The sequence below is a fragment of the Saccostrea cucullata genome, unplaced genomic scaffold, assembly GCF_032062105.1.
Source record: "Saccostrea cucullata isolate Sc308-1 unplaced genomic scaffold, CSIRO_AGI_Scuc_v1 ctg918, whole genome shotgun sequence".
NCBI lineage: Eukaryota > Metazoa > Mollusca > Bivalvia > Ostreida > Ostreidae > Saccostrea > Saccostrea cuccullata.
Genome location: NW_026941191.1, coordinates 41,404 through 113,492, shown reverse-complemented (window position 1 = coordinate 113,492; position 72,089 = coordinate 41,404). Strand labels below are relative to the sequence as shown.

Here is a 72,089-nt window from a genome sequence, read left to right as displayed (position 1 = left end):
ACAAATCGATGTTTTTTGGTGTGGCTGTGGGCCCCCACCCTGACCTCAAACTGGTCGCCCCCCCCCCCCCTTTCAAAATTTCTGGATCCGCCACTGTCAGGAATGTATATATTTTTGCATTGTCGACTGTACATAAAGGGTTGCTGACATAATAATACAGTTATAAATAGTGTCTAAAGATTAACAAAATCCCCACCCCTACCGGCAACACCTGCCAGTTTTTCCCGACACTGAAAATGTTACTTTAAAAATTTGAAAGGCAATGTAGCCTTGATAAATGAAAACCGCGCTCGTTTTCCTAATAGAGGGAATACATTAAAATAAAGTTTTCAATTACTTATCTTCATCTAAGGCTTTGATTTCTTGAACTAATTAACAATTATATATACAATACAGATTGCAAATATGAATTAGAATAAATGCAGCATTCATTTTATCTTATATCAAACAGTAGATTAGTCTAAATTAGCTGCAGAACTATAGCGTTATGGTTTTATATTTTAGTCTCTGACCATAGCGTTATGGTCAAAGACTAAAATATACTCGGTTTTTATTTATCAAGGCTACAAGGATTTTGTTAATCTTTAGTCACTATTTATAACTTTATTATTATGTCAACAATCCTTTATATATAGTAGACAATGCAAAAATATATATATTCCTGATTATGTATTCTATTTAATATTTAAGAAGTCATAATATAAATTGAAGTATATCTTGCTGACCAAAAATCAAATGATTATTTAACTTTCTTTCTAATATATATAACACTCTTTCTTGCATTGTAATTTATTCAAATGACTCATTTGTTATAAATATATTAAACGATTTATTGATAGATTAAACATAATAAAGGGGAGTAATCAATGTTGAACCCGCATTTGATTGGTTAATCTGGATTTTGAATCTCGAAACTCGAATTTCGAATCTCGAATTTCGAACCTTGAATCTCGAATGAGCCTTTTGATTGGTTGATCTGGATCTTGAATCTCGAAACTCGAATTTCGAATCTCGAATTTTGAATCTCGTATTTCGAAACTTGAATCTCGAATGAGCCTTCTGGGCTTTCGTACGAATGAGCCTTCTGGGCTTTCGTACGAATGTTGAACCCTCTTTTGATTGGTTAGCTTGGATTTTAAATTTCGAAACTCGAATTTCGAATCTCGTATTTTGAAACTCGAATCTCGAATGAGCCTTCTGGGCTTTCGTAGATGTGATTTTTTTTCTTTCAAAAACTATGTTTTATCATTCGAGTAAAGAGCAATGATATATGATAGAAGGGCAACAACTGTATTAAATGTTAGGCTGGATATTGATTTTTAATTGCACAGCGTTCAACACCTGTGGCGTCAAAAATAAAACGCATACTTTCACCTAATAGCCCATACTCTATGTTATGATATTTTGATTGCTACAGATTTCCACAAAATTTATAGGAAATATACATATGGAATGTATATCTATAATTACTAAGTAAACAGAATATTACTCTGATTTAAGCTGAAAAATTTTAAATGCTTTTGATGACGTTGCGACTGTGTGGCTTTGAAAGTGCGTGGACGTGAAAAGGCTACCGGTAGGTTATTTGAGATATTTGCTCTTTGATAAACCCGCAAGGCTGACCTTACGCGATGAATGAGGTTAATATTTCTTATTTTAAAATATATTGATTAATACGAAAGCCCAGAAGGCTCATTCGAGATTCAAATTTCGAAATACGAGATTCAAAATTCGAGATTCGAAATTCGAGTTTCGAAATTCAAGATCCAAACTAACCAATCAAAAGCGGGTTCAACTTTTGATTACTTCCCTTTGTTAGTTTTTTACTATCACGAAATCGTTGAATATATTTATAACAAATGGATCATTTGCTAAAATGATAATGCAAGAAAAAATGTTTTATGTATTAAAACGAAATAAAAATAAAATTTGGATTACATTTTGAAAAATACATATATAATCTTATTTTTCTAATTTAACAAAATAGTAAATACGTAATATGGAATATTATATGGTAACGATCAGACCATATCTATTACTTGCTGAATAAGTAGGTCAACTAATATTATTTCATCAGATCATTGCTGATGGATTGATTGATTTATATTGTTTAACGCCGAGTCGGCAATATTTCAGCCATATTTCGGCGGATATTGCTGATGGAGAATGTTGCATTTAATTATAATTAGACATGAAATATTATGAATCGTATCTATCTGCACAATAATATAAGGGAATATCATTACATTTATAAAGGGTACATTTGTGCAGTGAGATTTGACTGCTGAATCGAACTGTAGCGTTATATAAGGATTTATAAGAGTATATTTTAGTCTTTGGCCATAAAGCTATGGCCAGAGACTAAAATATAACACCGTAACGCTATATAGTTCTGAATCTAATTCATCTACTATTTGATAAAAGATGAAATAAATGCCGCACGCCGCATTTAATTTAAATCATATCGTTGAGCTGTGTTACAACGCACTTTGAAAAATTACGCACTTCGAAAAATTTTTTCAAAGTGCCTTAAAATTTGGGACCAAGCTTACGCACTTTGAAAAAAATAATTTTTTTTCAAAGTGCGTTAATATCGACCATATTAATGCACTTTGAAAAAAATGTAAAGATTGATCATTATTCCTTCAAATAATCGGTATCATAATGATAAATAACAGATCCTGTTTTGATAACTTTTTTATGATAAAGTCACTGTAGGACCTGAGATGTTGAAGTTTTAAATATATAAGGTTTTGATAATATAAAAGGGAAAACTAAAGGGTCTTGAAAAAAAGAGTGACGATTGTTTAAGTTCATTAATTCGTTTCTTCTTTTTTTTTTTTAATTCTAGTCTTTGATTAGTAGATGTAAAGGTGTATAGGGGGCACTAACAGAGGACAGCTTCAAGCAACTTAGCATTTATCATAATAAAAAGGGGCCAATTTGATTGTTCAAAACTATATGATAATTCTTTCTCTCTCATACGTTTTACTGTACTTAAAAATTTCTAGTTTTCATCTGTTTTAATTAACTCATTTATTATTGAAAGTTTTTAACGTCATACCAGTTAGGTAAATACATAATTATATGAATGCTTTGAGTATAGCATAGACATCGAGACTGGGCAAAGGGCCAGGGGAGGGGAGGGGGGCTAAGCCCCCCACTTATTTTGTAAAGATATATACATCGTATAAGCATTGAAAATGCAGCGTACCCTTTTTAGGTTTATTGCTCCACTCCCCCGTTTGTTACCGACACCTATGTATTGGAAAGATTAAAAAGATTTGGATTTAGGGATCTTATACCCGTCTTTTCCTCTTTTCCTCTTTTCGACGGAAGTAAAATCAATTCATTTTTGAGGTTAGGGTTGGGCTTAGTTTTTTGAAAGATAAATATCAAATAAAATCTTTCCGTGATAAAAATTTGATTTTTTTTTTTCAAAGTGCATTAAGATTCTCCATGGTAAAATATATTGATGTAGACTCTTAACGCACTTTTTTTTTTCAAAGTGCGTTGAGTTGGTCCCAAATTTAACGCACTTTGAAAAAAATTTTCAAAGTGCGTTGATTTTGTCCCAATTTTAACGCACTTTGAAATTTTTTTTCAAAGTGCGTAATTTTTTCAAAGTGCGTTGCCACAAAGCTGTATTGTAGATATGATTTTTAATCAATTCAAGAAAACAAAGCCTTAGATGAAGATGAGTAATTAAATACTTAATTTTTATGTATTTCCTCTATCAGGAAAACGAACACGGTTTTTCTTTATCAATAGTACGTCGTCTTTCAAGTTTCAAGCCTTTCAGTGTGTTGGGAAAAATGGGCAGGCGGGGTGGGTAGGGGAGGGTGGGTTTATTGTTAACCTTTAGACACTTGCCATGTATTCATAACTTAATTTATACGTCATCAAACCAGTAATCAAAGTAGACAATACAAATATATATATAATCCTGATATATGTATTCTATTTAATATTTAAGAAGCTATAATATTAATTGAAGTATATCTTGCTGATCAAAAATTCAACGATTATTTAACTTTCCTTCTTATATAAATAACACTCTTTCTTGCATTGTAATTTTATTGAATGACTTATTTGTCATTTACAGATTAAACGATTTCTTGATAGTTAAATCATATTAAAGGGGAGTAATCAAATCTTGAACCCGCTTCTGATTGGTTAATCTGGATCTTGAATCTCGAAATTTGAATTTCGAATGAGCCTTCTGGGCTTTCGTAGATTAATACCCGAGGCTTTTTTTCGGGAGTGTGAAATAAAATTTGATACACTTTTATTTTTCTGTAAGTAACTTTAAAAGATGATTGCAACATTGATGTATTATAAAAAAAAAACACTAATGAGAACATGAGAGGTTTTCAGAGTTTTGAATTTTTATACGATTTTGTGACATACCGTAGCAGAATATCCCTTTGAATTTGTTTTGGGAACCATATACAAGTGGCCTTTAAAGGGTACCCATACTTCTTGAAAATCTAGGAAAAATATAAAAGGAAAATAGAAAATTATCACACTTGTAGGGCGTAATGTTTGGGGAAAAAAGCATGCGCTGAAAATAGTCTTGTCGATAAACAGTTTTTCGGGGGGGGGGGGGGGAATTTTAAAAGTTCACAGATCTTAGTATTTAAATGCTCTCCCAAATTAATTTTCAGTGCATGTTATTTTGAGACAATTTAAAAAAACGTTTTTGCATGTATTAATCATGTACGAGAAATGATCCAAATGTATTGTCACAGTGTCCATATCTTTTATATTTGGCGCCATATTATCAAATATTATATACCAAAAGATGCACAAATATAAATCTAATTAAAATTGAAATTTTTGTTCAATAATGTTTAACTGAATTTATTTTATAGGTGTTTAAAAAAGAGAACATATGGGGTGTCGCCGCGTCACAACCGAACGTCACAAATTTAAGTGTACTTTTTTTAGAATAAAAAAGACAAACACATTAAAAAACATCTTTTAAAAGCGTCTAATCAAAAAATATTTTTAAAGACAAAACTGTACATCATTTTCTGGTGTTAAGTTGAAAATTATGACTTAATTGCTATTTGTTTTTCAAAAACATCATTGTTTTACTCCGGTGCATTGAAAAAGGGAAATGTCAAAATGGATAAAAAAGCCAAAACAAATTGTAATGCATTTTGCTTCAAAATGGAGAAATCACCAGTAGAGACAGTTACGTTGATATACCAGACTCACAGAGGAAAGAATGTAAATAAGAGACTTGTTTAGATAGTTTCAGCGGTCTCGGGTGGTTGATGAGTCATTGAATGCTCACTGCTCAACAGATGACAAGAAGACCGAAAGATGGGAGGACAGACGGAAACAATCTATGTTGTGTGACGTTGTTAAAAAAGACAGACGGTTAGGGCGATATGTGAAATTTTAAGTTGGTCTTATACTACTTTTCAAATAATTTTGACAGAAGAATTAATTATGAAAAGAGTGAGTGTACGACTGGTATCAAGTTTACCATAAGAAAGTGAAATTTTGTGAACGTGTTCTTGGATCTCAAATATGTTGTTAATGAAACAAAGGGAAGGGTCAAAATGTATGACGGCACTTATCCGTCATATGACGTTATTTAGGTGTGGCGACTACCATAACCGCACGTTGTATAAAATCCGATATTTTTGAAAAGTATAAATCATGTTGAATTGAAATTTTTAGGTCTGATTTAAAATATATGTAAATTTCATAATTAATAATTTTGTTGTTTTTCGTCGACAGGCAGCTATTTTATCGAACTTGTGACATTACTTTTGGATCAACCCTCGTATTTGTCAAATATACTGCCATTTAGAATTTATTTATAATGCGGAAAACTCGACATCAAATTCTGTTACATGTAGTAATATTTATTTCACTTCAAAGTTTTAAAGGTGCATGGATACAGATTTGAAGTTAATATTATCTGTTTAATATTACGACTTCTGTATTTTGATAGCATTTTACACAAAAATAAATTTGAAAACTTATTTCATCTAAAAGTTATTGAAAAAGAACAAAGTATGGTTTCTATACAATTCTTGCCCTGTGATTTTCTAAAAAATAAAACTGGTGTAAAAGATGAAATTAATGCTTTCTGAGTCATTGATATTCCATGCAGAAAAATTATACAAATCATTTTTCTCATACATGTTTTCAAATGCTTATTGTGACGTCATAAACATGTTTATTTTCCCGTATTTTCTTCAAAGGTTGCAGAAGACATCAATTTTCAATGGAATTTTCTTTCAGAAAATATTGTCCACAGTCATCGCCCACAAAGATTTTAAAATATGTAATTTGTTACTGTTTTTTGCACAACATATCAAAAAATTCAATTCGGCGACGGCAGTGGACACTATTTTCTAAAGGAAAATTACCCTTGAAATTGGCTAATTTGAGGCTTTTTCTGTCCAAAGAAGAAGGTATTCTTTTAGCTTTATTGCGCCTTAAAAATGTAATGACGTCAAAAAGTTTTGAAACTTTCTTATATATTAGTAAATAAATGACTCTGATAAATCAGGAAAGAATATGGCATGAAGGTTTACCATTCTGCAAATGTGACGTCATTAATGTGAAGCATTTCTCTATTTTCAACAGAAAAAGCCTCAAAATGGCACATTTCAAGGGTGATTTTCCTTTAGAGAACAGTGTCCACAGGCGTCGCCCACGTTAATTTTTTGATATTTTGTGCAAAATTCAATAACAAATCACATATCTCAAGATCTTTGTGGGCGATGCCTGTGGACAATGTTATCTGAAAGAAAATTCCATTGAAAATTGTTGTCTTCTGCAACTTTTTAAGAAAATACGGGAAAATGCACATGTTTATGACATCATAATTAGCATTTAAAAACACATGTGAGAAAAATGACTTGTATGATTTTTCTGCATTGAATTTCAATTATTTAAAAAGCATGAGTTTTCAACTTTTACACCAGTTTCATTTTTTAGAAAATCACAGGGCAAAATTTGTATGGAAACCATACCTTCTTCTTACAGAAATACATCACATTTATGACGTCATATTTGCAGAAAGGTAATTCTTTGTGTCATATTCTTTTCTGGTTTATCAAAGTCATATACTTAACTAATATTTAAGCAAGTTTCAAAACTTTTGATGACATAACATTTTTAGGGAACAATAAAGCTTAAACCATACCTTCTTCTTTTTGGATGTGTTTGATTGACACATCCTTGCACTCTCACAAAATTTACTTTTATTCAAAATACTTAGGAAAAGTGGCAATCTTATTGTGTATTATTGAAAAATATTTAAACTTTAATCCAGAAAAATAATTATATTCAGAGTAGAAATGTTGGAAAGCAAAACTCCTTCACAAGTATCGTCATTCCGAGCTAAGTGTTGTGTACAGAGTTTAGCAAATTGATCACACCCCGTGAAACGTACACAGGTTTGGGTAAACAGGGCACGAGCTCTATTATTGTTGATATTTAAGATTCACCGGGTGCGTTCGATCGTTAAAGTCTACTCACATACATGTTAACCTATTGTGATGAAAAATAGGGAGATTCAGACCTCAAAAGCGGTAGCATTGTGCGCACGTTGTTTTATGCTTGGATTATCGATACATTTCATGTAATATACATGTATATAGCCTAAATGAAACCTACAATAATTAATCTTAAATATCAACTGCAAAGAAGAAGACAGAAACACCTTAAGTTTGATATAAATTGTACAAATTCAAATATTTTCATGCTCATCATTTTGCTTGGATTGGCTGTTTAACTTAGCCTTTTGAAGAGTGATCTTTGCTGATATAGCCTAGAATCAATAATTCTGAATGTTCATTCAGTTGTAAATAAAGCAAATGATGACATGGTTTAAACTAGATCTAAAACAAGTTCCTAACTTTCGTCATATAAATCAGATTTCCCGCGATGATCGAAAACGAAAGTAGAGATATGCCACATGGCTTGCCAAGGTCAATCGAGTGATTTCTATTGACTTTATCGATAAAATTGGGAGCTCCTGTGCTTTTATAGACGATGTCAAACATTTTCATCTAATTCTTTAAAGCTATATCTCCTTTTTCATGACAGTGACGTTGACTTAATTTATCGTAACCAATGTAATCACTGGTAATCTTGTGCTATGGTCGTTGTTAAATTCGTGCTTGAAATCTATGTACACATCGGTACAATAAAAGCGTTTGTATACCTCCGAGTCAAATCACGTGATATCTAACGAGATTTTATGAGAGTGGCTTCAAAAATGGATACCCAAGCAACCAAAAATACTTTAGACGAAACTTTTGTAGAAAAGCGGTAGATTTCTGAATTAAATCGGTAGGCGGGAGTTGGAGTGAAAAAGCGGTAGACTCCCGCCTAAATCGGTAGAGTTAACATGTATGCTACTCACCACAACTGCACGGACTTAAAATATATCGTGTGTATGGTTTGCTTTCGAACATATTTATTCTGAATTTTCTGGATTACAGTTTTAATATTTTTAATTTATACAAAAGAATTCGAAGATGGCCACTTTTCCTAAGTATTAAGAATAATATTAAAATTTGTGAGAATGCAAGGATGTGTCAATCAAACTCGTCTAAAACTTTAAAGTTTGAATAACTTTTAGATGAAATAAGATTTTTTATTTATTTTTGTGTGAAATGCTATTAATCTATAGAAGTCGTAATATTATACAGTAAATATTAATTTCAAATCTGTTTCCATGCACCTTTAAGTATCTTCCACAAAGGATGAGAAACTACGGAAGCCCGTTGTGGCCAGTTCAGAGAAAGAAATATTTTTTTATTGCGTTTAATCGCATAAATTCTTGTGTTTAACGGCAAAACATTGCTTTTTGTCGTAATAATTCTTGCGTTTAAAGACCCAATTTTTTTACCGTACGGTTACCTGAGGTGGGGTAGTGGTCTATGTAAGAGTGATGCTATTTACCTGGAGACCCCTAATACCCAAGATGTCAAAAATCTCTGTACACGTAGTAAATACACAGGAAGTCTATGTTTGTTAATCAGGGACAACATAACGTCTTTCGTGTCAGATTTTGAGTGAAACTACAAACTTAATTTAATTTGATTTTTTCAATATAAAATGTATTTGTAAACTAAGCACATTCATTGTTACCTTTGTAAGGTAAGAAATATCAAAAAATATCTCATTTATAATTTTGTTTGTCAAAATAAAGAAATGGTCACGAGTAAAAAAGGAATCATATCTTTATATTTTTTTAAATCTCCAATAAAAGATATCACCATGATCTAATAAGTGTGGATATTTAAATTCAAAAAATCCATTTATCCGTCGTGTGAACATTTACCACGATCGGAATATTTTTTTATCTTCTGGCACAATATTGCCCAAGATATTCAATATTTCTCAGTGTTTGTGTGCTAACAAAAATGTATTGTTTGAAATATTTCCTTTTAAGAACCGCAAAGAACGATCTCTGTTCGTTAACTTCAACTTTTCATTACGAATTTACACAGATGTCAGAGAAAATTCGAGCAAGAATTCCATCATTTCTTTACAACATCACCTATTAACATTGCATAGATTGTATCCCTTATACGGAGATAAAACATCGTTTGTAAACCATGCTGTTAGTGCTGAATATTTTATATATCCTATCAATTATATCCCGCTTTTTATTAAAATTTTAACAGATTTTAATAGTAAATTGCACTTTCAATATTAGGGCAAGTAAATTTTGAAATAGTTTCTTTGGACGGCTTTAATTCTATAGCTATCTCGGACGACATATTCTTACAAATGAGGATTAAAAGCAAATATTTTATTCAGTCAATCTTTAATCAAATTATCTCCCCTCAATTATTTTTTTTTTACCTAAAATTACCAACATAACTGGTTATTTAACCCCCTGTGTATACCGGGCGGGAACATGAAAGTGTTCGACGCCTGACCGGGCAGTTGTCTTCAAAACATGCAAACTCAGATTATCAGGTAGCACAGGTAGACGGCCTGTCAATCAAAATAAACATTAAATTGGGTGTTTAAAGAGAAAATATTGCAATTTCGCAAAAATTATTGCCTTTAAATTAATGCAAAGTTCTTTGCGCGTAAATGCAATAATTTTTTAGTTTAAACGCAATTATATTTTGCGTTTTATCGCAATAATTTTTGCCCTTAACGCAATAATATTGCGATTAAACGCAATAATGTTGTGTTTAATCGCAAAACTGTATACAGGGTTATTTTCGCCCCATGTTATTTTCGCCCTTTCACACTGGCAAACAATTTTGCCCCGTTTTAAATTCGCCCAGTCATAGTACTGGTTAAGAAATTATACTGTATTATTTGAGTTCGCCCCGTTTCAAATTCGTCCAAATCAGGGTAGGGCGAAAGGGGTGAAAGAAATCGTGAGCAACATTTCCCTCTACACAGTATTATCGCGATTACTTGCAATTATAATATTTTGTTAAATCGCAATAATATTGCTTTTAATCGCAATTTTTTTTGGCATTTAGACACAATAATTTTTTGCACTTAAACGCAATAATGTATATTTTTTTTAATGAAGCCTTTAATCAATTTCTTACGCATCACAGATAATTAAGAATGTTCAGCGGTATTAATAGACATCAATTTTGTAGTACATATGCAATCTGTTTTTATCTGATTTTAATTTTGATTTCATATGATTCTCATAAGTTCTCGTGTTCTTGTGTTTGCTGTATGTGATCACAGGAAAGGTTGTGAATATCATATACCTGATATGTACATCTGCATAAGTCTAAACATTTCATTAGTCGTGATGGGTTTTTTCTCCACTATTTTACTTCTTCAGTCTTTTATTTCAAAAATCCTTTAAACTTTTTTGCATAGTTTCAAAGTGTAAAGGTAGAAGGAAACAACAAGATAGGAATTTAATTTTGATTTTGTAAGAGAATATATATATCTATAGAAACTAAAGCTATGTTTCGTTCTTAGGTTGTCTTTCTTTTTAAAGACTGACAATTCTTCCTCCTCTTTAAATAAACACCTATGATTTAATCATTCAGAAAATGCTTGTTCAGAAGAATCTTATGCTATAAAGCTAAACAATACACAATTCTCTTAATAAGTTACTGTACAGGAAAGAAAGAAAAAAAATATCAGTATGCGTAGGTTCATTGCACTATTCAAATATCAATATAAATGATTGCTTTTAAAAACAAAGATTATTGCGTTAAAACTCAATTAAAAGAGAATTGCGTTGAAACGCAAAAACATATTGCGGTTAAATGCTACAAAATATTGCTTTTAATTGTAATATTATAAATATTGCGTTTATAATTGCAAAAGTATTGCGTTCAAAAGCAATAGTATTGCGTTTAAACACAGAGATTATTGCGATTAAACCCAAAAATTATATTGCTTTTAAACGAATTATAGCGATTAATCGCATAGCACTTTGCGTTTAAACGCAATTATTTTTTGCGATTAATCGCAATCTTTTGCGTTTACAAGCAATAATTATTGCGAATAAATGCAGTCTTTTGCCAAAAATTATTGCAATTAAGCACAAAATAAAAAAAAAATATCCGTTTCATTTAACTGTCCACAATCGGCTTTCGAAAGAAACAAAATAAAAGAGAAACAAAATAAAACAGATAAAACATACGTTTTTATATTCTATGAATAATTTTTTCAAACTCAGTTAAAGATATTGAAAAAGTATTTTTATGCATAAAATGTCATATATTTCTAAGTGCATTTTGAGACTTAATGATTGAATGCGCAGATTTATTCTTTAGTTGAGTTTGCATGTTAATTCTGTTTTACTTTCTAATTAAAATTTCGGTTAATAAGAAAACCCTCGTCTTCCTTTTTGTTAAACTATTGCTGATAGAATTAAATCCCTCCTTGAGCTTAGAACTCGTCCATGTAGGTTATTTTGATATAAAGTTTATCATAATGTAAAATAATATATCATACCACAACTCAGATTTTTTGTCCAGTTACCATTTGTAGAACATCCGAGCATTCCAGAACCCTTTTTCTTGAAAATATATTTGTGACACTGTAGATGTATCTGTCTGTATATTCCTATTGCGTCCCATCTTTCCAAACTATTCGAGTCAGAGCCATATACAAACGGAGGCATTCCACAGTCTGTTTACATTCAAAAATAATTTAGATTTTAGCGGTGCATAAGTTTTTTTTTGTTATGATACATTTTTCAATATTGTATATGTGTACTTAAAGAAAAGATTACTTCATATTTTAGGCTACTTTTGCACGGATAAAGTTGCGTTATTTGATTAATACCACAGCAAAATCATTTGATATACATGTACAATGTACATGTATGGCACGGGCATGTTTAGCATTTATTCATGATAACGAACAATATCATTTTCGTTGATTGCGCGACATTTTGAATGCGCCAAATTATGAAATGTACATTATTCTATTGATTATCCCCTCGCAGTGTGATTTGAATGAATATATAATGATTCCCTTGTGTGTGGAAGGTTAAGAGGGTTTAACTGTGAATGGGGTGTTGGATAACTTTGTTCTGTGAGAAATGGAAGTGACAGTATCTGCATAAGAAGCAATATCCGTCTTGCATCAGAATCAATGTCAAAGGTTATCTTCATCTTTTGATAACTCTTTTAATTGGAATGCTCCCTTTTGTGTTGTTCTTGTCCATTTTTTTTTCTTTAGATTGATTTTAGGTGTCCATAATTCAAATGTATAATTAATTATAAAACGAATATTCTCTTAATTCTTATGATATTCTGACAAGTCAGACAACTATTAAATATTTGCAAAGATCTCGATAAAGCCAATTACTATCCAGGTTTATGGATAAATATAGAAATAATATACTGCGACCCGTATACAGGCACAAAAAGTTCATTTATTCTAATAACCTATTGCTGGCCAATAAGGCCTATGATTTTGTGGGTAAAAATACCTGAAAAGAATTCGCAACAAACAAACTGACCTGATAGTATACACTTATGATTTCCAAGGGAAAGTGGAATGCATTTTTCATTTTCTTCGCACTTTGCTTCTGAACAAAATCCTGTTGTTTTCTGTAAGACATAAAATATTAAGTGAGTCATGAATTCCCAATATCTATTTTTTGCATTCATTGAAATAAACTACGGTAGCTCGTAGGCAAGCGGGAGTTAAAATATTATTTTTATTGATTGCAAATATCAAACTTTTTTGTTGTTGTTGTTTTATAATTTTGTGATTCTAAAATACTTTTTCTGATAATTAAAATCCTGCGTGAACATGTCCTTCTTTATAAAAGTTTGTTTTTGATTTTTTTTTTTTTTTTGTTATACCAGTATTCACAATATGTTAAAAATAAAAATGCGTTAATATATAAAGCAAAAATATGCTTTTCTTATTCATTTAATAACTGTTAAGAAGCAAAAATATTTTCTATGAATTTGTTATTTCGTTGCATCGGAATTGAGGAATATATATGTATATTGTTTAACAGTCCTTTGTGCGAAAGGGTGTTGATAAGTTGCACGGGTATCGATAATGAATTCTGCTTTGTATTTAAATATGCTCTTTGCAAGGGGATATCGATGTTCTAACTCATTGCATCCTTAGTACACATGTTTGTACGCTTGTGTAATCGTATCTAATTCGATTTTGTAAACTTTAAATAAATTTTCAATCAGTGTGCCAGCCTTTTGAATCCAGTTAGAGAATTGGATGATAGTCAAAATAAAGTCAGCTCAGCTGATATTTAAAACCAATCATTAAAGTTTTGGGAATCAACATTTAACGAGCCAAAAAAAAGTTTCCGATCTTTTTAAAAGCATATATTATCTGCTTATATCCATAGCAACGCTCTATTTAAAGAATCTGTATTTCATGGAAAAATTAGGACCCCACCAATACCTTTAAAAATTTACCGTCAGTTATAAGGAATGTGCTTTTGTAAAAGATAGGATCATATTAAAACAAACAGGTTGTAAATTTGACGATTCTCTATGGTAATAAATGTTGGCAACCCATTACCAACCAAAATGGAATGTAACAATTTGTTCTTGATATATGGTTCTTGATTCTTTTCTTATTTGGTTTATTTGGATTATTTGGTCACATTTTATCCTTTAATTGTATTTTATTCTAACGTGTATGACTTCAATTCAATGAATAATTCTTTTGACTTTGAATAATTTGTCACCATAGTAACTTATGTAATAGTTAATTTACTAAGCATATTTAAATTGCATTTAAGACATCCGGCATCTTACGTCAGGAAACAATTGTGGTCAATTCCTTGCTTTGTCGCATATGTTAACTATTGGGCTATAAACATGTTTAAAAATGCCATTTAAAACTTTATATACATGTAGCATATGGCAACCAATTTCTGCCCTAATTTAGTTAAGGGTATCAAAGACTTTTATCATAGAGAATTTAGAGAAATTCTTATACAATGCATTGCACAGCTCTGCGTAGAATTGTAAGTCATTACAGAGAATGTATCTTAATTTCCAAACACTAGATTTCTTGTAATAATACGTTTCAAAAATTTCTATCCAAGATCATGATAAAGAGGATACTGTAGAATAAGATGAAATTTGTTTTTCACAGTATTCAAAGAGAACATTTAACATATTTTTTTTTACTATTTTCATTCGCGTGTATACCATTTTCTACAATTAAATTAATTTGATAGTAATTTACGGAAAAAAAAACCTCTATTCGAGATTTTATAACACGCTGTAAAGTTAAATATTATATAATTCCCTAACATTTATTCAATAAAGTGAAACTGACTAGTTTTATTTGAGAATTTTTTGATAAATAATAAAATATATTTACAGGATCCCAATGTTCTCGCTCGCCGTAGATCCACCCCTTGTCTTCTTTGTATTTTTCGTGGGCAGTAGTTTCATTTTCATAACTGATTTCACAATAATTGGCTCCTTTGTAATAACTCACAGATTTACATCGCGTGGTTCTTAAACATTCTTCTACACAGTCTAGTATGCTATACTCGGTATAGGAATCAATCATCTTTCTGTCCAATCTGTAACCGAATCTCAATTTTGAATAACTGTCTTGTAAATTTCCTGATATAAGTAAGAATGTATCTAAAAGGAAAACGAAATTCTGTATGATTTTCATATTTTTGGGCCTATTCGGTTTTGAACTATGAATAAACTCATCCCTATGTAGTTTCTGCCGAAGAAGGCAACTAAAAGGTAAATAAATATTTAATTCATGATTGACATGCTTATTGCAGTATACCTATCAATAGTCACGGTATTTAAAATACCTTGTGAGAATTGCAGACAGTTCTATTAATTGAAGCAACGCCATTGTATTTTTTTAGGAATATTTTGTTCATCGTTCGTGATAGGTACGCATTTAATAGAAACCAATCAAACTAAAGACCATCGTTTACCTGTCTATTTTTTTTTTTTTTTTTTTTTTTTTTTTTTTTTGTAAATGGGAAAAGATTTTTGTTTGTTTATCTACACTGAGACCATACAATGGTATATGAGGTACAGGAACATATTTACATATATACAAAATAAAAAGTTGGAGGGTTAGGTTGGGGTTGGGAAATGAATGATAATAAAAACAAAATTGTTGACTACTTTGCAGAATCTACCATGACTTTTTTTGTATAATGACTTGTAAATTGTTATTAAATAAATGTTTTAAAATAATCTTATTTTATATATAAAGTAATATGTTTTTAATCTGTAAAATGTTGACGTTTTATCTTTTAAAAATATACGTCTATCGCATATATTCATTTATTTATGCATCATACGAGGATTGATCGAAAGTGCATCGACTATCATAACTGCTTTAAGGACGGATGATACAAACAAATATTTGTCAAAAAATTTGAAAATAACAATTTTGGTCATGTTTACATGAGTAAAATGAATACGTTTCACCGTGTAGTTTTTAATTTTTTATTCAACATTTCACAAAAATGGGAATTGAAGTGAAAATTATATTATTTTTTTAGATCAGTATGGATGGTTACAGAAGGGAGGACTTTTGAACATCGCAGAAGGTTTACAAATTCTTTAATTCTTTAAATCTATTGTTTGCATCATTTGTAATAAAATTAGACCATAAAATATATACCAATCCAGACATCTATTTTTTGTATCATCTGTCCTTAAAAATAAAATGAATTGTAGTTGATTGTTTGTTTGTTTCTTGAAATGTAACTTTACATTTAATTAGTGGAAGGAATGCAAAACCCAAATTCAAAATTCAAGCATACTTTGAATATTGAGGGAAAAGGATAAAAACGTTCAAGTTATTCGTATGAAAATTGATCAAAAAAAATTCTCAACTGCTTCCCGTAAAAGCTTTTAAGGTCTTTGAAAATTGAAAGAGAATGGGCAGAAAAACAAACGACAATAAATTGATCTAGTTTCAATTTCCTATTACTAAATCATGATTTACCTGTCTATTATTAGAAAAATGTACACTTCACTTTCAATAGAACAATAAACTGCGTAGGAAAACTTAGAACTCCTGCATAAATAAAAGTGTGACACGAGCTGTATTTCAATTTAATGGCTTTTGTTGAAGAAGTCTAGGGAAATCATTAAATTTCTGGTGAAAGTGAGATGAGGAAAGGTTTATTAACTATGTGTCAAATCGATGATCATAGAGTTACATCATAATGAATTTCCTTTTATCGCCTGTGAAGATATTTTATGGTATTTTCATAGAAAAAAATGTACTTTTTTCATATCTCAACAATTGTATAAAAAATATGGAGAAAGAACTTTCCAGTTGTCATCGAAGTCAAACTTGCCCTTTATTGATAAACATTTATTGTTCCTGCAAAGATTGCTTTCACTTAAAGTTCGGACTTAATTGGGTATATCTAAAAATGCATGCATTTTAAAAATATTTTTCTCAATTAATATTTTTTTTTAACTTGATATCAAGATACTTTTTATCTGTTGATGAGTGATATGTTTATTAACTGTAAGTAAAATTTTTGACTTTGTAAACAACATACCTTTGGTGGCATCGTAAAAATAAACATTTGAACATGTTGACCTTTGGTTAACCCTTAAATTATGCTAGATGACCTCTTACATGTAGAGTAGGGTTACTATGGTACATGTACTTATATAATTATAACATTATTTGATATGAAGGCGGCACCTAAAATACATGTGTAGTGTACAATATACACTCCACTGTACCAAACCAGTTAATGAATAAATAGATTTTGATTATTTTTCGTTTAATTTATCAAAAATATGTTAATACGATCGATATGTATGTTCTGAAAGAGACCAGAACAATATATGATCGATCTTTTGTTTCCCAAGTGTTTAAAAAAATTCCTCTTTCTAAACAATACATTCAATTTTTTTTAATTTGTCGCTGGTAAATCATTTAAAATTGGTTATCGTTTATTGCTCGAATTTTTATACCAAAAAGGCAACAAAACAAAAATAGAAAATAATTACAGGTGTATTCATCTTTCGTGAGCCATTTGCTCGATTGATTAGCACCGTGTTCGCAATATCTCAATATCCGGACAAATAAAAGACATTCTATATCTAGATTTTAAAAAAAGTTGAATTTCCATAAATTCCAAACTTTATCAAAAAGGACTTAAAATTTATACAAGACTTTCTCTTTGAAATCAAGCAATTTTTGTTCGTAGGTTAAATTAGAGAAAGAAGGATCATTCAGATTTCAGAGAGAATATATTAGCATTTGTAGTCAATTTATATGGCGCGATTTTTAAAGGGAGACCTTCTTCAATAGTGTGTCAGTTAGAAGGGGAGACTTCATGTGAACATAATTTCCTACAAATTATCATTCGGGAATCAAATGTTTAGTAGGAAACCAACAAAGATGTCCACGGGAGTTCAAACTTTGAACAAGGTTTGAACATTCACTCGATCATTGTCTTTTTCTATTTGTTTTGATGCGCATGGTTGAAGGAAAAGTACAATTGTTGGAAACCAGTATTTTAAGTGCAATATGAGCTGCATTTTTGAGAAATTAACATTTTTGAAAGGCTCTCCGTGGAACTTTTTAAGGAGCTGATCTTGTCGTTGTTTAAGAAAGTGGCAGAAGAAATTCCAATCGTACACGCACTTTTAGACGCACTGAATTTCTTTAATAATGAAATTGCTTCTTCGGTGTGCAGAACCTCTGGGTTTATGGTCGACCGAATTGCCGACAAGCGTGATTTTGAATCGTTATATTTCAAGAATTATTTCAGTAGGTTAACATGGATGGAGAAATTATTGCATTTTGGTGAATATTTGGTAACATTAGTAGAGAAGGATTGGGGAAGATTTTATAGTGAATTAAAAGGGGACATAGAGGGATTTCTTAATTAGTTAAAAATGTTTATTTCTTTTTATCAGAGAATGAAATTCTTTTCGGAGATTGCTTTCAAGGCTGAATAGTTTTCTATCCCCCCACCCCCGGCTTCGAATTTCAACAAATATACACGATTAGCCAATATTGAACCCTTGTTCATATGTAAATATGGCGTCAAAAAGGAATTAAAATTTGGACTTATTATCTAAGTTATTAAAGATAAATTGAACATCTTAATGTACAGATTAAATACATTTTATTTGGATTTATATGTAATTTATATTCAAGTTTTTTTTTATGTAAGCGTATATTTATATTTGTTTATAGTAGGTGTTTGTTATTTAATGCATACACATTCTCTCTTAAGTCGAGCATGAGTTTTGCTTCCATTGCTAAATAATTATTCCATAAGATATCACGATTTTTTCTGAGCGCTAATAAAATGCATCCGAATTCTTGATGCAATAGGTTTACACCATATGTATTTCAATGTTTAAATAAGTCTTTTTTCATTCTTTTTGTTTGTTTTCAAAATATGTTGTAGTCTTGCAAACCATTTTTTGCTTTTCCTGTATCAACTTACCCGTTGATGGTCATTGTAAACTTTAATGGGGGTTTGATCCAGTCAGATATAGCAAGGGACATGGCTATAAATAATAACATTTTTCTTTAAATATCTGGGTTTTTTTGTTTTAACAATCATTAAAATACGTGAATGCTCTTTGACATAGTTCGTTGATCTTTTCTTTCTCGCGTGCGGGCAACATTAATTTTTTCTCTTAATGTGTAACTTTATGTGTATTGTTACTTTTCTCTACAACAGAGTGTTTTGTTTTAATATCATTTTACTATGGTCTTTTTCATCATTTCATGTTTCATGTCTACATGCTCTCAAATTATTCTGAACATATTTATGCCCATCGTCATTGTAATTTATAAAACATTTAAAGATTAAAGCTGTCTATATTATATCTGAAATGTTTAGATAGTGTGTTGTTATAATTAGGCAATAAATGGTATGAAAAATGCTCCTAATTTTTATTGTCTCTTTTTAATTAGCTCTCTGAGCTAAAAGTTCCAATAAACTCTTCTGACCATATTTTGTTTAACGTCTGTCTGTCCGCTTGTTTTCCCGTTTCAATTTAAATATTCATATTTTCGACTTTGACTATAAGTTCATAGACAAGTATTGGTTAAGCTTCTATATAACTTCACTGTATGGTCTAGAATCAAGGCAATGATTAATTACTTGTTCTACATCAAAAGCACAATACGTTGCAGTGGTTAGAGAAAGGAGTGATCGAGTTCAAATCCACTGCGAGATGTGAAGACAGCTAGGTTCTTCCCTTGGGTAGATACAGGATTTGTGATTTGCAGGGGGGAGGGGGGTTAAAGTTGAGGCAAGCCTTGGAGCCGCCTAATTAAGGCCTCAAGTTGGTCCAGGGCGAAGCCCTGTATGCTGGGGATCTAGGAGGCGAAATCCCCGGAAGCTCCTAGGATTTTGTGTATTTTAAGAGTACATCCAGGTACATAATGGTGTGTATTTTTCATTTGGGCGGGTTTTTGAATATTTATTATATTGAATGTTTTCATTGCATTGTTTTAGCTCATGCCAATATAATGAATGATTTACTTACTTACTTATAGTGTTATTGGTTACAGGTGTGAAATGTAAATCCGTATTGGGATTCGGCTTCGCCTCGCCCAATACGGATATCCATTTCACATCCTGTATGACTCCGTATTAGGTCCATAGCTGACTGTTTAACTGATTTTATACAGCTTCAGACAAATTTGTAGATTACTGATTGGATAAAAGCTTATCACATGACGCCCAAGAATTTTCCGAATAACGCTGTCGTCAAGGAGTAATATAAAAATTGCGCAAGCGATTACGTTGCTAATGTAAATAAAAATGACGGTTCAGAAACGGTTTGCGTAGGTAGTTTGGTTAAATTTCTTGTTACGATATTTTATGCTGATTGTTTTTGGATTAAACTTGCACGAATATTTTTTTTTCATATTTAAAAAGGTCTTCAGCGTGATAAATTACAGTCAGTTAGGAACGTAATACGGAGTCATACAGGGTGTGAAATTCGCCTCGCCCATTACGGATATCCATTTCACACACTCTATGACACCGTATTAGGTCCCTAACAGTGTGACTAATAATATACTTTAAACAAAGTAATAGTTAAAGAACATATTTTCATAATACCAAAAGCGTAAAAAGTTTGCTAGATAAAAAACAAGCACAGCAAGCCCTAACGACGACGCATGAGCGAAGGGGAAATACCACTGCACATTCGTTCTTTTGAATTTTTTCCGGAGAAACTTTGAACCCACAATGCGTTGTTTCGTAAAACCACGTTCTCGTGAGAATAACAACAAAAAAGTAAAGCAGACAAATGGTCGATAAAACGGTTCTTCATTCAAATCAGCAGTTGTCAGGCTTCGATTTGGTAATTAATGCAGCATAATAATACGATGTTATTTGACATCAGAGTTTAGACGCACTAAATACCACTTGTTGTTTGACGAGTTCGATCTAAATTAAAACTGAATAAGTATTTTCGCTCGTCCTAACGGTTACATCCTCCACATATAATAATTTAACGATTAAATTGGTATTGCAAGCACAAAATGACATTTAGGGCGATTATATGCTATATGAATTTAATATATATTCCAATTCCATTGTAATGATTTATTGTACAAAGTTTATTTCAAAGAGATGAAGCTTTGCTAACTTCGTTGCATACATTATACTTCTGCACGTTTGGTTAAATCGAATTTCTTCTGATGTGGCATCGAACCTCATTCATTACATCTAAGAAAGAGGAATCACACTCACAAATAGGGGCATAGCGAAGATCTTCAACACTATATTTAGCTCCTCGTTCGACTAACAATTCAATCTTTTTAATTCGCTGTGTTGCTACGAGCCACTTATCTACAAAAAGGGATAACAATGACACCTTATGCGCATTATCTCGGGATCCTTCATATATAGCTAGCTCATCATTTGGATCTAATCCAAGGTCTAATAGGTGACGGAGATGTCGTGCGTCTTTATCAATGATATGTTCCATCACTTCTCCTTCTTTCCTTACAAGAAAACCAAATCTTTTTCTAGGTACAATGTCGTCAAACTCGTTCAGATAAAAATCTGCTCCATTAAAACTTTTCAAAATTTCAAAAAGATGATAGTTTCCACTTAAGTTTTCTTTCGAATTCTCAGCACCAACCAAACATCTTGCAATTTCAGGTTTGTTTTCCAAAACTGCTTTCATGAGAGATGTAAAACCTTCTTCCGTTTTCATTTTTAAGTTTGCTCCCGCTGTAATTAACAATTTGACGACTTCAAGGTGTCCATTTTTTGATGCTATATAGACAGGAAAATACTTGTATTTATTTATTCGCACATTATGTTTTGCTCCTGCGCAGATCAGAGAGAACACAACTGCAAGTATACCCTGTACCGATGCGACATACAGTGGAGTTCTTCTGTCGCGATCTTCTTCGTTGACGTTTGCTCCATGCTTAATAAGCAAGAGGGCAACTTCAACAGAACTCTTTGATACTATCTCAAGCAGAGAGATGTTTTTTGCTAAATATGTACATTTTTCCTTTGGACAGGTAATTAGCAACTCTTTTAAAATTGTGAAATTGCCTGATTCAGCAGCGTGGACAAGTGGCGTTAAATCTGATTCCATATTTTTGCATATTTTGAATTGCCTGATAAGATCTTTTGCGATGTCAAGGTTTTCTTCACTCATAGCAACATTAAGCGCTGAAATACCATCGGAACCTGCACCGGCTTCCACTAAAGCCTTTACTACCTCTTGATGACCACGTTTGATAGCAATCATTAAAGATGAAGTTTTATAGTGATTTTGTTGATCACTACATTTCAAGCTATTTAGGAGATATTTGACAGATGATAAATTTCCAGATTTCGACGCCATCAGCATTAGATTCCCAACGTCTGATTTACCATTTTCCATACACAAATCGAGCAACTCTATATTTGGTGGTTCTTCCGAATGCATCAATTCAGATTTACTTTTGGATGATTTTCTCGCTAGGAGAAATTTGATCAGTACAATATTCTTCGATTTTAAAGCTGCGCATAAAGGAGACTCATTGAAAGCATTGACTTGGTTGACACCCGCTCCTGCTTCCACTAAAAGTTTAACCACTGGGAAGTGTCCGCGTCGACAAGCAGCAGTTAAAGGAGTATCTGCATGGTAAACATCAGAGGTACAGTATCGCTTTGAATGTTGATCTATATGTTCAGCTTTCAAATTTGAAAGCAGCAGCTTCACCATTTCTTCACTGCCTCCATAACACGCAAGAACCATTAATCTGCTTGCTTCCTTTTCTGCCTCAGGAGTTGGATTTCCCATGACCAGAGCTTCCCTGACATCCATGCCATTTTCTTTGGCAACCTTCAAAATATATTCTAAAATCTCAGTGTGACCGTGATAGATAACCCAAGAAATAATGCGAATATTTTGTGTCCATTCCTCATATTCTCTCGTGCGATCAGCAAGTAACATGTCTTCTGTAATGTCACGTGATGCTGTCAGGAATATCTTTTGATAAGACTTATTTGAATGACACCATGACAGGTGTCCTTGAAATGCACCAGGAACAACCTTTTGAAAAGAGGTCTGAGGTGACAAGAAAGTATTCTTGATTTCTTCGAAAGATTTTTTTTCAAGTAAACTCATGAACTTTTCAAGAATTGCCTTATTACACAACAGCTTACTCTGAAATGCTGAATGCAGATCTCCCATGTCTCTGCTTGAAGTCAGACGACTCCAAACTGCAGTGCAACTGTTATTTTCTATAACAGAGATAGGATTGTCTAACTTTTGGTGGTGTTTGGTCCAATCCATGTGCATTTCTAGCCATCTTTGAATAAAGCAATAGCTCATGTTCGATAAGAGCATGGCAGGGAAGTCGCGTCCATAGTGAAGCGCTATTTCTTCAGCAAGTATGGTATGGATTATAACATAGGAAGAATTGTCATTAATCATTACGAACTTTCCTAATTGTTCAGATAGTATCTTTTCAACTTCTTTAGAATATACTTTTTGGTTGACATTGATATCATGAAAAATTTGATATTTTTCATTCACCAATTCTTCTAATTTTTCTGGCATTAATCCATTTTTACTTAGTACACATAAGACAAGAACTGCATACTGTAAACTGCATTCTCTTTTCATGGAATCTAAGATATACGATATATACATTCACGCCAATGTATAAAGAACGTGGAATGAAAATCTTGAATCTTATATATTCTGCTGAAAAGATTACAGAGAACTGAATAATGTTCAATATTTTGAATCAGAGACAATTTCTCTGAGAGAACTCTTGATTTTGTTTGGTCTTTAAGATGCCTAACAAGAATTAGTTCTCTTTCCTCCAGGTTTATTTGATACTCTTCACTGTCTAAATCAACAACAGACTCAGCATGAAAAACAAAACCATTCGATTTCATAAGTTGATAAGTTTCTTTGTCACATGTCATGATAAGTTTTGATTTCTCGCCAAGAGCATAGTTGATGCTCGGCTCTAAGTTATCCAACTTCTCCATATCTTTTCTTTCCATGGTCAACTTGTTAAAAAAATTATCAAGGGTGAAAAGTTGAATATCATCGTGATTTCCAAAATTTATTATATCAATTGGATCTGATACAGATATTACTTCATAATCGTCTTGAAGTAGGAGTGCAATATGTCGCATGGTTGCGGTTTTACCCGAGTTGCACGATCCCATTATGATGCATATCTGATTTTCTCTCACTTTCTTGATGATAGATGGAAAGGAGGATATTTCAACAAACACTTGATCATCTGGTAACCATCCCTGTAAAACTTGTTTATTTCTTTCTGTAAGAGATAAAATGTCCTTTATTTGCTGTTAAAGTTTTCATTGCTAAACATTATTCAAACGAAAGTATTTAACAAGGAAATTAAGTGATATATTTTATAATTATCATAAGAAGTATGAAAAGTTTTGTAATATTATAAACGCATTGTCAAAAAGTTACAAAATATTATAATTATTTCAAAAGCCCCTTTTTTAAAAAAAAGAAGTTGTTATTTTGTGCTCTGAATATAAGGTACGTATGTTTACCATTTCTAAAAATGCATAAATAACGAAAAAGACATATGAGTAGCGTAAAATATTTCGTGCATGTATTTGTTTTATGAGACAAGATGGCCAGTGCAGCTTTAGAGAGAGAGGAGAGAGAGAGATAAAGTTCTAAGTAATGTTTGAATTTTATATAAATACACACCTCTGTCCTTGTATTTTTGTTGAAGAGATCGATGTCGTTTTAGAACGAGTTCTCCTTTATTAAATTCTAAATAAACAATAAGTTTATACAGCTAGTAAGCTTATTTTGATGCTCTACCGAGAACATAATATAATGGTACTTTTTTAATTTAGATTGGGGAAAATGCTAAAAATTTATTAAAAATTGTCCAATAAGATATTTTAACAATAAACGGGAAAAGATGAATACTTACTTTGACCGTACCAGGGTGGTGTACATTCCCTATTGAAAGGTTCCATATTGTTGATGTTCACTCGATTCAATGCTGCAACAAAAGAAAGAAACTCATCAAGAGTATCGTTTTTCATGCATGATCACGCATGTGAATCGATGTTCCTATTAAATTCAATAGATTTATTTGCTTCTAAAAGGTAATAGGAGATACCTAATACTGAGGTTAGTATATTTACATGTACCTACTTTTGGGCATTACATTAGTTCTTTTAACTATTGCCCGTGCGGCGCAGTTGTTAGAGCGTCTGCTCTAGAGTCGCGAAGTAAGGAGTCAATCCTTACGTCACGGGTTCAAATCCTACTCTAGGACGTGGAGAGGGATTCTTCGGATAAGAGCGTATAAACCGAGGTCTGTATCGCAGAATGTGCTGGCACAAAAAAGATCACACCCTGCTCAATGGCCCTGAGTGCCGAGTATAGGACACAATTTACAGCTCTCCACCTGCAAGTGGTGGCGTCCCCATATGAGTGAAAAATTCTCTAGAGGGACGTTAAACAATATACAATCAATCAATAATTCTAATAACTTGTCTGCAGGATTTTGTTGTGTCTTCTTTATTCTGGTTTTAAGTAAACGAAAATGCTTTTTAATTCAGGCACTCTAACTACCCTTAAAATGAAGTAGCAATAACAATATGCCAGGGTGTGGGGGCCTACATAGGTTTATTTTTGTATTAATGAGTTTTGATATCAATATTGCATTTTGTTTGGCCAGATTTTTATTCTTTTCCTAAATTCTTGACATAAGTAACATGAAATCCTTATTTAAAAAGTTCAATACTTAACAAAGATTTTAAAACACCTTATATTGTTTTCAAATTAAATTACACATGTAGAATATTCTACTAAAGTGGTCAACAACAAAGAGGACTTCAACTTACAGAAAGGAGCATTCAACTTTGTACTACTCCCCAAAAAATATTGGGATTTTCAATAGTCATCAACTTCACATTTATTTTAGGAAAATCGAACAATGATCACTTAATGAATGAACAATGATAGGAAGATCATGAGTTCAGACTCCGATGGCAACTGATATAAATCGATAAAAAAGGCTAGCATCTGTTTCTTCTCCATGCGCTCGGCAATTTGAAGTGGAGGTTGTGGGTTATTTAGATGAGACATTAGACAACAAGGCATCGTGTTGGAACTATAAAGATTTTTCGCTGCTCAAAGACTATATGGTTCCAAAGGAAAGGTCTAAATTTGACCCCTTCATGGGTAAACGGCGGCCTCTATATAAATGAGAAATTTACGAATGGTACGTTAAACAGCAAACAGGAAAAGGAAGATGAAACAGCATACAAGGAAAGGAAGACTGCGCTTAAGGATCTGCGATAAATGGTGAAAATAAACTTTCAAAAGACACATTTTTCTCTTCATTGCTGAAATTATCAACATGTAATCTGCATCTTTACTTAATCAAATAAATAAATGTACGAATTTACTATGCACGAATCCATTTTCTTCAATCTCCGTACGACAAAGAGAACGTTTACATTTACAATGTATACTGACTTAAAGGATAGTCAGCGCAAGTCTGTCTATTTTACTCCTTGTACATTGCAAAAGAAACATTATGTTTAAAGACGATAAATAGAAGAAAAAACATACTCTCATGGTTTAAAAGAGAAAAATTCGGGTAATTTTATGAACACTAAATTCCGTCACGTGGCTTCGTTTTGTGCTAACATGGACACTGTGCTCGAACACGTAAAATAGCCAATTGCGACCATCGATCTAATACAGTACCCGCATCGTTATTCTTTACAATTCTATCGTGTTCTATCGTGCGTGTATCCTATCGTATCGTGCGTGTATCCTATCGTATAGTGTTTTCCGTTTATCGTGTTTTGCGTTTTCTTTCGTGTTTTCCGTTTATCGTATTTTGCGTTTATCGTGTAGATCGTTTATCAGGTTCTATCGTGTATCGTGTTTTGCGTTTATCGTGTATATTCGGAAACCCTCGCTCTTTATCTTTACTATGAAAAGAAACTACTGAGCTATTCCGAGTTTCTTTTTCGTTTTGTTAATAAAAATAAGATCAATTCAACCGAAAAAGAGAAAATAAAGATTTATCCCTTTCTTTTTCATCAATATAAGAAATATTAAAGCGTAGAAGGAATAAAATAATTAATCGCGTATTTCATGAATGAATAAATTGATTTATTAATAAATAATTAATTAAATAAATAAAACAATTATATCATGGTAAAGCAGAGAGTAATTGTCAAAATCTAAACAGTAGCTCTATTTTTCGGAAATGAAATTATAAGTAGATCGATCAACTGGTCTATTTCTTTAACAAATAATTTATCAAATTGTGTGATTTTTTTGTCAAAATAAAATACTATTAATATGATTTTCTCAAATGAATCGGAGTTACCGGAGAAAGATTTTTGGTAAGCTACGATGTTCGCGTAGACAAAAAGCAAATAAATAAATAATAAGCAGGATATTGTTATGCATCTTTTTTCATGCAATATTCTGTTTTTCCTTGTTTATCGTCTGATAACTTTAGAAATATGTTTACGCGTCTGACATGTATGTATGTATGTGTGCACAATTATTTAAAGTCTTGAATTTACAAATATAATATAACATAAGACAATGATCCAGATGATTTTAACAACGATTTTGGCTGTTTACGTTCAAATTTTAAATCTATTTTTTAAAGCTAATTATAAATTCCTTGACATATGTCTAAATTAATAAAAGAAATCAAAATTATAAAATATAATCAATGGAAATATTCTACCCAATTTATCACACCATGACTGTTACTATGAAATAGAAGATTTTCATTAATTTTATCTGGCATTAGATAACATAAAAATAATAAATACATGTACAGGGAAAAACATGAAGTTTTTAAACAGCTTACCTTTTCGGCGTGGAAATAAACTCAAAATATAATCCATCGGGATGCCAAAAATCAAAATAAATTGAAGACCTTTCCTTACAAGAAAACTGACACGTATGTGTAGCTCTCTAATTAGCACACTGTCTTCCTGTGCGGTCAACCACCCCCTCCCCCTTCTCCCCTAACTGACACCTCGGCCCGTGTGTGTGTGATCACCGTCAACATACCTGTACTGATTTCTCACCTAGGGTCAATGAGTAACCTAAGTTTAAAATGATTTTTAAGGTTAAATAATTCATTTGCCGAATTAAGCCTATTTTTCGTTATTATTAGAAAAAGTACACACAGAGTTTAATAGCAATGATTCATAATTATTTAGTCGCAAAAGTTCCATTTCACTTTTTTCACTCTTTTAATATTTGTAAATTAATTTTTCTGTTTTGTATTGTTTACATGTACATAAGTCAGAGCATACCGTAAACGTACATGTGCAGTTATAGCAGATTCATATTCTCATGACACAGTTTACATGTATTAATGCAGATTGCCATTATTTTAATAATTATTTAGATTTCTATTCAGAAAATTGAATTTTCTTCAACTGTTTCGTTCTTGATAGATCTTATTAATTTTGTTAAAGCCATTTTCTTTAAATCTTTCTTTCGGCCAGTCTTCTACTTGTATTATTTTCTAAGATATTGATATTTAATTGCGATTTTTGGATACATTGCAGATTGTAAGCTTTAGACATTAGATACAAATATTTGATTTATTGCGTAAATTTCTTCCATGAAATAACTTCGTACTTGTAGATAAATTTATTAGATAGAAAATTAAAATTTATATTTTTCATAAATAATAAATCTGTTTATAGAGTTTCGAAATTCTCACACTTGAGAAGAAATAAAAAAAAATACAGTCTCCATTTTATAAAAATTCATTTAATCACTGTCAATTTTTTATATATATAAATAAACAACTTTTGTAAAATTAATACAGAGATCTCAGGTTCTTTTTATAATAAGTAAATGTACTTTATAGTTTAGATTTGAAGCTCTGCGAATATTTAAATTAAAATATAATTTAATTTAAATAATCTTTAATCTTTAAATTTAATTCAAAATAATCTTTTTGTCTTGTCAAAAAACGTTCCGCATTTTGAAACAATCCTATCAGGTTTTGCGTTTATCCTATCGTGTAGATCGTTTATCAGGTCTATCGTGTTTTGCGTTTATCGTGTTTTGCGTGTATCGTGTTTTGCGTTTATCGTGTTTTGCGTTTATCCTATCGTGCGTGTATCCTGTCCTATCGTGCGTGTATCCTATCGTATCGTGCGTGTATCCTATCGTATCGTGCGTGTATCCTATCGTATCGTGTATCCTGTAAAGAATAACGATGCGGGTACTGTATATTCTTAACTGACATGGATGGGCTCTACTTTTTCAATTTTCGTATATAATATACTTTTGCCAAATAGATTTAATGGGAAGAAAGAAAAAAAGAGATCTCGTATTTTTTACTACATGTCATTTTTAGCTTTTATTTTTGAGCTTTTCTGATCAAAATTTGTCCGTCGTCTGTCGTTGTCGTCGTTGTTGTCGTTGTCGTCGTTGTTGTAAACTTTTCACATTTTCATCTTCTCCTCAAGAACCACTGGGCCAATTTCAACCAAACTTGGCACAGAGTATCCTTGGGTGAAGGGGATTCAAGTTTGTTCAAATGAAGGGCCACGCCCTTTTCCAAGGGGAGATAATCATGAATTTGTTAAAAATTAATGGCATTTTAAAAAAATCTTCTTCTCCAGAACCGCTGGGCCAGGAAAGATGAAACACATGTGGAAGCATCCTCAGGTAGTGTAGATTCAATTTTGTTCAAATCATGACCCCCGGGGCAAGGGTGGGGCCAAAATGGCCGCCCCTTGTTTTACATAGGAATATATAGGAAAAATCTTTAAAAATCTTCTTCTCCAGAACCACTGGGCCAGGAAAGATGAAACTCAAGTGGAATCATCCTCAGGTAGTGTAAATTCAAGTTTGTTCATATCATGACCCCCGGGGCAAGGGTAGGGCCAAAATGGCCGACCAAAGTTTTACATAGGAATATATGAAAAATCTTTAAAAATCTTCTTCTCAAGAACCACTGGGCCAGGAAAGATAAAACTCATGTAGAATCATCCTCAGGTAGTGTAGATTCAAGTTTGTTCAAATCATGACCCCCGGGGCAAGGGTGGGGCCAAAATAGCCGACCCTTGTTTTACATAGGAATATATAGGAAAAATCTTTAAAAATTTTCTTCTTCAGAACCACGGGGCCAGGAAAGATGAAACTCATGTGGAATCATATTCAGGTAATGCAGATTCAAGTTTGTTCATATCATGACCCCCGGGGCGAGGGTGGGGCCAAAATGGCCGACCAAAGTTTTACTTAGGAATATATAGGAAAAATCTTTAAAAATCTTCTTCTCCAGAACCACTGGGCAAGGAAAGATGAAACTCATGTAGAATCATCCTCAGGTAGTGTAGATTCAAGTTTGTTCAAATCATGACCCCCGGGGCAAGGGTGGGGCCAAAATGGCCGACCCTTGTTTTACATAGGAATATATAGGAAAAATCTTTAAAAATTTTCTTCTTCAGAACCACGGGGCCAGGAAAGATGAAACTCATGTGGAATCATCCTCAGGTAATGCAGATTCAAGTTTGTTCATATCATGACCCCCGGGGCTAGGGTGGGGCCAAAATGGCCGACCCAAGTTTTACAAAGGAATATATAGTAAAAAACTTTAAAAATCTTCTTCAGAACCGCTGGGCCAGGAAAGATGAAACTCATGTGGAATCATCCTCAGGTAGTGTAGATTCAAGTTTGTTCAAATCATGACCCCCGGGGCAAGGGTGAGGCCAAAATGGCCGACCCTTGTTTTCCATAGGAATATAGTAGAAAAATCTTTAAAAATCTTTTTCTCCAGAACCACCGGGCCAGGAAAGATGAAACTCATGTGGAATCATCGTCAGGTAGTGTAGATTCAAGTTTGTTCAAATCATGACCCCCGGGGCAAGGGTGAGGCCAAAATGGCCGACCCTTGTTTTACATAGGAATATATTAGAAAAATCTTTAAAAATCTTCTTCTCCAGAACCACCGGGCCAGGAAAGATGAAACTCATGTGGAATCATCCTCAGGTAGTGTAGATTCAAGTTTGTTCAAATCATGACCCCCGGGGCTAGGGTGGGGCCAAAATGGTCGACCCAAGTTTTACGTAGGGATATATAGGGAAACCTTTTAAAATCTTCTTTTCAAGTACTTCAAAGCTATGATTAGTGATATTTATATTGAATCATCCTCAGGTAGTGTAGATTCTAATTTGTTCAAATGATGAACGCCTGGAGGGGGGGGGGGGATAAATTCAAGCCTGATGTGCTCAGGTGAGCGCTGTGGCCCCTGGGCCTCTTGTTATTCTTAGAATGTTACCTCCGTTTTTCTTACATAAATCATATTCAATTCGTCAGGACAAACAAGAAGAAATAAGTCAAAAATAATTTTGAGTTTTAAATTGGGTGACATAACAGACCACCGTTTTGAAAAGGGAAGGTGAATAGATCAAAGTTAAAGAAGCGCCTGAAAAAGACCAAAAGCACAGCGTTATGTGCAGTCTTTTCAAGCATAAATACACAGTTTACTTAAATGGACTGCATGTTCAACTATTGACCCATAACCGACTGATTATTCATATGAGATCAATGAATACTTCGATTGAAATCTCAAAGATTTTAGTTTTTATTTTCAAATATGCAGCAAATAATTTGTAAAGTATGCTACAATACAAACTTTTTAAAACACTCGTTTTACTTCGGTTTAAATATCAATTGTATGTTACTAAGCTTTTTGAATTGTGTGTTTTTTAACTTGTTTTACGTCCCTCTAGAAATTTTATATGGAGATCCCATCGCTTGGCGCTGAAAATCTACAAATGAATAACTATATTCTGCACCTAGCCGCTAAGCATTGCGAGATATTTGTTCATTCCAACACGCACTGAGACATGGGACCTATGTTTGTACATGTACAGTCTTATCCGAAAAATCCCTCTCAAAGCCTGCAGCGGATTCAAAATCGCGAGAGTCACGTATATTGATACGCTTTTAAAATATAAAACTATGCCAGACATTTTGGTGAAGCTAGTGCGGGTTATCTATTATAAAGTACATATGCATATACTAGTATCTTTTTATTCAATCAAATTGTGCGTTAAATCAAGAATTATATTATTTCATGATAATTTTGCTTATAAGGATAAAAGGATGAAAATGCCCAAATTTGAGTATCAGAGTTCGCAAAGGTTTATCTATTCCGTTACCTTTTAATACTAAATATGTGTTCAAAATTCAATCCCGTATTAAGTAGTTTAAGTTTACTGTATATGCATAAAAATACTCGTATCAAAACAGCCTTAACGAAGAAGGATACATGTAACACCTATTTGCATACATTATTACAACTATATGCTGTAAATTGAAATCATTTTAACTTGTAAATATATATGTCTATATAAACCTACATTCCAGGTTTTGACTTAAACAAATATATGCATGTTAAAGGCTCAGAATGAATGAAATTGTTATACTATAGTTTATACTTAATAAACGTTAAATTTCTTTAACAATGATATTGTAAATATATATATATATATATATATATATATATATATATATATATATATATATATATATATATATATATATATATATATATATATAAAAGAAAAAGAAAATGAAGTTTCCAAATTTCATTTAACACAAGCGCTTTCTGGATTTCATAATCTGTCTTCAGGTGTACATAAATTGAACTGATTGTTTTGCTTAGTAACGTTAACTATGACGTCATGACGTCATGAGAGTCTTTGCAGGGAAGGAAGTAATCTATGACGTCATAGTATGGCTACGTTGCGTAAAAGTTATGGAAATTCAAATTGGACAATAATGGACATTATTGTCCAATTTGAATTTCCCTAACTTTTACGCAACGTAGCAATACTATGACGTCAAAGATTACTTCCTTCCCTGCAAAGACTCTCATGACGTCATGACGTCATAGTTAACGTTACTAAGCAAAACAATCAGTTCAATTTATGTACACCTGAAGACGGATTATGAAATCCAGAAAGCGCTTGTGTTAAATGAAATTTGGAAACTTCATTTTCTTTTTCTTTTATAATTATTTTCACCTGTGTGACATCGACTGTGAACTATTTTCAACTATATATATATATATATATATATATATATATATATATATATATATATATATATATATATATATATATATATATATATATATATATATATATATATATATATATATACCTGTTTTATGTTTCACAATTTAAAATCCTCCTAAAATCCTTGAGGTGAGAGAGTCATAATATAAGGAAACATCTTGCAGTTTGCAATTTCTCTAAAGATTCCTAAAACACCTTTGTTATGTTGATATTCCACGCAGCACCTAGCAGGTAATCTTTACGAAAACAGTGGATTTGAAGGGCATATTTTATTTCTCAAATTAAATCGTCGACAGAGAATCTGTCAGAATATAATTTATCTCGATTTTATCTAAATGTATTCAGTATACTGTGACATAAAAAATACATAACAAAGAACATTGCAGACGATAGAAATGGATACGCCGCAGACGGCTGATTGTAACTTATCCGTATTCATTTTCTCAAGGTGACTTGCTGATAAAAAAAAAAAACAGCTTATCTGCACTGCATGCTTAATCACATATTTTTACCAATTTTTCCAAATTGACACCACTGAGCACTTCTTTTTCTTTATTTATTTTAAACTACTCGATACTTGTGACTGATCAGCACTTAATTGTAAAAAGTTTAGTACAAAAAATGAAAACACTGTATCTAACAGGTCGAGGAAACTATCTTCTGTGACGTCGGAATAAATTTACATGTTAAGTGAGGAACCAACGTGACTGACAAATCGACCAATCAGCTCAATGAGTTGCATTATGGTCTACTACAAAAATACTACACGTGTGTTTCTAAAAGGCCATTTTTTTTAATCGCTCTCGCAAAAACGTGATGCATTTTTCCAGGCATTTTACACACTTAATACAATATGAACATCTTTATCTACTGATTCCATGCTCACATTTACATGTATATACAAATTATTTACAATGATAAAAAGTAGGGCTTCCTCCACTCCATTGTACAAGTCCGTTTGTTGACAGCTTTTCCCGTGCTGTATAGCTGTACCGTCAGTGAAAAGTCATTTTCATGTGACTATTCCTTGGTCCAAAAACAATCAACTCTGAGGTGTGCTCACGTATTTTCAATGTTTACAACGTATACAACTTCGAAATACATGCTACTCATGTTCTATGATCAATGTGCAAAGGGGTTTATATAACAGGTAAATAAATAAATAAATAGATTTAACCAGTAACATGGCAAATTAACGAATATCGAGTTTAAAAACTTGTCTTATTATGTTCCCCAAACGAAGTTGGGGAACATATTGTTTTTACTCTGTTTCTTATTATGTTCCCCAAACGGAGTTTGGGAACATATTGTTTTTACTCGGTTTCTTATTATTATTATTATTATTATTATTAAGGTCTTCCGTTGTTCTTGTTATTCTTCGGTTTCTTTTTACCTATTATTATTATTATTCTTACCAATTTTGTGCACGCGATTTCTCGTAAACTACTGGGCCGATTCTCATGAGACTTTCACATCTGATAGGTACTGATCTGTCACTGCTTAAGATATGAACTGAAGATTGATTGGATATGATAGTTCATGATTTATATCGTTGCAGAATCGCCTTTTCGTGCGCCGTCAGTACTTCCGGTCGATACCGGAAGCGAATTTAAAAAACGCAATTTCTCAACTTTTCTTTTTTAATATTTTTGATTTTGATTTGAATAGAGACCCTTTTGCAGAAGCGAAATATGTAATTTGTTTGAAAATCGAAAAAGCCAATCCCGAGATATTTGCATTTGAAAACGCGAAGCGGCGATCCCAATGGCTAAATGGTTAGCGCGTTGGATTGTCACGTGGGCGACCCGGGTTCGATCCCCCATATGACCAAAAAATTTTATCATTTTTTCTGGTCGAATTTTCGATATTATTTAATTTTAGACCATTTGGAACAATACATTATAAACTTTTAAGCATATTTTGCGTAATTAGGGGCTCAGAGGGGCCAGAATTCTTTCATCTTTAACTCTTTAATGATCAATATTTTGTGAAACATTACAGAAGCAAAGATGTTAATATTAACGATTTGCAACAATAAATTATAAAATTGTGATCATATATTACGTAATAAGGGGTCACAAGGGGCCAGAATGCTCAATCGATGACGCTTCATATCTCGAAAAGCTGATAAATTTTGATAAGCAATATTGAACAAAAGATGGTCAGAATAATGTTTTATACAATATGCATACTTTGAATTTTTGTAAAACGGCCCCATTAAGGACTTGTAGGGATGGCCCCTAAATATTTCCGTTTAGCAAATCTCCACAACGAATAGAAATCTCTGAATAAGTGTTGAACAAAAAATCTTCAAAATCATAAGAACTTTCATTTGATATCAAAAAAAAGGGGCTGATCCCTCAAATTAGGGGCTCAGAGGGGCCAAAAGTCTTTTATCTATAACTCTCTAATGATCAATATTCTGTTATACATTACTGAAGCAAAAGTATTTACCTTAACGATTTGCAACAATATATGATAAAATTTTGATCATATGTTACGTAATTAGGGGTCACAAGGGGCCAGAATATCAAACATTTGATGCTTTATATCTCGAAAATGGGGAATATTTTGATAAGCAATATTGAACAAAAGATAGCCAGAATAATATTCTAAACAATATGCATAATTTGAATTTTTGTAAAACAGCTCCATTAAGGACTTGTAGGAGTGGCCCCTAAATATTTCCGTTTAATATATATCCACAACGAATAGAAATCTCTGAATAAGTGTTGAACAAAAAATCTTCAAAATCATAAGAACTTTCATTTGATATCAAGAAAAAGGGGCTGACCCATCAAATTAGGGGCTCAGAGGGGCCAAAAGTCTTTTATCTAGAACTTCTTAATGATCAATATTTTGTTATACATTACTCGGGCAAAATTATTCATCATAACGATTTGCATCAATATATGATAACATTTTGATCATATGTTACGTAATTAGGGGTTGCAAGGGACAAAATGCTGCATTTTTTATGCTTTACGTCTCAAAAAGGGGGAGTATTTTTATCAGCCTTATTGAACAAAAGATGTTCAGAATTCCGTGATAAAAATGAGAAATTTTAAATTCAATGAAGGAAAACTTAAAGTAATTCTCTTTTATCTCAGTCAAAATCACATCTCATCTTATCTAGAAATTCAACGACCTACTCGTTGCTCGCAACGAGATCTCATCTAGTTGTTATTCTTTTTTTTTCTTACAAAATTTGTGCAGGCGATTTCTCAGAGATGGCTCGTTCGATTTTATTCAAATTTTCAGGGTTGGTGCGTTGTTATTTGAAGTTTTTGTTATTCCGGTGGGTTTTTTCATGGATATGTACTTCCGGTCTAGAGTTATCGCCCTTTTATTAAAATTCAGAGGACCTTCTTGTCTATTATTGATCTCAAAAACGGCTTGAGCTAGAGCGCTGAAATTTTCAGTGATGATAGAGGACATGTTGCCAAGGTGCACCTGGGTCAGGATAATTTCCTGAAGTGTTTTGTATGGAAGCTCGGTAGGGGTCAAAATTTAGGACACGAGTCATGAGTGATTTTTGGAGACATTTTGCATCATATCTTTTAAAGTATAATTATTTTGTTAAAACATACTGAACAAAATTTGTGCAGAATGACAAGATCCTTAAAATGATATTCAGAAAAAAGTGCTGAATCATCACATTAGAGGGCAAAAGGGGCTAAAAGTCTTTTTTCGATTACTCTTTAACAGTCAATATTTTGTTATACATTACTGAAGCAAAAATGTTTATCTCAACATTTTACAACTATATATTATAATTTTAATGTCGTATAATACATGATTAGGGGCCAAAAGGGGCCAGAATGCTAAATCTTTGACGCTTTATATCTCGAAAGTGAAAAATATTTTGACAAGTAACATTGAACAAAAGGTGTTCAAAATCATGTTCTGAACAATATGCAACCTTTCATTTTTCGCTAAAAGTCCCCATTAGGGAGTTGAAGGGTTGGCCCCTAAATATTTCTTTTGCAAATAACTCGAAAACGAAAAAGAATCTCTGAATAGTTGTTGAACAAAAAGTGTTCAAAATCCTAAGGGCTTCAAGATGAAATTAAGAAAAAGGGGCTGGGCACTCAAATTAGGGGCCAAAAGGGGCTGAAAGTCTTTTTTCGATAACTCTTTAACAGTCAATATTTTGTTATACATTACTGAAGCAAAAACGTTTATCTAAACAACCTACCACTGTTTATTATGATTTTAATGTCGTATAATACATGATTAGGGGTCAAAAGGGGACAGAATGCTAAATCTTTGACGCTTTATATCTCGAAAGTAAGAAATATTTTGACAATGTATATTGAACAAAAGATGTTCAAAATCATGTTCTGAACAATATGCAATATTTCATTTTTCGCTAAAAGTCCCCATTAGGGAGTTGAAGGGTTGGCCCCTAAATATTTTTTTTGCAAATAACTCGAAAACGAAAAAGAATCTCTGACTAGTTATTGAACAAAAAGTGTTTAAAATGCTAAGGGCTTCAAGATGAAATCAAGAAAAAGGGGCTGTGCACTTTAATTAGGGGCCAAAAGGGGCCAAAAGTTTTCAATCGATAACTCTTAAGTTGTTAATATTTTGTAATACATTACTAAGCAAAGATGTTTATCTCAACCATTTATACAACTATTTATCATGATTTTCAGGTCGTATGATACGTATTTAGGGGCCAAAAGGAGCTAGAATGCTAAATCTTTGACGCTTTATATCTCGAAAATGAGAAATATATTGATAAGTAATATTGAACAAAAGATGTTCAAAATCATGTTCTGAACAATATGCAACCTTTTATTTTTCGCTAAACGTCCCCATTAAGGAGTTGAAGGACTGGCCCCTATATATATATCTTATGTGAATAACTCAAAAACGAAAAAAATCTCTGAATAGTTGTTGAACAAAAAGTCATCAAAATCATTAGAGCTTTCAGATGATATGAAGGAAAAAGGGCTGATCCCTTATGTTTGGGGCCGTATGGGGCCATAAGTTGATTTTTTGAAAGTCTTTAATGTTCAATGTCTTTTTACAGATTATGGAAAATCATTATTTTAGAATGAAAATCTCAATCAAAATCTTATCTCATCTTATCAAAAATCGGACGGAAGACCCACTCGTTGCTCGCAACGAGATTGTATCTAGTTATTATTATTATTATTATGCCTTTTTCTTAAATTTAAGTGGTCTTGTTGTTCAAATTATTATTGGAAGAGGTTGCTAAATTTCTGGAGAAGTCTAGAAAGAAAATTCTTGCAAAATAACCGAAAGGTTTATGAGAGAATGGAACCAGAATTCAGAATCCTCTACATCAAATTTCTTTATGAAAGCGTCTAAACCCACACGTCATGGAAAGTAAAGAACTTTTGGGGATAAACAGTTAGTTAATGTTCTGTCACGCCAACAATTTAGCCAACTCTTTCATCCTTTGATCATTTTCCAAACTTAAAAAAAATTCAGAAAGAAGTAACTAGTCTAGGAAATCATATGATCCGCTATACTTCAGTATACAAAGAACAAAGTCAAAAATGTGTTCTCTAATAATCAGAAATTGGATAAAAATGTTACAAACATGTGTTTTAATTAAAGGAGAATATCTACGTAAAATAATTAACGAAAGACTTTCTCATTAAAAAGCGGTTTTTGTTTCTTTCCGAGCAGCGAGAACTTTTTTTATCGAACAGCCTTTGTATGCAGCAATATACCCTTGCAATCTGCATCCAGAGTTTTAAATCCCTCTGTTGATTTTATACGGAACAGCATGTTCTAAATATATGAACAATTTCTTTAACGGGGTATGTTATTGACAAACAAGGTGATGAAACAAGAATATCAGCAGTCTGGATTTAAGTCATTTATTTGCAAGTTCTATGATCGATAAAATTTTTATCAGCAAATAAATCTATCACGTCAAATGCCGACTGACGTATTTTATTCTAATTGCTAGGCCATGTTTCCGTTTTTTTTTTCACCAAACATGACAAGATCACACGGCTGGTGTGACAGGTCTTCTGCGTGGCATTCCTTTATGGCACCTGATCCCACTTCTGATGTTTTGGAGTTCCATGGTTGCGCTGCTCCTATTTTGTAATGTTTAATGGGTTTTGGAGCTCGAATACCTTCATCTCCACATATTTCAAATTAAGAACTGCACTTAGATATTTTTTCAACGAAGCGAAAATTTCTGCTTGAATAACATCCTTGAGAGCAGTTGTTAAAACATAATGATCATGAGTTGAAGGTTCTAATAAAGGAAAGATGCCATTTTCTTTGATTACGGCTTATATATCATGTCTCGAAACATGATGTTTTAAATACTTTTAAACGTACAATAAACAATGTACAGGGTTCTCCATCATTTGAAATGTTACTGTGTTGCAGAGTTTACGCAAAACACTAAAACTTCGCGATATTTTCGCGGTTAAATTCGCAACTGAATCACTATTCATAATAATTACAAAAGAATATATACACATGCTTTTTAAAAATCGATAATCCATTACACAAATGGTATGGCCGTGCATATTTATAAAAGTAAAAACACATGTTCTGAAAAGCAGAGGAAATTCTGGTCGATACTGTCGAACTACTTGTACTTAACATTTTTGAAAGTAAATTTGTCGTGATTACCTGTCTGTTGTCTTGAACGAATTACCGAACTTCAGAATGGTAAAATACTTTTAAGAGTTCCTTGAACATGTTGAAAATTTTAAGCTATTTATTTTCATTAATGAAATGACTTCGGTACGATGTTATGTTTGACTGTCAGAGCTACATGTAACATAATTCTAGAGCCGTGGCTCTATAGAAAAGACATATTTAAATATATTTTTCAAAAATAATACAATGTATTTTTAGCAACTACCAATTAACCGTTATGGAAGTGTGAAAACAAATAACTGTAAAATCACATATTTTCGTGGGGTCAAATATTCGTGGTTTGAGGAAAAAATGTTGGTTTATGGGGATTTGATTTCGTGGATGAAGAACTTTTTAGTAGTTGTGCACATGAAAATTTACATTTCGTGGTGGATATAAATTCGTGGGTCTCTTCATACCACGAAAACAAAGAAAATTAAACCCCCACGAAAATTTTTGATTTCACAGTATTTGTCTGTGTTCCCTGATGCGTTAAGTCCGGCGAAGGTCTAGGAGATAATCAATTAGGAAGGTGAAGCCCCTGTAATTAAGTGCTCCACCGTTTAGAATTGAAAGACGGCCGAATTTAGTTAGAGAGGCTTAACAAGTTTAAATTTTCTAATTATCACAGATTTTATTGTGTCGGCAAAATGTTTACTGTGTCGCACGCATAAAAGTTGAATCGTTACTGTGTCGGAGAAAATTTTACTGTGTCGGAAGCAACACTGTAAAACAGCTCATGGAGAACCCTGAATGTATCTCAAAATAAAAAGAGTTTGGAAATTATTAATGGCTGCTTTTATTTTAATCGCAATAAAAAGATTAAGAATTTTAACAGGAAACATTCATTAAATCTAAGCTTTAGTTTCTTTTCACTGATCGATTTTTTTCTCTTCCCCACGGTTTTTCGTACATTTATGGGTTTGATTTAATAATTGCTTTAAACAACAACATATGGTAAATAAATTCTGACTACAAATACTGTACATATTTTCATAATCTGTTATTATGTTCCCCAAACGAAGTTGGGGAACATATTGTTTTTATTCTGTTTCTTCTTCTTCTTATTTTTCTTCCTGGGAAAATTTTGTCCGCGGGTGATCTTGTAAACTACACATCCAACTTAGGTGAAACCTTTTTAGGGTAAGTAGGTATGTTATGTAGATTTGTGGAATCAATGTCCTTTTGCGCGCACGTGCTTTCAAGAGCGAGAACGTGCAAAACATGAAATGACCAATATATAATGGAAATAACCGTAACTTTTTAATTTTTGACTAAATGTTTTGAAACTCATAATGTAAAGATATATTAGTAGTATGCACAAGATGTCTTGGTCAAAATAGCAAGATCCCACGCGCATGCACGTGCGCTTCGCTCTGATTGGCTGAAATTAAAGTCTCAATATCTTTATTGTTTTTTGATAAAATTCCTTAAAATTTTGAACATATTCATACATGAGGGAGATCTACAGCCTGATATATAAGAATTATCATGAAAGCATGTGCATGAACGTGTGCTTGCAAGAACTTGCACGTGCAACACGAGAAATGTCCAATATAATTGATACAGACGTAACTATTTAAGTTAATGATGAAATGCTTTGAAACTCATAATATAAGTAAATATTAGAAGCATAGACAAGATGACATGGTCAAAAAAGCAAGATCTCACGCGCATGCAAGTGCGCTTCAAACTAAAGTCTCAACATCTTTTTTTTTTGCTTTTCGACAAAATCCTTTGAAATTTTGAACATGGTAAAACGTTATAAAGATCTACAGCATGATATATTAGAATTATCATGAAAAGCATGTGCATGCATGTGTGCTGCAATCTGATTGGCTGAAACTTTAAATGCCTATAACTTTCCTAGTTTTCAAGGGAACGAGATGAAATTTAGAATATGAATAGGTATAATGGATTCCTACATTAAGGTACTATAAAAATGAATGTACGAACATGCATAGATGCACCTGCGCACGCAAAATACGCAAAATGACCAATATATTTGAAAAACAGTTAAATGTATATTGTAAATATTTTTGTTTATTCTCACGATATATAGATATGTTAATTGTTTAGACAACATGCCATGATCATCTTGCATATGCATACACGTGCATGCGCGTACAATGCATTTAATGACCTATAGTTGATATCATTGTAGCTTTTAAAATTCTTTGATACTGATATTTTTAAAAATGTCTTACAGGAATAAGGCACAAAAAGGGATTTGGGGAGCGTTTGGGGAACATCTGTAACGGTCCCCGTTACAATTAGCACTAGTTACAACTGACATAATCTGAATTAATTGCAAGGGCTTTAAATACGTATGGATATTGTCTACACCAAATGTTTCCTAAAACAGTAAGTTCAATTAACTTAATGTAATGAATGGCAATTTATGACTTGTGTTTTTGCTCCCATAGAGTTTTTTTTTTATTATTTTGTGTCGTTTCTAAAGAATTAGTTATAACTTGTTTAACTGTTATTAAATTTGGGATGTGCACATTCAAATAAGATGATGAACGTCAATGAACAGGCAAGTTAGAAATTTTGCACAAAAAAAGACAAACTTCGATTTATTCTGTTACAGGCAATCTTGTGAAAACTATTTAACTATAATCTATACAGCGATGTGATTAAGTCATACATCTATTTTTCGGGACAAAAATAATTTGAAAAAACATTTTAAAGAAAAGCTTCGTCCGGCGATGCAAATTACATGAACGATATATTATGTATTTTAAAAATATTCATTTAAACATGTTTATTAAAGATGTAAATTTAAACATGTTTATTACTTTAAACATAAATTGATGACTTTTAAACAATGCAAAAACATTGAATCACTTACTGTCGATTTAAGGTTATTCTGCTCTGTTCTGTAAGGAAGTTTGCCACGACCGCTCTGGGTAGTCAGTTAATCTAATGCGCAGATGAATGTAGCTACACATTATAATGTATGATTTGCGTCGACGCCTAAGATGTCACGCCATGATTGGCTTAAAAATATCACGTGTGTGTGAAACTTATTAGAGGCTGATTAAAACAAAGTTTTCAGTTTCGGATACATTACATGGACATTCTTTTTTTTATTAGGGTTTCTAAGTACAAGGGAGGTATCAACATTGAGAAGAGATGAATGTAAAAAGACGTGTAGAACGCTTTAACAAATGAAATGCACATTCTCCACAACATTATCATAAAGTGTTTTAAACCACAGTTTCTCTCGGTCTTTAGTGTTTATGCGGCAAAAGTTTTTTAAAAAATCCGTTTATTTAATTTCTTATTATGATCAACTACTAGATACATGCACATCTAAGTCTATACCTCGGACAAATTCATACAAATTTCAATTCTTTAAGTATTATTTTAGTCTTCCAGTTTGAATGTGTAATAGGGCAATAAACATGCATTCAATGAAATGAAACATACTTTTGTTTGATAATTTATCATAATTGACAAAAGCATTTTCAAACGTAGAACACAGAAAGTTAGTAATCTACCTTAAAATAGAAATTTTACACAGTACATGTATCTAAGATCCTGATTTACAAATAAATGCTACACCAATCAAAGTACTTAAACAGTCATGAAACACAGGGCAAAACTAGTATACTCATAAGTATGTAATCGTCACAGCTATTGCAGATTATCGTGGGATATCGGATTGTGTTAAAATTAATTGATCGATTATATAGATTCATAATTTGCTCATATTTCAGTTATACCTTACAAAATAGATTGAAATATTCCTGTAGGTAATTTGTTACCAAATCCGACTTAGCTCTACGCAATACTTTCCAGACCAATCCTAGCCTAAATTAATGCGGTAAGAGTTCGCTTTTAAATACTCTTTATCGTTTTGAAGAAAAAAATTAAACACATGCAGTATGACTATCAATAAACTTTATACTACAGACTTACTTTATCTATCAGAATAACATGACTGTGCATAACTATGCATAAATGTAACAACCTTGTCGCGTATCCTTTATCTTCCTAAGTATGCTTCGAATTGTTTTCTTTTGAAGCGTCCATGCATTTTCATTCTAACTTAGATACGATATATCCCGGCGATATTGAAATAAAATATATACCATATGCAGGTTCGATAAGGCTTCCCAGAGAATATTGTATTGTACTCTCTGCATGCACTTCTCTGAACTACAAATGTATGACGTCATAATTGAAAATGACGTCAAGTTACTGCATACTTCAGCTGTAATTATGGGGAGAGTGTTATAAATTTTACACCTTATTTCAATCTGCATATCAAGTTACAGAGCTATAATGCTAGTTTAAAATAAACGTGTTTTTATCATTTTTTCTAAGTCTAATATATCCAAATATATCTTTGCTTTATTATTCTTGTTTAAGAGTCAGCGTGTTCAAACTACGTACGTAAATGTACGTTTGACATTTACTCTTTTTTACACCGTGTACAGAGGCAGAATTCGTCATTTGTGTATAAAAGAGCCTGGCGAAGGTTGTTTATGAAGATTTATTTAGTATCTTTTGTGAAAATGTGTAAGAGGGGTTTCCCCTCTAACTGAATTCTGTATGGGAAAAAGTATGATGGCTTTGTTTTAAAACAGATGTCGATATTCAGCGGAAAATACCCTCAGATTTGTCGGTAAGTTGAAGTTTATATGAAATAAATTGTTCCAAAGAAATAGTATAACTTTCCAAAGAACATTTCTGTTTCACGGGGATGCAACGAATTTATTTATAAGACAAAACGTCAATAATAATTGTGTTGATAAGCTGCACCGAAGCGATTTATGTGAAACATTTCAAAAAAGAAGAAATGACCGTCACGTGATCAACAAGGTCATGTTACATCGTAACTAATATTTTTATATATGGCATAGAGGATTCTCTGTATTAATTTTGATGTACTGAAGTACGTAACTTAAAAATAAAACTCGAAGTAATTTTTGCAATGTAGAATTACGTTTTAAATGCATTTTTAGCTCCGGAAAGCCTTAACAGTACTGCGCAGTCTGTCACATTTGTTTCATATTTAGATATTTTACTTGAAACAGACGTTAATGGTAATCTAACATCCAAGGTTTATGATATGCATGATGTCTTTAACTTTTCAATCGTCAACTTTCCTTACTTAGGCAGCAATATATCTTTTATATCTCTTAGTTGATTCGGTACACAAAAGCATGCTCTACGTACTGTAAACCAACTATTATTCGCGACAATTTGATTTCGCGATTTACCAGGGATAAATTGGTTGGCGACGATTAAATTTCGCGATCATTGCCTTTTTGGATTTGTGCTAATAGACACGTACTCTTAAATGAACGCTTCGCAGCGAGAAATATTTGCTATGACGAGGCTCTCGCGAACTTCGCGAGAATTTCTCGCACGCGAATAATAGTTGGTTTACAGTATTTACATTTCCTAAATATAGGTTAATTATTGACAAACAAGTTGATGAAACAAGAATATCAGAAATCTCGTTCAAAGTCGTCATTTCCTAAGTACTATAGTCAATACAAAGACCTTGTCAGCAAATACAATTTATCATTGAGTCAAATGCTGAATGCGGTTTTTCATACTAATTGTATGGCCATTATTTACACACTGAATTGTCGACGGATGTTTCCGTTTTTTCACCAAACATGACAAAAGCACACGGCTGGTGTGACAGGTCTTCTGCGTGGCATTCCTTTATGGCACCTGATCCCACTTCTGATGTTTTGGAGTTCCATGGTTGCGCTGCTCCTATTTTGTAATGTTTAATGGGTTTTGGAGCTCGAATACTGTTCTTCATCTCCACATATTTCAAACTAAGAACTGCACTTAGATATTTTTTTCAACGAAGCGAAAATTTCTGCTTGAATAACATCCTTGAGAGCAGTTGTAAAAACATAATGATCATGAGTTGCAGGTTCTAATCATAAGATGACATTTCCTTTGATTACGGCTTATAAATCATGTCTCGAAACGTAATGTTTTAAATGCTTTTAAACGTACAACAAACAATGCATCTCAAAACAATAGTTTGGAAATTATTCATGGCTGCTTTTATTTTAATCGCAATAAAAAACTTAAGAATTTTAACAGGAAACCTTCATTATATCTAAGCTTTAGTTTCTTTTCACTAGTCTGATTTTTTCTCTTCCCCACGGGTTTTCGTTTCTTTATGGGTTTGATTTAATAATTGCTTTAAACAACAACATATGAAAGATAAATACTGACAACGTTTACAGTACATATTTTCATAATCTGTAATTACAACTGACATAAACTGAATTAATTGCAAGGGCTTTAAACACGTATGGATATTGTCTACACCATTAAGTTCAATTAACTTAATGTAATGAATGGCAATTTATGACTTGTGTTTTTTTCTCCCATAGAGTTTTTTTTTTCATTATTTTGTGTCGTTTCTAAAGAATTAGTTATAACTTGTTTAACTGTTATTAAATTTGGGGTATGCACATTCAAATGAGATGATGAACGTCAATGAACAGGCAAGTTAGAAATTTTGCAAAAAAAAAAGACAAACTTCGATTTATTCTGTTACAGGCAATCTTGTGGAAACTAATTAACTATATTTCATACAGCGTTGTGATTAAGTCATCAATCTTTTTTCAGGACAAAAATAATTTGAAAAAACATTTTAAAAAAAAACTTTGTCCGGCGATGCAAATAACATGAACAATATATTATATATCTTAAAGATAATAATTTAAACATGTTTATTAAAGATGTAAATTTAAACATGTTTATTACTTTAAACATACATTGATGACTTTTAAACAATAAACAATGCAAAAAAATTGAATCACTTACTGTCGATTTAAGGTTATTCTGCTCTGTTCTGTAAGGATGTTTGCCACGACTTCTCTGGGTAGTCAGTTAATCTAATGCGCAGATGAATGTAGCTACACATTATAATACATTGTATATGATTTGCGTCAACGCCTAAGATGTCACGCCATGATTGGCTTAAAAATATCACGTGTGTGTGAAACTTATTAGAGGCTGATTAAAACAAAGTTTTCGGTTTCGGATACATTACATGGAAATTCATTTTGTTTTTTAGATTAAGGTTTCTTAGTACAAGGGAGGTATCAACATTGAGAAGAGATGAATGTAAAAAGACGTGTAGAACGCTTTAACAAATGAAATGCAAATTCTCCACAACATTATCATTAAGTATTTTAAACCACAGTTTCTATCGGTCCTTATTGTTTATGCAGCAGAAGTATAATAAAATCTTTTTATTAAATTTCTTATTATGATCAACTACTAGATACATGCACATCTAAGTCTATACCTCGGACAAATTCATACAAATTTCAATTCTTTAAGTATTATTTTAGTCTTCCAGTTTGAATGTGTAATGGGCGATAAACATGCATTCAATGAAATGAAACTTTTTTTTTAATGATTTATCATAATTGACAAAAGCATTTTCAAACGTAGAACAGAAAGTTAGTAATCTATCTTACAACAGAAATTTTACACAATACATGTATCAAAGATCCTGATTTACAAATAAATGCTATATCAATCAAAGTACTGAAACAGTCATGAAACACAGCGCAAAACTAGTATATTCATAAGTATGTAATCATCACAGCCATTGCGGATTATTGTAGGATATCGGATTGTCTTAAAATTAATTGATCGATTATATAGATTCATAATTTGCTCATATTTCAGTTATGCCTTACAAAATATGACCGTCACGTGATCAATAAGGTCATGTTACATCGTAACTAATATTTTTATATAATTATGGCATAGAGGATTCTCTGTATTAATTTTGATGTACTGAAGTACGTAACTTAAAAATAAAACTCGAAGTAATTTTTGCAATGCAGAATTACGTTTTAAATGCATTTTTAGCTCCGGAAAGCCTTAACAGTACTGCGCAGTCTGTCACATTTGTTTCATATTTAGATATTTTACTTGAAATAGACGTTAATGGTAATCTAACATCCAAGGTTTATGATATGCATGATGTCTTTAACTTTTCAATCGTCAACTTTCCTTACTAAGGCAGCAATATATCTTTTATATCTCTTAGTTGATTCGGTACACAAAAGCATGCTCTACGTACTGTAAACCAACTATTATTCGCGACAATTTGATTTCGCGATTTACCAGGGATAAATTGGTTGGCGACGATTAAATTTCGCGATCATTGCCTTTTTGGATTTGTGCTAATAGACACGTACTCTTAAATGAACGCTTCGCAGCGAGAAATATTCGCTATGACGAGGCTCTCGCGAACTTCGCGAGAATTTCTCGCACGCGAATAATAGTTGGTTTACAGTATTTACATTTCCTTAATAGAGGTTAATTATTGACAAACAAGTTGATGAAACAAGAATATCAGAAATCTCGTTCAAAGTCGTCATTTCCTAAGTACTATAGTCAATACAAAGACCTTGTCAGCAAATACAATTTATCATTGAGTCAAATGCTGAATGCGGTTTTTCATACTAATTGTATGGCCATTATTTACACACTTAATTGTCTACGGATGTTTCCGTTTTTTCACCAAACATGACAAAAGCACACGGCTGGTGTGACAGGTCTTCTGCGTGGCATTCCTTTATGGCACCTGATCCCACTTCTGATGTTTTGGAGTTCCATGGTTGCGCTGCTCCTATTTTGTAATGTTTAATGGGTTTTGGAGCGGGAATACTGTTCTTCATCTCCACATATTTCCAATTAAGAACTGCACTAAGATATTTTTTTCAACGAAGCGAAAATTTCTGCTTGAATAACATCCTTGAGAGCAGTTGTAAAAACATAATGATCATGAGTTGCAGGTTCTAATCATAAGATGACATTTCCTTTGATTACGGCTTATAAATCATGTCTCGAAACGTAATGTTTTAAATGCTTTTAAACGTACAACAAACAATGCATCTCAAAACAATAGTTTGGAAATTATTCATGGCTGCTTTTATTTTAATCGCAATAAAAAACTTAAGAATTTTAACAGGAAACCTTCATTATATCTAAGCTTTAGTTTCTTTTCACTAGTCTGATTTTTTCTCTTCCCCACGGTTTTTCGAATCTTTATGGGTTTGATTTAATAATTGCTTTAAACAACAACATATGATAGATAAATACTGACAACGTTTACAGTACATATTTTCATAATCTGTAATTACAACTGACATAAACTGAATTAATTGCAAGGGCTTTAAACATGTATGGATATTGTCTACAAAATTAAGTTCAATTAACTTAATGTAATGAATGGCAATTTATGCTTGTGTTTTTGCTCCCATAGAGTTTTTTTCATTATTTTGTGTCGTTTCTAAAGAATTAGTTATAACTTGTTTAACTGTTATTAAATTTGGGGTATGCACATTCAAATGAGATGATGAACGTCAATGAACAGGAATGCAAGTTAGAAATTTTGCAAACAAAAAAAAGACAAACTTCGATTTATTCTGTTACAGACAATCTTGTGGAAACTACTTAAATATATTTCATACAGCGTTGTGATTAAGTCATACATCTTTTTTCAGGACAAAAATAATTTGAAAAAACATTTTAAAAAAAAAGCTTCGTCCGGCGATGCAAATAACATGAACAATATATTATATATCTTAAAGATAATAATTTAAACATGTTTATTAAAGATGTAAATTTTAACATGTTTATAACTTTAAACATACATTGATGACTTTTAAACAATAAACAATGCAAAAACATTGAATCACTTACTGTCGATTTAAGGTTATTCTGCTCTGTTCTGTAGGGAACTTTGCCACGACCCCTCTCGGTAGTCAGTTAATCTAATGCGCAGATGAATGTAGCTACACATTATAATGTATGATTTGCGTCGACGCCTAAGATGTCACGCCATGATTGGCTTAAAAATATCACGTGTGTGTGAAACTTATTAGAGGCTGATTAAAACAAAGTTTTCGGTTTTGGATACATTACATGGACATTCTTTTTTTTATTAGGGTTTCTAAGTACAAGGGAGGTATCAACATTGAGAAGAGATGAATGTAAAAAGACGTGTAGAACGCTTTAACAAATGAAATGCACATTCTCCACAACATTATCATAAAGTGTTTTAAACCACAGTTTCTCTCGGTCTTTAGTGTTTATGCGGCAAAAGTATTTTTAAAAATCCGTTTATTTAATTTCTTATTATGATCAACTACTAGATACATGCACATCTAAGTCTATACCTCGGACAAATTCATACAAATTTCAATTCTTTAAGTATTATTTTAGTCTTCCAGTTTGAATGTGTAATGGGCGATAAACATGCATTCAATGAAATGAAACATATTTTTTGTTTAATGATTTATCATAATTGACAAAAGCATTTTCAAACGTAGAACAGAAAGTTAGTAATCTATCTTACAACAGAAATTTTACACAGTACATGTATCAAAGATCCTGATTTACAAATAAATGCTACATCAATCAAAGTACTGAAACAGTCATGAAACACAGGGCAAAACTAGTATATTCATAAGTATGTAATCATCACAGCTATTGCGGATTATTGTAGGATATCGGATTGTCTTAAAATTAATTGATCGATTATATAGATTCATAATTTGCTCATATTTCAGTTATACCTTACAAAATAGATTGAAATATTCTTGTAGCTAATTTGTTACCAAATCCGACTTAGCTCTATGCAATTTTTTCGAGGTCAATCCTAGCCGTAATAAATGTAGTAAGAGTTCGCTTTATAAATACTCTTTATCGTTTTGAAGAAAAAAAAATGCAAGACATGCAGTATGACTATCAATAAACTTAATATTACAGACTTACTTCATCTATCAGAATAACATGACTGTGCATAACTATATGAATGTAACAACCTTGTCGCGTCTCCTTTATCTTCCTAAGTATGCTTCGAATTGTTTTCCTTTGAAGCCTCCATTCATTTTCATTTTTACGTAGATACAATATATCCCGGCGATATTGTAATAAAATATACCACAGTCTGACACATCTGTCTCATATTGAGATATTTTACTTAAAAAAGACGTTAAAGATTATCTAACAACCAAGGTTTATGATAAGTGTGATGACTTTTGATTTTAAAATCCTCAACATTGCTTACGTCGGCAGCAATATACCTTTTATTTCTCACAGTTTATTCGGTACGCAAAAGCATGCTCTGCTTATTTACATTTCCTAAAAAAATATGTTTATTTTTGAAAAAAAAAGTTGATGAAACAAGAATATCGGCATCTCGTTTAAAGAAATCATTTCGTAAGTTCTATGGTCGACACTAAAACCTTGTCAGCAAATACAATTTATCATTGAGTCAAACTAACTTATTAGGTACGTTCTTTTGGTTCTCTCTGGTTCCAATTCATAAAAACCAGAGACAGAGTATAACTGAGTTAATTGATGTTCCATCAACTCGTAACAATGTCAATACCGTTCAAAATAGTTATTACGGAGAATAAACACAGAAATAATGCATCTTTATTTATCAAACAACATAAGAACGAGTTTCAGTATCTTAAGCTACATCGCTATGACCTTTGAAAGGTAAGGAGAGAAAACTTTTTACAAGTAAAACATAATATTTATTTATCGAATAGGGCGTGGGAAGTCTGAATAACATCTCTTCCTGCATATCCTGTTTAGCATATCCGTTTCCTGCAGTTCTATAACTGATAGACTGGCATTTTCTGTCTCATTCGTACAAAACGAAAGGTAACTACCGCTATCTTAAGCCAGGAATTCCTGGCTTGATCCAATGGGCAATCCTCGGCTGACTCCTCTACGCTCCATTAAAACCACAATAAACTGATAACCTGTGACTATCTGCTGAGTCCGTGTGTCATACTAAACCTATGAATGTTTAGAATGTGTTATTTTCAATTAATTCTTTAATTCAAGTAATGTAGGGTATGTAGTGTGATAAGAGCTTCGCAAGATATTTAAAATTCCTTCTCGCGAAGCGAAAAAAAGTTATATAAATGTATTTATTGAAATAATCACAACACGTGTATAAATTGAACACGTGTTTACAATGAAGCGGATTAAAGTGGTAAAATTTTCCGTTTGGATGAAACGTTTTATAGTATATCTTTTAACACGCCCATTTCTTTAGAAAAGAAAAAAATCGGTCAAATGATTCAATCGAATATATAACCTGAAGAACAGGCGTTCCATGAATATTATGCCAATCAAATTAACGTTCTACATAAACACCGAGTAAGCACGTGTTCGACTGATACATGTGTTATGTTAACTCCAATAAACATGATAAAATCATAATTATGTACAAATTCGTTGCAATGCGTGTTTTACAGAAGCAGGGACTCTATATATAGATCTTTCTTATTTAAAAATCTTCATTTCAGTGTAACTCATTTTGCGTGTCGCGGAAAGTTGGGTGTCCTAAAACATTCCAAAGAATATTTCTTTCTCGTTTCTAAAGGAATAGGCGAATAGTTATGTTATAATTGAAGTTCAAAACATGACTCAGAACGTTTCATCCAAATGGAAAATTTTACCACTTCAATGCGCTTCATGTATATATTACGTAAAGATAGAAAGATAAAAGAAGAAAATAGATAAGGCTTACTGAATGTGGTCTGTATACAAATACATTGATATCCTTATATTATATAATATAAAATATGCTTCCAAATATGCACCAGAACTGATCAAAATTGTTTTTTTTTAAATATATAGATAGAAAAAGATGCTCCATCTGATGGAGCATCTTTTTCTATCTATCAGATGGAGCATCTTTTTCTATCTATATATTTATATCTAAAAATATAATTTTGGTCGGTTCTGGATCCCATTGAACACATTGGGATTTTTACCAGGAATGTCACCCCCCCCCCCTCCACACAATTTCAACGGTTTGGAAAGATCTATGCAGTAGATGAGGCGGCAGATGAGTCACTCTTCTATTCAGAGGTTCATTGTATCCAACAGTAGAGGATGTCTTGCAGTAATAAGAGCGAGTGGTGGTCTTTCTCCATAGAGATTATTTTGTGTGAACTTTGATTTTGAGGATACATCATTTCCTTGACACTTTGCTTAAAATTTTGACGAGAAACTTACATGAAATTTACGCAAGATCGAATTGAAATATGCATTGTTAACCATGAAGTAAAGAAATTATTTTTTGTATGCATTTGTTCTTTAAAAGTAAAAAAAAATGCCAGGTGAACACTTAGAAATTTGGTTCAGTGTATATAAATACTGTAATCCAATTACATCTTGAGACTTTGCATACAGTTAAAGTATTTTTTAAAATTCTTGCTGTCTTCTCCACATAACATCAACATATCTGGTTTGGTTTGAACATATTTTATTTTATAAAACGTACACATGGTTTGAACACAATTTTCTAACAACTTTTGAAGATCTCAACATTAAATGCTAAAACTGTCGAGGTTCTTAAAATTTTCTCGAAATTAATACAATATACATTGTGGAATAAACATAAGATACATGGATTTGTTGTTTAAATGTGCAGGTATGGGTGTGGAAATTTATCTGAGACAGAGCACTGAGAAATGCCGAGAATTGGAAAAATTAAACAGTGAACACGAGCGGTGAAAGGAAACAGAAAGTCCATATGAGTAGTACTCATCCATTGCTTGTTCCTAGTATTCATGATATGGAGAGTCAAATTAGTAATAGTAAGAGCAGTAGTGTTCAGCATTCAACACCAACGGCAGTTGCATCTACACCTACTGCAACTTTCAAAACAATTTTCAAGGAAACCAATTAGTCCCATATGGGCCCATCGGGACCACAGAGCCAATTTGCTGGGTATTTATCACAGATACCACCAGTACCAAACCCTTAACAACATCAAATCAGCATGTTGATTATTATTCTTGACATTGAAAGTTATGTCGAATCGATTAGAACAAGTATCTACAAACTAAGGCTAAACAAATTAGACCATATTGAAAGGAGACTCTATGAACTGGAACGAAAGAGTTAAAAGAAATGAAAGGCAAGGTATACGGGGTGGAAGAGTGTGTGATACATATTAGTACTTATTTAATAAACAGTATGATGATCAAACGAGGGGAGTCAAGGAAATAAAAAAAAAATCTGTAAGTAACATAAGGAATTAAAATGATATGATCTTGAATGAATTAGAAATGGTGAGGAATAAATTCAAAGATTTGAACGTACGCCACTTAGATCACCAGATCGATTAGAGACAAACTCATATTTAGTTGTATATTGGAGGCAGAGGAGGAAAATACAGAAGAAGTATTAAAAGAGTGAATACGTGCAGAAATGAATATCACAGAAGTTCCACAGTTCCACAGGGTACATCGAATGAGGAAAAGACTACCGGATACACACAGAAGACCAATCGTCGCAAAGTTTGTGCTGCATAAAGAAAGAGAAAAAGTAAGAAAGGCCGCCCAATCAACCTTAGAGAGAAAAAAATGACGTTGATGAGTAATTCCCCAGGGAAATTAATGAGCGCAGGAAAGTTCTCTACCCTCACTACAAAAAACAAAACAAAACAAAAAACTAATGTACAAGGGAAGAAGGCTGTGATGATCATGGACAAACTTATCATAGATAGCAAACGATTCTTTTTACCAGCAGGCAAATTCGTGGCTGATCCAGGCTCCAATCATGTTTCGATGAAGGTAAACTACGGAGAGCAACAACAAATAATCAAAAAACGAAAGTAAAAACTCAAGTAACTCTCACAACTTAAAAGACGCATCTAGAGTCAGGTTGATTTCCATTAATGTCTGTGGGTTAAATTCAAAACTCCAATCTCCTCAGTTTTTTTTACTTAATAAATAAACATGATATAGTGTACATTACAGAAACAAAAACGGATAAAGCTGATATAATCGGCATTCCACATTTTAGTGCGTTTTATAAGCAAAGAATCATTTCAGAAATCCGGTGGAATAGATGTGTATATTAGAAATTTAATTGCTAAAAACTGTAATATTATTATTAATGAATGTGACAATGTACTTTGGGTCCGAATTGAAGGTAAAGTATTTGGGATCGATGAGCATGCATTAATATGTACGAGGGGCATTTCAAAAGTTCTGGCAACTGTTTATTAAAAAATTAATCGTTTTACGGAAATTATTGAGTTTGATATCATTGGAAAGATCAGAAAAAAATACATATATTGTGACGTCACGTTACAATTTTTATGACGTAATAACTCCGAAAATGACATCAGAATATAGAATGTTTAGCATACTGTCCATAAAAATGACGTAACAAAAGATACAATTTGATCAAATTAAAATTTTCAAGACAACTTTTGCTCATTACTCGGATGCAAGCTAACGGACTCAAATGCAAGTTGGTGTAATGTTTACATAGACTACAATCTATAATATGGTATTCTATTTCGGAGATCTTTTTGTTCTGAAATGGTTTAAGCGAGTGTCAAACTTAGCATGTTTTTATCGAATCTCGCTCAAACTATTGCGTAAAAGAGACCAAACTGTGAGAAAAAGATAAAGTTGACAATCAAAGAAATATAGGCGATCGTGTTACAGAATATGATGGCATAAATTCGTCAAGTGTTTTAACCAGATTTTTGGGATCGATGAAGGCTCAAGAGAAGTTAAGTTTAGTGTGCCCCATATTTTCTCGTAATATCCAAAATGGCGGCAACGCAGTTGTAACCCCACCGTACCTCCACATATTTGCAAATTTTAATGCATGGAAAATAAATAAGATTTTACATGTCTGTGTAACTTATATACATTTTTTGGATTCAAAAGTCAAAAGCAGTGGTGAGTTTTGTGGCACCGAAGTTGAATTAATGTGGAAAAATACGCACAGAATCAAGTCAGGGACAAGATTTAGTACATTTTATTCGTAAACGGTAAGAGTCATGTTACTCAAAATATATTGGATGAAAACTGCAGTAATATACTTCAGTTTAATACAGGACATGTTTTATTTCAAACAATGGAGAGCTATATAAAGACCGAAAATCCAGCCGTATCATGTAAATAAAAATCATAAACGAATGTCGATGATAACAAAACCGGACATAAAGCGTGCTCGTAAACAAACCATACAATGAATGATGGAATTGCTGATAAACAGTATCATAGTCCTACTCTACCTCTTTGCAAAATAAAATTTTCTTTGAAATATTTTTTCAAATAAGCCTTTGGCAGCACTTTTACGATCGTCTCATATGGATAAAAAACGCGACTTTTCAGTAAGCTAAACATTCTATATTCTGACGTCATTTTCGGAGTCATTACGTCATAAAAATTATAAAGTGACGTCACAATATGTGTATATTTTTCTGATCTTTCCAATGATATCAAACTCAATAATTTCCGTAAAACGGTTAATTTTTTATTTAACAGTTGCCAGAACTTTTGAAATGTCCCTCGTACAGTGTATATAGCACTTGGAAACTCTAGATTTTCTTCTGGTGAAATATTTGAAGATATTGAGAATGAAATTTTTACACTATCTGCAGAGCATAAATATATCTATTTACTTGGCTTAACATTAGAGTCTCTATTTTGGGAGAATTTAATGATTGTGTTGAACCTTTTGTACAGATAAATGACCAAATTGATATGAGATTTCTTGAAAAACATGGTTTTTCAATGGAAAGAAATTCAAAAGATATGATTGTAAACCAGTATGGGGAAAATTTATTGATGTATGCAAACATTGTTATATTTTTATTCTCAATGGTAGATTAAAAGGTGACACAAATGGTGAATATACTTGTAAACGAACAAGTGGTGTAGACTATTGTACTGCAAGTGTTGAGTTTCTCACAGGAAAAATGTCCACATGTGTAAAACATGTGTTTGGTTTCACATGTGTTCAACACATGTTTTTCACATGTAATACATGTGTGTAAATAAACACATGTAAAATATATGTTTCATTTATATGTAAAACATAATAACAATAATTATAAATTATTAATATTTAAACATATACACATTTAATACACCTGTGAGATAATATATATGTTAAACACATGTTTTTCACCACATATGTATAACACATGTTATATATATGTAATATATGTGTGCGAAAATACAGGTGAATTATACATGTTTAATTTATATGAAATATATGTGTATTTATATACACATGTTATACACATGTTTAATTTTTTTCTCATACGTGTGGGGGATATGTTGCCCATTAAATAATCTTATGCTTTAACTGTATTTTGTTATTATACATGGGCAATTTAGCCACATATGATCCACATATTCATTGCCTTTCATATAATGATCATATGAGAATCATATAATGTATATACAATCACATGAGAAAGACTCTGCATATGAGAATCATATGAATATTTTGATAGTGATCATACATCATATAAAACTGATCATATAAGAATCTTATGAAATAATTTTCAATAATTTACCCTTGTTATACTCACGTAAAATTGCAATTTCAATAATAAATATATCAAGATAAATTTAAATGTACATTTTAAATTCAAAAGAATCAGTTATAGTAATTACTTATGACTTTGTAAAGTTTTGCTCTGTTTATCCTCCACACTCTTTCCCTTCTAAAAAAAACCTTTCACTATTTTTTTCTATAATAATATATTAATGCATTTACATGTACCAGATAAAACTGATAAAGAATAAATTAATTTGCTTTTCATTGGGCTTAGCTTACTTCTCGAATAAAATTAAAATAACTCTGCATTTTTCTCCGGGCCGGTTTCGTCTTTTATCGGATGAAATTGTACGTCATTTTTACGTCACTGCTACAGCAGACGTGCTGGGTGTTTTGGAAAGGTAAGAGATCTCCTAACAATTTTTTAAAGACTGTTAATTCATTTTGTTTAAATATCATTTTGTTATAGTTACAGGCGCGAATATACTATTTATATATATGTTATACATGTTATACTCACTGTGATTTGTATCATGCATGTCATTGTTAAATCAATGCATTTCGTAAACCTAACGTTAGTGATCTGTAAGCAATTTTGGATAAATTTGTTTCTAAATGAATGTAATAAACATTTCATGTAGGGCTAAAGGATTACTATTTTTTTTTCCTTTGGTTATACGTACCGATATGAAAGTGAAAGCAGACTAAGACCTTGAAACCCTTTCAGTTAGTGTTTATATATGTTAAGATCGTTATCAAGTCGATTCTTTCATCAACTTATTAACAAATGTTGTGTTTATGACCTATAGATGCATACAGTTACTTGAGTTCAGTATCACAGTGCTGCGTCCAAAAAGCCTAAAGCAGATAAGACTGGCGATTGATTCAAAAGTGATTTGATTTATTGCATCGTCACAATATTAAAGGTAAAAATAAATAGCCTACTTGCAATAAAAATCTTTTAGGACCCAATGACTCCTTTGTGACAAAATATTTCTTGATTATTTCTTTTTGTTCCTTTATAATTCTAAATTATATTGTTTGCACGACTGGAATAACAATGTCTGTTTCTCTGCCTATGTACTTTTCTGAAAATTATTTTTTGTCCAAAAATAATATATTTATATATTTGTGTCAGAATCTTCTTAATTTTTGGCAATCTGTATAAGCATATACTATTTGAACATTCCAAGTTCAATTGTCAGAATGGAAAAAAGAAGTTCTTCTATTGATTTTATTATGAAGCAGATCTTCCAATAGTGTAATTGTCTTGCAAATTACATCATAGGATTTCAAAAAACACCTAGTATAACATATATAACATTAGTTTTATCGTGTATCATATCTGTGTCGGTGAATTGGGTATACATTTGTTTGCTGAACTTTAATATTACTTGTAGAATTGATTTTGTAATTTAAGAATTATTTTATTTTTACTGTTGAAATTTTTGTAGAGACCATTCTGTGCCACAGAGATATTGTTCAGGAAGGAGACTGAGTTGGATTTGCATTTTGGGTACAGTTTAAAGAGATTTTTTAAATGGTCATGGAAGATCAGAGGGAGGACAACTGAAAAAAATTTACGTCAGAAGAAAAAAGAACAAGAAAATATATGGAATAATTAATATAAAATTGGGAAGATGTACACAATCTTGTCTGCATTTGACCTGTAAAGATTTAATTCCCCTTCTTATTTGTTTGCTGGAATATCAAATAACTTGATTTTTCCTAAAGTTACAATATAGAATACATGACAAATACTACTGTTGATATTTCAAATTTGCTTTGGACACGTTCATGTCAAATCCTATTTATAAACAAGTACATGGCTTAATTATGTTATAACCACAAAACTATTTTGAAAGACACTAAAAAGGTATAAAAATGATAATAAGTACAACAGTAATATCATACACATATGATTCACATTTAAAGTATCAAATATATAAAACGCATGTTTAACAAATGTTTCGTGTGTATAAATACACAGTGTGTTGATTTTTACACATGTTTAACACATTTGAAATGTTTAACATGTGTAAAAATAAACACCCTACACAGGTGTGCTCTTTTTATGTGTTTTACATGTGTAAAAAATACATGTACATGTTAAACACATGTTTAACATATGTTTAACACATGTGGACATTTTTCCTGTTTAAGATATGTGTCTGATCCTAGAATATTAACATTCTCTACCTTATTATCTGATTATCACCTATAGAGGTTGTACTAGCCTTTGAAAAAGAAAATTATTCGAAGTTAAATAACCAGCAAAAACAAATACCGGAGATCGCTAAAATGGAATCCTGAGAAGCAAGAAACATTTCACAAAAGACGAAATCAAAATCAATGCAATCACACTACTAGAACACGAAATCAGAAACATTAGATGAAAATGTCACATAGGATTTTATAGATAATCTTGTTGTACGAATTAGTGATATATAGGTTTCAAGTGCTATAGAGACTTTTGGTAAGAAAACAATTAATACAAATACATGTAAGAAAGATTCTAAATTTAAGAAACCTTGGTTTACAAATGATTGTAAAATGCTCGACAAACTCTTTTGGAAAGCAAGAAGGTTGTAAAAAATTTGGAGGGGAAATTTTTGAAGCTGACTTGTATGAAAAAGAAAAAATATTTAAAAAAAATTAAATAATGCTAACATTAAACATCGAGTAGAAATTAAAAAGAAACTCGCTAATTTGAGAACAAAAACCCCTATAGAATACTGGAAAATTCTGGACACACACTGCATTAAGCAAAGATGTAATTCTGATTTGAATAATCTTTTTTTTTTTTTTTTTTTTTTACATTTTATACAGAATGCTGTAATGAAAATTGTAATGAAGTAGAGTCAGAACTCACAGTACCATCACAAAAAGAGCTTGATATTTTAGTTGATGTTCAGCTCAGTCATGAAATTAACCAGCAAATAAGACATGATGAAGTATGCAACAGTATTATATGTCGAAAAATAACAAGGCCTGTGGCAATGATAGAATCTTTAATGAATATCTTAAAAAATACATGTGAATTCATGTTAAATCTATAAACTGAATTGTTCAACACAATTTTGGACTCTGGTGTAATACCCACTCAGTGGGCTTGTGGAAACATAATCCTAGTATACAAAAATAAAGGAGACAATTTTGATCCTAAGAATTATAGACCTAATACACTGCTGAGTTGTTTTGGAAAGTCATTTACTGCAATTATTAATGGAAGATCAAACTCATATTCTGATAATATGCAAAAGTTTCAAAGTAAGGAAAAATTAAAATCGCTCATTTTCACATCATGAAATGATCCTATCACCGAAAATTTATCCAAGAGGTTCAATTATTTATCATACCTTATCATGAAATTTTCATGAATATTGGCCAGGCAATACATTTTATTTTTCAAAGTGCGTTAATATGGTCGATATCAACTCACTTTGAAAAGAAATTTTATTTTTTCAAAGTGTGTTGATTTGGTCCCAAATTTAACGCACTTTGAAAATTTTTTTCAAAATGCGTTGTAACACACCCTTTATTTATTGATATCAAAGTTAAAATGATCTCATTTTGGGATATGCTCATCTATGCTTAGAGCTCTAAATTGTCCGCAAAACTTCTACGTGCATTGAAATTACATAAGAATCCATGGTGTTACTTTGTTCAGAAAATTTTAAATGAATGTGGATTGACTTATGTTTGGTATGAAATTTCAATTAATATATCTTGGGTCAAAAATAAAGTATATACCTTTCTTTAAAATCAGTTTAATCAAACATGGTTTACACCCATTCTCAAAATAAGGGCTCAAATAATGTCGCCTTATTTTCAGTTAGAAGAATTACCACTGATGTAATTTTCAAATTAACAATATAAATAGTCATATAACAATGAATAAGAATTCATATAATTATCGATCTGAAAGGGTACTGTGGTTTCATTAATTTTCGTTGTCATCAATTTTCGTGGATTTTGTAAAACAGACAATTTCGAGGATACGTAATTTCGTGGACAAAAGCATTGCCTATACAAATGAATGTCAATTTTCGTAATTCAGTGAACATTTGAATTCGTGGATCTGCTCAACAACGAAATCCACGAAAATCTGTGCTCAACGAATATTGATGAAATCACAGTATTTAAGGAGTTCAAAATTCAATTATAGTAGCGTATTTGAAATGTACGTTACTGTCGCCGAGGCAAATATTATGCTGAATCCCCTCTGTGTAATATGCAGTTTTGATTCTCAAGTAAAAAATTTCTGATAAGTTAAACCTTGTGTCATACATATTTCTTTTTATAACAAGAAATACATTTTCTTTGGGATGATAAATCATTTTTATTGTGCAATGGTCCTGTCGCTTAATTCTATTTCAACCACATTACAAGCAAACACAAAGATTAAACACCTGATAGTTTTTTCTCCTTTATTTATTCATGGGCTAAATTTGAATTTCAAGGGATTATTTACTCATACTTAGATGATGTTACATGAAATTGAACAATCTGAGCAACTTTTATAAATATGTTTAAGGAATAAAAGACATTTTCAATCGATAATAAAGAAATGTACGTTACACTATATTCTTCTGTTAAGAATATATATTAAGTAGAAAATATGAGACAACCCTGAGTAAGCAACCCTTTGTACCCTGTAAACTTGCAAAGACGTTTTGCTTAACACAATTAAAAATTACTTTTTTACATAAAAAGTGGTCATTCGAAATGTACGTGACTGAAATGTACGTTACCATGAAAATCGAATTAAGTGAATCTCGCACGAATTTTCATGTATTCTCATACTTTCACACACTCGAATGTGTACATAAAGGAAAGTTTCAAAGGTTGGAGGTCGGCTCAATCCCAAAATTAATGAAAAGAAATGTTTCTGCTGAGGAAAAAATTATATTAATGTCATTTTGATGTAATATAATTTTGATACCTGTGTATATCTTTCTGAATACGAAACCTGTATGATGCATTTTTTTATGATATGCAAGTTCAAATAGTAAAATCAATATATTGCGTGTGTAACTTACGCTTGTGGAAGAGAATTGATTTTAATATTTGAAATGTACATTACCTATGGTAACGTACATTTTGCGTATTTCTAACTGACATTTTTTTTAATTTAGTCAACGAATTGCGTTTACATGAGTGAAACAAAATTATCGTTACAATCCATTTGACAACTGACCACAAAAAGCCATCTAAACGCACCCCCAAATCCTCGTAAATGTGGTAGACAGTTACCACGTGTTATGAAATTTATTTCTAAGCGTCTTAAATTCATCTTTGGCAAACTTTTTGCGGTTTACTTACTTTTAATATGCGACTTTTCGTCAATATTCATTTAATTGTTGTTGATAATTTAAAACAAGGTATGCGAAGGCTTATAATTGGAAAAAAAACAAAACACAAGACGGTAACGTACATTTCAAATACTGAAAGGCACACAATACTCAGTTTTGTTTGAATCATTGCATTTTGGGTTATATTTTTCCAGATTTGCTGAAAAGCACGTAATGTTTGTGTTTTGACAAACGATGTTGCAGCATACTAACTGAAATTGTTAACAAAACTGTGGATGGATATATTCGGAATAGATTTTGATAATTTATGTAAAGTTTCAATGGCCAAACACGAGCATTTGTTGGATCATAGCAAAATATGTCTTACTCTTATTTGTTTTTGTCTGTACCCTTGCACACAGGTAGAAGTAACTAGGCTACGGTGTCAATTTCAGCGAAACAGCACAAAAGAACGGTTGAACTGAGGTGGAGGGGACTCCACAATAATATGTGAAATGAACGTTACCGAAGTGACGTGACATTCATGCAGTTGATGACAAATAACCTCGTTTGTTACATTATGATTTCTTATTAATGCTTTAAAACGCTTCATTGAAATGGTTTTTATGTCAATAATTGCTTTTTTTTCAATATTTACTTACATATTATTACAAATTTGAAATGTACGTTACCTACTCATATTCTGAGGCAATCGTATCTTTATAGTGGTGATTGTGACATATTAATATTATATAACACAATGTGATTACATATAGAGATTATATATTTGGAAAAATTGAAACAAAACGATGAATTTTTAGATGGATTTTAAGCTTTTTATCAAACAGAAAGAAATCATGAAATGTACGTTATATTTGCGTAGTTTTCTAAATCGACATGTATGTATGTTAAAAAAGACAGTAACTCCAAAATAGAATTTTACTACATGTACATCTTAAGTTCCAGTATCTATAGAAAATGACAAGATTCCAAACTGATCGCTCTAAACAAAACAAAGAGAAGAATTTAAAGCATATATTATAAATTTTTTTATACATCTGGATCAAAAAGTAACCTGTGTTTTTTTTGAAAGGAAAAATCAAACGCACGTTCGTATGCCAAGAGAATATGTTTTTGAAAGAGTTTGTAGAATGTGCTGGTGTTCATATGAGATATTCCAATTGTGATTTTTAATGACTACATTTTTTCTGTAGACCTTTTTGGACATTGCAGAAAGAGTAACTTACATTTCCAGCTACATTTCTGAATAAAATCACCCCCTACTTCAACGTCTTTTCATTATTCCATGTACTTATATTTGATGAAAAGAAAACTTCTAACAAAATCTTCAGATACTTTCTTTCAAAGGTAATTGATAGAAAAATTGTTATATTGAACTTCAATTTTAAAAAAAATCAGAGCCATTTGTGCCCTTATATTGAGAATGGTATTAGTGATGTACAAACTTCCCCTTGAGGTTTGAACTAAAGAATAAAAAAATCATTGAAGATTATTTGTTGAATTTACCTCCAAAACCATACAAGAAGTATTGTTTATTTAGAACTGGGAATACAAAATTACCAATTGATACTGATAGATGGTTTAACATCCATAGAGAAAACATTTGTAAATTATGTAACAGCAATGACATTGGGGATGAATTTCAATACTTATAGAAGTGCACTGATGTGTCTAAAAGACACATCGGATTTTAGCTCACCTGAGCCGAAGGCTCAAGTGAGCTTTTCTGATCAAAATTTGTCCGTTGTCTGTCGTTGGCGTCGTCGTCGTAAACTTTTCACATTTTCATCTTCTCCTCAAGAACCACTGGGCATTGCTCGATCAAACTTGCCACAAAGTATCCTTGGGTGAAGGGAATTCAAGTTTGTTCAAATGAAGGGCCACGCCCTTTTCCAAGGGGAGATAATTATGAATTAGAGAAAAATTAATGGCATTTTAAAAAATCTTCTTCTCAATAACCACTGAGCCAGGAAAGATGAAACTCATGTGTAATCATCCTCAGGTAATGTAGATTAAAGTTTGTTCAAATCATGACCCCCGAGGGTAGGGTGGTGCCAAAATGGCCGATCAAAGTTTAACATAGGAATATATAGAGAAAATATTTTAAAATCTTCTTCTTAAGAACCATTTAGACAGGAAAGATAAAACTCATGTGAAATCATTCTCGGGTAGTGTAGATTCAATTTTGTTCAAATCATGCCCCCCGGGGGTAGGGTGGGGCCAAAATGGCCGATCAAAGTTATACAGAGGAATATATAGGAAAAATCTTTAAAAATCTTCATCTTAAGAACCATTGAGACAGGAAAGATAAAACTCATGTGAAATCATCCTCAGGTAGCATAGATTCAATTTCTTTTAATCGTGATCCCCAGGGGTAGGGTGGGGACAAAATGGCCGATCAAGTTTTATATAGGAGTATATGGGAAAAATCTTTTAAAATCTTCTTCTCAAGAACCACTGGGTCAGGAAAGATGAAACTCATGTCGAATCATCTTCAGGTAGTGTAGATTCAAGTTTGTTAAAATCATGACCCCCAGGGAAGGTAGGGGCCAAATGGTCGATCAAAGTTTTTCATAAGAATATATAGGGAAATCTTTTAAAATCTCCTTCAAAGCCATGATTAGTGATATTTATATGAAATCATCCTCAGATAGTGTAGATTCTAGTTTGTTCAAATCATGACCCCCTGGGGGTCAAGATTTAAGGCCCCCCTCCAAACTCAGTAAACTTTCATTTCTGATCTGATATATGCTTTTTCCTAGCTGTTGTGCTCAGGTGAGCGCTGTGGCCCCTGGGCTTCTTGTTGTATTTGTCAAAGTATTTTTATTTGATTCTAAATATTTTGAAATTTGAATTCACATTAAACTTAAAAACATTGCTTATATTTACATTTGACATGTTTGGAAGCAACAAAAATATACTCAATATTTGAATTTCTCGCTGCCCTATATCTAGTTATGTCGCTGTAGCCTCATTTTGACGTCACGTTAAAGCACGTTTCTCCATGTATTTCTACGCGTGAGTATATTTAAGAAATAAGATATCATTTTTAGAGTGTCATTGGGATATGACATGAAGTAGGTCGTGTGATCAAATTCTATAACGCCCGAAGGGCGTTATAGTAAATTTGATCACGTACCGACGTCATGTCATATCCCAATGAAACTCTAAAAAATGATATCTTATTTCTTAAGTATACTCACGCGTAGAAATATATTCTTTTCTTATAATAAAAATATATATTTATTTCTTATATTTATATTTTACTTTTATTCCTGTTACAATGAAAAATAAGCGCTATTTTGACTTGTTATTATAATGCAACATAACGCACATGTACGTCAACATATGACGTCACAGTCAAGACTTTCCAATTGTCTCGTGGAGTTTTCCCAACTGCATGTCATTGAAAATTTAATGTCAATATAATTTATATTGTCATATAAGGACAGACATTGGTAAATGTAAATATATGAAAAGGGTATTCAAAACAATTTCACTGTTGACTTAGTAGAAAAACACAGCAAATTTAAATATTGGGGTATGACAACAAGTCGGTCACGTTATCAAATTCTATAACGCCCGAAGGGAGTTATAGTAGATTTGTTCACGCACCGACTTCATGTCATACCTAATGAAACTCTAAAAATGATATTTTATTTCTTATACCGGTATTTATATTTTACGTTTTTAGTCGTGTTACAAAGAAATATGGGCATTATTTAGACTTTGCATTGGAAATGCAACTTAATGTATCTACGACGTCATTTGACGTCACAATCGGGACTTTCCAAATGGCTCCTGCAGTTTGCTCTATACTCAAGAAATTCTGATTATGTGACAAACTGCATGTCATTGAAAATCGAATTTCCATTTTATTAGCATTGTTATATAAGGAAAGGCATTAAATTAAATCTACCAGATTCTTATAATATTGAGTATTGATGGAAAAATATATTTACTGATTTGAACATGTGTTGGTCCATTTATCCACAGAAGAAGGTGACAACCCAAAATCCTGTTTATTATACTTATTTTTACCTTTTCCAATTGGAAAATAGTGTATAGCATTTTTTTTAATAAAAAATAGACAATTTGTTTTAAACATAGACAAATTAGTCAGGAATTTCAAAATTTAATTCAAGTAAAATAAAAAAAATCATGGCTTTGTTTTTTCTATTTTAATTTACCTTGCCTTTACACATGATACGGATATGTTTCGTGTATGAAATTATTTATTACTGAAGTTTTATTTTTAATATAATACCGTTTGTATGTAGATATGTTGGCGAGAAAATCTCTACATATAGGGTATTTGAAAAAGAAATCAGATTTAACCTTTATAAAGTTCATGATTCTTACAGGAGCCCATTCAAACAAACTGCACTAAAGAGATGTTTATTATACAAAATAACAAGCGGGTAATAATTTTTCGGTTGTTACAAAAACTTACAGAAAATGATTCTATGTTGTTTTACGTACAGAAAATGAGCATCCAAAATTTTGTATTATGTTTTCAAGATTTGAAATGTCAATTTGTCAGGGTAACAATCCACAAAAAAATTGATACAAAGTTTTAATAGATAATTGGTTCCTTGCAATTCATTTTGTTTGTTTGTTCGTTGTTTTACGTCCTTCTCGAAAATATTTCACTTGCATCTCGCCTAAATTTACCGATGGAGATCTAGAGCTGCAAATTTTGAAATATACTCGGCACGTAGGGCCATTGAGCAGTGAGAGATCTTTCTTCGTGCCAACATCTACTGTGATACGGGACCTCGGTTTACAAGGTCTTATCCGAAGGACCGGTAAGCAAGAAATAAAAAACTTATTATATTTGGAAATTATTGAAACTACAAAGACCAGGTTTCACTTATGCCTTTTTTGGCCCTGTGAATTTATGAAAAGTGAAATTGCTTACTTTTAGTTAACAGTGTATTAAATATCATTTAGAACTTTGGTGATTGCAAATCTATCAAAATGGTGTATTTTCTGGCTATTCAATGCATTATGACGTCACGAAATGCGTCATTTTCCCCATATTCTAAAAAGTCTACAAACACAGCAAATTTCTAAATATATTTCAAAAATATTTTATGCAGAGCGCAACCTCTGATCTAAAATAAGCAACTTTTAAATGATAGTACTATTTCTGAAGATCACAAGATGTGTTATATTTCTTAGATCAGAAGGTGCGCTCATATTATTTTTCATCTCTGAAAATACTCAAATATACCTGTATTTTAAGACCTGGAGTTCAAGTAGAAAATTTTTGATAGGAAGTAAAAGTACTAAGTTTCTACTTTTTTTTTTGATGTTTTATGAAGTGGATTATGAAATGGATTATAAAGTGTTAGTCAATAAATTGGTTCATTTACAGGGCCGTTTTATGCATAAAGTGAACCGAGCTCTTTCGGAAAGTGTTTGATTGACACTTCCTTGCACTTTCATAAAGTAAACTTTATCATTGTTACTTAAGAAAACGAGACAATACTGGTAAATTGGGTTTGCTACTATGGATTTTCTGGATTATTGTTTTGAACATTTTTCATTATTACACGACAAAAACAAATACTTTTCTTAAGTACATACGTATTATGGATAAAGTTTACTTTGTAAAAGTGCAAGAAAGTGTTAATCAACCGCTTTTTTTCAATTCAGAATTTAGGATGTAGTTCATGTACATGTAAGTGGGTTTAATTTCCTTTTATTATGAGAAAAAATATATTTTAGATTCTTTTATGATAAACAAACGATTGAATATCATATCCTTTGAAATTACCTTATCATATGAAAAAATATATAGAAATGGTTGACAATATTTGCACAGGAAAAAATAGACGGAAAACATCATCTCAAATGAACAGAATTTGCGTTGATAATGATGAAAACAATAATTCTACTAGCAAAATGTTCAATCTCTCAGACTAAATAACACGAATGTTGATAAAATCATCGAATGTAACAAGACATGTGTTTTTAAAAAAATATATTAAATTATGATTGTTGATATACGAGGGTTGATCGAAAAGTTTGTAGACTTCGGTAATATCTATTTTTTCTATAACGTCATATTTTATCCACATTTGGTAAAAATAGTTCAAAAATAAATTCAAATGATTTCTATTACAATTTTTAAAACTATCATGATTATTTCAAACCTATTCAGAATTAAAATCTCCAAAAATTAGATTAATGCGCAGGTCAAAATTTAGTATTTTTTAAATTATACACTAAATAATCACGATAATGTCTGCAAAGAGTAGCAGAAAATTCCTACACTTTAATTTGAAAACTGTGACATTGATTCATATTCCTAATTATGGCTTAATATTTTGCTTCGTTGAAAAGAAGCAAAAGAATCAATTTGAGAAAAGGGGTACTCCTCATTTAAAACGACAAAAACGATTACGTCACATACTGTAAATCACTTTTTATTCGCGAGAACTTTATTTTCGCGTAATTACGCGAGGCAGTGTACTCGCGAAAATTTAGTTCTCGCGTATAAAAGTATTCCTTTAGATTATATCGAGCAATAACCAAAACTCGTGAAAATTTTGTCTCACTAATCAATAGTTAATGGTGTCGCGAAAATTAAGTGATCTACAGTAGCAGGAGAAAATGATGCAATTTTGTGTTATACTCGGGGAAAACACTGAATAAAATCTTAAAATGTGATAGGAATCAAAACACTTACTAGTATGTCACAAGTAGGTCGTTCATGTATGTGTAAAAAGTACAGACGGTATTTGAGTAAAAGAGACTCTATACCGGACGAGGACAATCTGTAAAAAAAGGTATTATCTGGTAAAATCTGAACAAAAACAATAAAACGTTGGAACGTCATGGAAAAACATAGGTGCTTCAGAGTTGCTGATCCCGTGATTGAGTGGTAAAAGAAATAAAAGCGTTGACATAGGAAATTATACAACGAGAACAACTGTTAGAAATATAAATGTTAAGTGATATAAAAAGGTTTTGAATGAGTGATTATTGGATTATTGTACTCTGTTAAACGTGTAGGGATAGTTTGTTTATTTTTAGAAATACTTAACGCTATGTTTTGACGTAACATTGACATTAAAGCTGACATGAATTCTTAAAAACGCAACATTTTCATCTATGTACGACTTGTTTCATACCAAATATAGCCGTATTCCGCCATATTTCTTTCAGATACATTGTCTCATTGTAACGATATATACCCCAATGCGGTCGTTTCACTTGAATGATTTTTTGGCTTGGGTATCGACTTGTGCACATCTCCGATGGTAAAGCATATGAGAACACATGAGGTGATCTAGACATTTCAAAACCACAACAAACAACATAATAATCATATTTCTGAATGATTATTGATTTGAATCAAAAGGAAAAAAATGCAAGTTTGGAAGAGAAATTTAGATGCATGAGTACGTATTTTACAGTGCGCCAATTTATGCAGAATAAACTTGAAATAAAAAGCAGTAAAATACTGCAAACACATTTTGAAATTATATCATTTGAATGGAACAAAACAATCCACGTCTTTGATTTGCAGGTCCTAAAGATGCAATTGATGCATATCTAGAAAACGCCTCGAACGCTGTGTAAACGTACCCATACCTGGAAATAAGGTTACTGCATCGGTTCGAAGATGTGCACAAGTCAAGTGATATACACCCTAAATTCCATTTATTGAAATATGCATCACAAAAAAGAAATAAACTCCATAAAAGCTCATTAGTAAACACACCCCAGATAGCATGACTATGTTGGGCCAACATTTGTTAAAAGTTGTATGGTTGGCGTTGGGGGAACAACGTTGGGCTAACGTTGGACCAATGTTACAAAGTCAACCTTCTCGACCATGACGGAATTCCTATGTTGGCCCAACGTTGGTCCAACGTAAGCAACTTCCATTCAATTTAGTTTCCAAGGAAGGAAGGATCCTGGCGTTGGCCCAACGTTGGACCAATGATTATAATACACCCTTAAAGAAAGTGTATTTACAAGTTGGTAGTAGTATGTTGGCCCAACGTTGGCCCGATGTTTGTAATACACCCTTAAAGAATGTGTCTTATCAAGTTGGTAGTATTATGTTGGCCCAACGTTGGCCCATTGTTTGTAATACAACCTTAAAGAACGTGTCCTATCAAGTTGGTAGTAGTATGTTGGCCCAACATTGGCACAATGTTTGTTATACATCTTTAAAGAAAGTGCCTTATCAAGTTGGAAGTAGAATTTTCCCCCAACGTTGGCCCGATGTTTCTAATACACCCTTAAAGAAAATGTCTAATTAAGTTGGTAGTATTATGTTGGCCCAACGTTGGCCCATTGTTTGTAATACACCCTTAAAGAACGTGTCCTATCAAGTTGGTAGTAGTATGTTGGCCCAACGTTGGCCCATTGTTTGTAATACACCCTTAAAGAACGTGTCCTATCAAGTTGGTAGTAGTATGTTGGCCCAACGTTGGCCCATTGTTTGTAATACACCCTTAAAGAACGTGTCCTATCAAGTTGGTAGTAGTATGTTGGCCCAACGTTGGCCCATTGTTTGTAATACACCCTTAAAGAACGTGTCCTATCAAGTTGGTAGTAGTATGTTGGCCCAACGTTGGCACAATGTTTGTAATACACACAATTGTTATTTTGTTTAGGTGTTTCAAAGATGGGATATTTATATTGGGCCAACGCTGGCCCATTTATTATACTGCCAACTAATTGATGTCAATTTTATAATTAGCTGCTGAGCTTTACGTTGGGACAACGTTGGCACATTCTGAAATAATTAAGAGGACTTTCTATGTCCATGCTTATCACTGGATGACTGCTTTTGTTTAGATATGATATTTTCAACATTTTAGCTTTGCACTTAAGTGATCACAGCACAAAAGAGTGTTTGTTCTATTTTTAAAATTGTGTTTATGCTTATTTATTTGTAATAACCCAGATAGCAGAACATCGTTGGCCAATCTTAAATTATGGTTTTATTATCCATGTTGGGTTACCTTGATTGAGCCAACAATGGCCCAACATGGAATATTGATCGTTGGTTATGTATAATGGTGCGCAAATGTTGGGCTAACTGTTGGCATTATATCATAATACTATTATCATGAGAGAAAATATTTGTTTGGGGATTGGTATCGGCCCTACGTTGGCCCAATATACCATGAATCTGACCGAGCATCATGGGTAGACAACAACCGGGCTACTTGTAATATCCGCGCCATTTTTAATCTGACACGAGCGAGCGTAACGAGACTGATACCTTGCATATCTGCATCCACTTTGTAAGTATTAATAATATGTTTGCCTCGGCACAGCTGAATTAACGTTTAGTTTTTAAACGATATCATGTACAAATCTGTGTACATCAGACACGGGGAAGTGCAGAGGCCAGGTGCTGTTGAATCAACACTGTACGATAGCATGCTAACATTGGACCAACGTTGGGCCAATGTAATCGGTTACATCGGGCCAATGTTGGCAAATGACAATGAACCAGTTTAAGTTTGCTCATCAGCCCAATGTTGGCCTGATATGTTTGGTCAACGTTGGCCCAATGTAGAGTGTTATTTCTACAGATATTGGCCCAACGTTGCGCCAACATTGGCCCAATGAATGCGACAATATGTTGGCGAAACGTCAACAAGAACACTGGGCCGATGTTGGTAAATGACGTTGGCCCAGTGTCATTTTGCTCCTTGGCCCAATGTTGGCCCGATATATTGGACCAA

The 72,089-nt window shown here is 32.2% G+C and overlaps 1 protein-coding gene and 1 long non-coding RNA gene across 2 annotated transcripts; both read right to left on the bottom strand.

Annotated features, from left to right (window-relative positions):
• Positions 1–4,442: 4,442 nt before the first annotated feature.
• Positions 4,443–13,041, bottom strand: LOC134257379 (uncharacterized). Its single transcript, XR_009989908.1, has 3 exons — positions 12,956–13,041; positions 11,941–12,117; positions 4,443–4,490 (listed from the first exon to the last, which is right to left on the bottom strand). It is a non-coding gene; the product is annotated as an uncharacterized LOC134257379 (long non-coding RNA).
• A 7,360-nt stretch (positions 13,042–20,401) lies between these two features.
• LOC134257377 (ankyrin-2-like) lies at positions 20,402–33,394 on the bottom strand. Its single transcript, XM_062740004.1, has 4 exons — positions 33,129–33,394; positions 24,871–24,942; positions 24,639–24,704; positions 20,402–24,228 (listed from the first exon to the last, which is right to left on the bottom strand). The coding sequence occupies exon 4, from the start codon at positions 23,583–23,585 to the stop codon at positions 21,105–21,107; it is 2,481 nt and encodes an 826-aa protein (XP_062595988.1). The 5' UTR covers positions 23,586–24,228; positions 24,639–24,704; positions 24,871–24,942; positions 33,129–33,394; the 3' UTR covers positions 20,402–21,104.
• Between the last annotated feature and the right edge of the window lie 38,695 nt (positions 33,395–72,089).

Excerpts from the sequence above, each read along its gene's own strand:
- LOC134257377 (XM_062740004.1), bottom strand. The coding sequence starts at position 23,585 with ATGTATATATCGTATATCTTAGATTCCATGAAAAGAGAATGCAGTTTA.